Source organism: Helianthus annuus, chromosome 7 (genome assembly GCF_002127325.2).
Source record: "Helianthus annuus cultivar XRQ/B chromosome 7, HanXRQr2.0-SUNRISE, whole genome shotgun sequence".
NCBI lineage: Eukaryota > Viridiplantae > Streptophyta > Magnoliopsida > Asterales > Asteraceae > Helianthus > Helianthus annuus.
Genome location: NC_035439.2, coordinates 112,151,767 through 112,223,855, shown reverse-complemented (window position 1 = coordinate 112,223,855; position 72,089 = coordinate 112,151,767). Strand labels below are relative to the sequence as shown.

The 72,089-nt window shown below is 37.1% G+C and overlaps 3 protein-coding genes across 3 annotated transcripts; all 3 read right to left on the bottom strand.

Annotated features, from left to right (window-relative positions):
- Nucleotides 1-6,806: 6,806 nt before the first annotated feature.
- Nucleotides 6,807-7,644, bottom strand: LOC110942230 (kunitz trypsin inhibitor 5). The gene has a single exon (XM_022183980.2). It carries the CDS (start codon nt 7,627-7,629, stop codon nt 6,976-6,978), a length of 654 nt encoding a protein of 217 aa, XP_022039672.1. The 5' UTR covers nt 7,630-7,644; the 3' UTR covers nt 6,807-6,975.
- A 2,202-nt stretch (nt 7,645-9,846) lies between these two features.
- Nucleotides 9,847-10,603, bottom strand: LOC110942229 (kunitz trypsin inhibitor 5). The gene has a single exon (XM_022183979.2). It carries the CDS (start codon nt 10,549-10,551, stop codon nt 9,961-9,963), a length of 591 nt encoding a protein of 196 aa, XP_022039671.1. The 5' UTR covers nt 10,552-10,603; the 3' UTR covers nt 9,847-9,960.
- A 39,866-nt stretch (nt 10,604-50,469) lies between these two features.
- On the bottom strand, nt 50,470-51,315 carry LOC110944140 (agamous-like MADS-box protein AGL61). The gene has a single exon (XM_022185855.2). The coding sequence runs from the start codon at nt 51,231-51,233 to the stop codon at nt 50,571-50,573; it is 663 nt and encodes a 220-aa protein (XP_022041547.1). The 5' UTR covers nt 51,234-51,315; the 3' UTR covers nt 50,470-50,570.
- Between the last annotated feature and the right edge of the window lie 20,774 nt (nt 51,316-72,089).

Here is a 72,089-nt window from a genome sequence, read left to right as displayed (position 1 = left end):
CAACACACGGGCCCCTTAACATCCATATCTCTTTTTGGACCTTTCGTAACCAACTCTTTAATCATGTCATTACTAAGCCCACTCCAATTTCTAGGATCAATGATATCAATATCCGGAACCGGATTAACATCATCTTCATCTACGGTATCATTAAGGTTATCTTCACCTACGTTCACGTTGTCTTCACCTACGGTAACATTGTCTTCGCCCACATTAGCTTCTTCACCTACGGTCACATTGTCTTCGCTCACATTAGCTTCTTGACCCACATTATTGTCACCCAAGTTAGAACTAGAATTTTGAGTTTCTTTCGAAAAAAAAAACTTGTTTATTTGGTTTTGTTTTACGTCGTTCGCCTTTCTTTTCTCTTCCTCTAGCTTCCTCTTCTTACGTTTTTGATGGCCGGATGGGTATTTGTATTTAGGAACGGGAGGCATAATTTCTAAATATTAAAAAAAAACATTCATTCAATAAAAACATTCATATGAAATCAAAAACACAAAGACATTCATTGATTCAATCAAAAAACGAAATCAAAAAGACAAAAAAAAACATATGAAATTAGGCATCAACGACTGATATTAACATACCTCCGATGACCGATTCCAAAAGTCTGATGTCTGATGATAATTGCGACTGATATACCTCCGATTCTGAAATCCGAATCACTTGATATTAGGAACAAAAACTGAAATCCTGACTTATGAAATCAAAAAGAAAAATACATCATTGTTTCAATTAAAAAACGAAATCAAAAAGACAAAATCACAAAAAACATATGAATTTTCGACTGATATTAACATACCTCATACTGATGATAATTGCGATTTGCGACTGATATACTCCGATAATCCGATTCGATTCTGAAATCCTTGTCTCCTATGCGTGCAATACTGATCAGGAATTAGGAACTGATCAGTGATTCAGCGTCGACCTTTTGTCTCCTGTGCGTGATCAGCATCTTTTTGTTCCCAAATCCCACTTTCCCTCGTCCCTCCTGTGCGTGGATTTTTTTCAATCATCTGGGCCCTTATTGTTTGTATTTGGGCCTATTTCAATTCATTAAAACCGTGGGCCTATATAAGAACATACAGAATTTTCGTTTTTTTTTGGCCCCATGCTGGTTTGGGCCCTGTGCACAGGCCCACTCTGCACATGGGCTTAGCCGGCCTTGCACCCCATCCACATTGACCTTGGGTTTGCCCCTTGCCAATGGCAAAATCCTCATGCGTGTTGCCCCTCTTCTATAAGCACATCCACTTGACTTTTTGCCCCTTTGCCCTTGTATCCCTTGCATTTTACTAACCCCTTCCATTTTGTAAGACAAATCCCCCAATGTTTACATGGTGCCTACGTGGTAGGGTTGTGCTCCCTTACCCTGCCCAACACACTGTATAGTATTAATAAGAAAGCCAATGAGCTTGTGGTGGATGGTAAGGGAGAGACTTGGGTTTCCAAGAGACCCAAGTACAGTTCTTGCTTCTCCCCATTAGTTTTCAGCGGCACCTGGTGATTATGGGAGACTAGGCGATCAGTAGGCGGTGATTGCTAGTTTGATCCTTAAACTGAATAGGTTTTATCTTACCGCACTGTCGTGCTTTTGGGCGATTGTTCACGAGCTTCTGCCCTAGGTGAGGGTTTTCCCCAGTTCGGAGACGAGTGTATCAATTTCGACAGTAGCCCATTTGAAGGATTCGTTGGCCATTCAAAAATAATAATCTATACTATATTATAATGCATGAGGGAGGGTTCCCAAAAGTTAAGAACTTCTTCCCTCCTTATTTATAAATAAACCCCTAAAATGAGGGTAAAGTGGTCTTTTAAACCATAATTATTTTTTAGTCCCTCAATCTATTACATTTAGATCCTTGATATTTAACATAATTATAGGTAATTAGTTAGACTTTCTCCCTCTTTATAATTCAAAAGAATCTTTAATGTTGCAACACACACGTATTTATTACACTTATTATTTAATACTTTTGTATCATATTTCTTTTTTTTTCCTTCGATATTTTCTATTCTTACAATTTAACCTTTATCTTAAACAAATAAAAACATAGTGATAAGTGGGTGGGCTGAAAACACAGCCACATGTCTTCATTTTGGACTAAAATAAAAACATAGTGATAAGTGGATGATGTGTTGGTGATTAATACAAACAAATTTCATTTTACATAATAAAGTCAAAATTGATCAATTCAAACATAATTAATTAAATTAATCAATAAGAATTAAACATAATATGATAACAAACTAGAATAAGCTAAAACAATCACAATCGATCTAGCTTACTGTAAAAATACCAAGTCCACCATACATGTATACAAATACGTTAATATATAACATAAATAATCACGTGTATCCGACAATTATATAATTACAAAACAAACTTCTTAATTTTCAACTCGGTGCCAACACTTATATAATTCCCTTTACCCCTATCTTGAAAGCCAAGTAATAGCAACATCATTTCTTATATTTTAGTTTCCTTTATCTTTTTTTTTTCCTTCGATATTTTCTATTCAGCTCAACTCCAAGATGATAAATCGGCACCGCGGTACTTCATTAATCTGCAAGACGAAAACCGTTAATATGAATTTTTAACAAATCAAAGTATATATAATTATTTTGTTCAAAGTAACAATACATATAATTATTATTTCATAGTTAGTTGTAACTTGTACATATAGAGATGTATGTTGTATGTTTCCGGTTAACACAAAATGAAATCAAAATACCTTTCTGAGCTTGATACTTGAGTCGTCGTTTGGTTGTTTGATTGTTTGAATCCCCACTATTTAAGACTCATAACCATAAGCATTTGGGGCCATTTGTAGATATAGAAGAAAGGATTCACAACTTTATAGGTACCAGTTTCTTATTATTTTTTTTAACTATAGATAACAGAAAATCTAAGACATAAAATACACACTAAAGGAAATAACAATGGAATGATAACTTAATATTTAAATCTTAACTCAAAATATAAACATAAAGACTTCAAATGGGCTGTCCATAAATTCTAAATAAATAGCTAAACGCATAATACAATCCTGTTGTGATTTGTAAGTTACTAGATACAATTATTATTCTTATTTTATGCACGTTTGTTTTTTTTAAAGATTGGTAGATTCAAAATTAAATAGATGCAACTAACTTTCTAAACAAAAGGGTGCCAGATTATGCAACTAACTTTCTAAACAAAAGGGTGCCAGATTTCAAAATAACCCTAATTCACCTCTATATTCCTACTATAAATACTATTAGGGTCTGTTTGGTATGGTGTAATGGAATAGACGGATGAATGGAATGTATGAGGTAATGGAATGGACGATGTAATGGAATGGATCATTACCATTCCATGTCTTGTTTGGTTACCATGTGAGAATGAAATGAATGATTAATTTGTTTGTTTGGTAGGAAAGAATAGATGGAGGAATAAAATCGGTGATGAGTGACGGTAGTCGGTAGTGGTGGGTGGTGATAGGTGGCAATGGTAGCGATGGTCGGAGGTGGTGGCAGTGGGTGGCAGCGGTGGGCGGTGGCAGAGGTAGGTGGTGGCGACGACAATGGTGGTGGGTGACGGCGACAGTGGTGGTCGGTGGTGGAGGTGGGTGGTAGCTGATGGCGGAGGTGGGGTGGGTGGCAGCTGTGGCGCGGTGGTGTCGGGAGTGGTGGGTGGGTGGCGAGTGACGGCGGGGGCGGAGGTGTGGATGGTGGGTGACGGTTGGTAGCGACGGAGGTGGGTGACGACTGGGGTGGAGGTGGGTGGTGGCGGGAGACAGCAGGGGTGGAGGTGGGTGTTGGTGGTGGTGGTGGCGAAGGAAGTGGGTGACGACGGCGACGGTAGTCATGGCGGCAGCTATGGCAGTAGTGGTGTCGCTCGTGAGTGATTTATTAAAAGCAATAACAATAATAATAGTAATGGTAAAAAATAATAATAATGATAATGATAATGATAATAATAGTAGTAGTAGTAGTAGTAATAATAATAATAATAATAATAATAATAATAATAATAATAATAAATAATAATAATAATAATAATAATAATAATAATAATAATAATAATAATAATAATAATAATAATAATAATAATAATAATAATAAATCTTTCCATTCCTTGAAGGAATGAAAAAAAAAAAAAAACACCACCTTACCAAGGAATGAAAATTATTATATTTGGAAGGTTTATATTCCTTGTGGAATGCTTTATTCCATTACCACTTGACAACCAAACATGTTTTTTTTTCATTCCAATAGAATGATCCATTCCATTCCGCCTTCTATTCCTTCATACCAAACGCTACCTTATAGTAGGGCACCCATTTCTATTGCTTAACATTTGATTATGGATCCAATTTCGAATCCAGTGATTGCGAAAAAACAATCATATGATGTTGTACTTTCAAAGGTTAGATTGTTAATTCGTATCAATTTATAAATTATGTTTTAATTTTATAATATATGTTATTTTTTCGTTTCAGTTGGAAGGTGGACGCGCTGATTTAAACATTCCAGTTGCAGCTCCCGCTTCTAAGGTTTCGATTTTGATTGTTTTATTAATTTTTTATGTTCAAACATCGATTAAATAACGAGTTGTTATGTTATTTTTTCGTTTCAGTTGGAAGGTGAACGCGCCGATTTAAACAATCCAGTTGCAGCTCCCGCTTCTAAGGTTTTGATTTGATTGTTTTATTAATTTTTTCTGTTCAAACATCGATTAAATAACGAGTTGTTCATAACAAGTTGTTCGATTAAATAATGAGCCGTTCATATTAACGGGTTTTTTTGCAGGATGATGGTGATAAATCTGTTGAGATAATCAGTTACGGTCACATGTTCAGCCCGTACAAGTCTCATCTTCAACGTGAATTTACTGAAGAGGTAATTTTAGGGTTTATTTAATCTTTTTTTAACTTTTTTATTCAGTTTTTGTCTTTTTTTAAGGATCGAATTTATTCAGTTTTTGTCTTTTTTAAGGATCGAACATGTGAAGCTCAAAGGAAGAGATACAAGAGACTCTCGGAATGGAAATGGAGTTAAGTTATCAATTTAGATGATTCTGAAGAAGATGACAAAAAAGAAGAACTAGAAGACACAGCCGATTCAAGCGCAAAGAAGAAAACCGAATTAAAAATTCCTCAAGTGTCAATTCAGAAGAGGAATAGATTTCATTCAGCATAATATGAAATCTTTCAAGTGCTTTTATTTTTTATTTTTTTCATTTTTAGTTATGTTTGATCTAGACAATTTCATTTTCACTTGTTTTGTTTTCATTTTCAGTTGTCATTTTCAGTTTTTTTTAGAATTAATGCAGTCTAATAAAGTTTATTTTATATTTTAAATTTTCAGTGTTTGAATTCCCACATCCTCTTAAATTCAGTGAACAATTATTGCAGTTACAGTAATAAAAAAAAAAAAGAAAAACCAATCAGCAAAAAGGTATCCAGCTCCATTTGCATAGCTATATTTTCATAATAATAAATATATATTAAACTTTAATTTATTTATAAATTTTTACTGCATTAGAGACCATATATATTCTTTATAAAACTTTACCTTCTCGTAATGTGTATCTATGTGCCATTCGAAAAGGAAAACGGTGATAACAATTCATATAGGTTACAATACACATGTCTGTCGTTTGAAAAGAAAAGATATACAATTAAAGTAATAACTTTAAAGCTAAACTAAAAAAACTGAACCTACTATGATATAAAGTTAATAAAAAATAATTATTTTTATAAACATTTTTATAACAAGTAATATAAATAAAATACTCCAGAAATTTACAATCTTTACTAGATAAATTCTAAACTGGGTTGCAAATTTTTAAGAATTATAAGTTCAACTATATTGTTATAGATAATATTAGTCAGTTCTAAAAGAATTATTTATCAACTTGACTATATACATAGTAGTAGATTGTGTTGCATATTTTTAGGGATTATTAGTTAAAAGTGGACTCATATAGATAAGATTAGTTAGGAACTAAAAATTTGAACTTAGTATCTATAAAGTTAATAAAGATATAAACTCTTATCATCCTATTTTTTTATAAAAACAATTATTGAAATTTTATAAAAATATAATTTTTTTATATTTGTAAAAAACTGAAATTTAACAATTAAGGTTAAAGCTCTAAAACGTACTTACGAGTCAAATACTATTTTTATAAAAACGGAAATTTTAAACATAAAGTTTATTGGATGGGTACTATGTGGATATTTAGAAAAAGTTATAAACTTTAAAGAATAAAATTATACTTTATAATTTAACCAATAAAATAAACAAACTTTACAATTATAACCACTTATCTTTAATTTTTTGTCTTTTGATTTTTAATTTTTATAAAAAACATTATTTGTTGTCTTTTGATTATTAATTTTTATAAAAAAACAAAACTTTTGCATATGTGTAAACTTATGACATATATCCACCACAATAATGTTATCATAAATATTACACAAATAAGAAAACTACCAGAAACGAGTGTCATAATGCAAAGTGTCGCCCCCGCTGCATCGCGCGGGTACCCTGCTAGTAAGAAAATAAGAAAAAAGGCTCCTAATTGCATTTTGTACCCTTTCAGGCATTTTCAATTATTTTCAGTAATATTATATTTTTAATTGGAACTTTGGAAATTTGACTCACCAATCCCAAAAGACTTTATTTTGTAACTTTTAATTAATTAACGACGATGTTAAGATTAAAGAATCCCTTTATATCAACATCAACATACATTATACACATGCAAATTTAAAAACGAACAACCAGTTGAGTCGTTGACATCATCCCCGTATGACAATGAAAATTTTATATAGTAACAAGTCTTTATTTATTTATTTAATTAAAACTGCAACTTACAAGACTATAGTCCTATAGGGATTTATTCTTACATAAGATTAAAAAACAAGTTGATAAAATAATTAAAACCTTTCAATGTGACCGTATTATTTAACTTCATGATCATGCCTTCCTGAACATAACCTTAAAGGGCACATCACTTATAACCAAACGTCTTATTCCATTTTCAGTAATCGTAACCCCGATATCTCCACAAACCGGCCTGCAAAAATCGCACACGGTAGGACAGAAAACAAGCTTGTAATCATCTTCATACTTCTCTATCTTGAACCAGTTGCTTAGTGTTTCTTGACCAGGGTTTCCGGACACTCCATGAGCCGAAACAATCAGTTGTCCCTCGTACTCTTCGATCATCCAAACATTCGACTGAAGACAGATTGACGAAGCCGAGAATATAATGTTAAGATCTGTGGATTCACGAATGACTCCCTTTTTAGGGTCCACCGGAGTGAATGTCAATGGCAAGCCAGAGTCAACCTCTTGGTTTTCTTGGACTACGTCTAGTGGGCATGACTCGTTTCGTGTGGGGGCTAGTGTTAAGCCACCACCCATCCCTCGGAATACAGGTAAGATGTAGTATTCGGTTCCGGTACGAAGAAGGTTTCCGTCGATGTCGCGAACTGGATCGGGTGATCCTTGACCGAAAGAAAGTGAGATTGTGGAGAAAAGAAGAAGTAACACTAATGTTTTCATCATGTGTTGTAGTATAAGGTTTTCTTGAACTTGTTTGGGGTGAGGGTGCACTTTTAGTTGCATGGCGTAACACGTATATATAGGGGTGTGAATTCAATTAAAGGGTTGTGATTTTTGGGTATACTTTTTTTAAGGTGGCACGTAATTGGGTGTACAAGTAGGATGATCCTATCTTATTGTCAACTTGGAATAGTGTATTTAGGGGTGTGCCAAACTAAATACATTAAAAAAATGAAAGTGGGGGCATTGGAAGTGGTACACGCAAGCTACGAAAGTTTAATTTAACCGTAGATGAAAAAGATCAATGGACTAAACTTATGAATGTAATAACAGTAGACGAGTTAGGATAAACGTAAGGGCATAATTGGTATGACCTCGTCCATCTTTTGACAAAAATATGGCTCACTCTCTTGACTATCTAGAAACACTCATATTTCAAGAAACCATAACTCTTCAAAATCCTAAACATCTAAAAAACAAAAAGAAAAGTTGTTATTATCATCACTTGACAAACGCCATAAAAAACAGTGGCGAAGCTTGACCCGAATAGGGGGGGGGGGGGGACGTATATACCAAAAGAATCGGGGGGTCGAAAATGTATATACCAAAAAAATTCTATACGAAAACTACATATATAACACTACTGAGCGAAAAGTTCGGGGGGACCGAACGCCCCTCCCCGCCCCTTCTACACTTCGGCACTGAGAACTCGATCGATACGTATGAATCAACTCATAAAATTTGTCTATTAGAAGAGAAATCGAAATCTAAAGGCATAGATATGCACATTTTGTTGCCTTTTAATATGCTTACAATATTTTTTTTCGAAGGGTGAATATTTATTTTAGTAAAAAACTGTAGTTTGGTGTGAATGAAAGTCTCAATTGGTAATTCATCTTGTCCCAGATTGGTGTGGGAACAAAATGAAAGGCTTCTTATAAGGAAAAACCTTGACTAAGCCTTTGAAGCTCTATGATATGTTTTACCACAAGTCCTACCCGCGCGTGCGCAGGGGGGTTCAAAAAATGGGTTTCGGAACTGGAATTTGGTTGAACTCCGTACCCGCGTGAGGCAGTTTTTGCACTCGAGACTCATAACTGTTTTCTTTCTAATGAGTTTTTAAAAACTGGACTGAGTTAAAACTGAAATGGTATTGATCATTATTCTCTGCACGACATTCTCCAGTTTCTTTTCAGGCAAGTGCTCAAGTCCGGCAGTACGCTGTTACTGCTTCGAACTGGCGTACCATGGGAACAGATGGAGAATTTGTTTAAAGGAATTGTGTCAAACACAAGCCCGGTTCATTATTATCGTTAACCGATTCTTTATTTTTGTTTCAGATTATTTTTGCAGTTCTTATCACTAGCAGTTTTTCTAACAAAAACAAGGCTAGTAAGGAGTTGGAACAGGTAAATAAAGTTGGAACAATTAGAAATTTGATTTTATCTGCTATATGACTTTATCTAAGGGAACTTGGATGCTGAAAATTCTCTACTTTCTTGTTGGCCCGTATATATTTTATATAGAAGTTCGCCGTTCAAAAAAAAGTTAATTACAAAAATTGAAATTATTCCATTGCGCCCAGTCTAATGCGCGCAACAACTTTGGATCGGTTATGACCCATAGAAACCCCGCTGTTCTGATTTCCTCTAGCATGTGTTTAAATGAAGTCTCCAACAAAAAAAATCACTTTCAACGGAATACTACTGTTAATCCAATAATGATTCTAAGTTTCTATTTTAAAGATTTCCTTTTCAATCCGTAATTGTTGGAATCAAAGACAAATTTAATGAGCAAGATGATACATTAACACAAACTTGAATTTACAATTACACTAAATTTCATATGTTAAATTATATATTATCATAATCCCCACTTGTGACCTAGTAGTGGAATGAGGCTTGGATTCTTTAACAGAGACCCAAGTTAAATCCTCACTTGTGTCACTTTTGGTGGACAAAGGCAACGAAGGATTTGAGTTAGGCTTTGTGTGAGGTTGTCAGTTCGAATCCCAAGCCCACCCGGGTTTTTCTCCCACCGTGTGTTACGCCAGAGAGTTCTACTCTTGTGGTGACATAACGACTGTTAAGTGGCAGCCGACCGTATGGTTTCCGGGGGAACACCCAAGCCAAACTCTGAAGCCAGCGTGGGCCCGGTTAATACGACATAGTCTGGCCGGAATGAGGCACCGTTTTTAAGAAGTTTTAGTCTATAATGCCATAGATAGGCCGAGAATCATCCACTTATATAAAACATATGTAAGAAAGAAAGAAAGAAAGGATAGAGATCGGTTCAAGTACGCGCCCGTTTTATTGACAATAAGATAAAGATCTAAAATCCACTATCAAGATTACATTATAAGATTTATGACTTTGATAATCAACCCATTAATTTCTATGCCTTTATGAACTTGACCTTAAGAGGATCATTACTCAAAAGCAAACTTCTACGTCCATTTTTAGCAATAGTAGTACCAATAGTTCCACAAGCTGGCCTACAAGTGTTACACACACCAGGGCAGAAAACAATCTTGTAATCATTATCATACTTCTCAAACTTAAACCAATTGCTTAAGGTTTCTTTGCCCGGGTTCCCTAAGGTCCCACGGCTCGACACAACCCGTTGCCCGTTGACCTCTTCAATCCGCCAAACCGCAGGCTTACCACATGTTCTCGCACCCGTGAATCTAATGTTAAAATCTGCGGTATCACGAATGACACCACCTCGGTTGGGGATGGCTAGTTGGAAATTTAATGGTAGCCCGTTTAATCGTTCGTTGTTTTCTTGCGCCACGTCTAGCGGGCATGTCTGGTTTAGCGTTGTGGGGGATAGTTTTACGCCACCGCCCCTGCCGCTAACGGCTGGCACGATGTAGTAGGAGACGCCGGTTACGAGTGGCATTTGGTTAGTGTCTAGGACAGGAGATTGGCTAGAGGAAAGTGAGAAGGTGGAGATGAGGATGAAAGTGAAGAATGATATCTTCATGTTGTGTATATTTGGTTGTTGTTGTGGGATGGATGTTTATCAAGTAATAATATGTCTATTGTAATGGTGCATAATGCGTTATATTTATATATAAGTCGTATGGCATGGAAAAAAAAATTGTGGATGATGAAATGGTCTCACGCGGTGGCTTTTGTTGACTTTAGATATACATACCACTAAAGATAAATGGAGTAATTAAAGTCAAATCTAATGACCCAAAAAGCAATCACTAAAAACTATAAATAAATTATATAAGTTGTTCACGTATTTTTAAGGGACGATAACAGAAACATCGTAGTTCATAAGTTATAATGTATTGAATAAGTCATTACATAACGTCTAGGAAAGTCTGTATCGGTATCAGTATTGATGTATACATTGTTTGATGGCAACCGATACTAAGGAATGGTTAGCGTTGAGATAGACTATGTTAGTTGGAGCTAGTGTAGTGGGAGATGATTTAAAAGGGTAAGGAGAGAATGTTTTGACAAGTTTTGTTTTGATCGTAATCAAATCTTTTAAGTTGCTTATATAAATGTATTTAGAAGTATGTTAGTTTGCTATGTATAAAAAAGTCAATAAAGAAATCAATCTTCTTTATTTTTATTTCGTGTTTAAAGTAAATTAAATTGTGATTATTATTTTTTAACTCTTATAAGTATGTAAAACAAATATGGTGATAAGAATATGTTGGAAATTTTGTGAAAATAGCATTTTTCATAAATATAGGAAATGCATTTTTTCTATTTTTGGACTAGAAATAAATATAACAAACTGAGGTGTTTTGATATATTTATTTGTGAGTTTGTGTTCTATGTTGGAAGAGTTTGTATCAAACTAAGCCACGTCCAAAACGGAGCTAAGATGAATGAGATATCGATACTCAAATTTGGTGTTTGAAACATTGAATGCTGAAATAATAAGAAAGTGACACATTATCCCACATAGGAGGAGAGATTAAACTTAAAAGAGTATTTAAGTGGGAACTCTCCATTCTTATTGTTTCATGGAAGCACACACTAAGTGCACTCGCGAACGCACCCTAACTCGCACACCCGAGCGCGTGGCGTGGGCGATGGTCGCAATGTGGCGCTTTGATGGCGCACTTTGCACTTCGCAAGCTCGCATCGCCGCGAGACCTTGGAGTGTGACGTGGCAGGTTGGCGCATTGAAACAGACGAGTCAACGGTTTTGAATGAGAATTAAATGACGAATTAAAGTTCATTGAAGACGTTTAATGCAATTTAATTCTCTGCTTTAATTCGTTTTGGCTGTTTCGATTCTGATGCCTCACTGTAGAAGGACACCAGCAACAACAGCTACATGCAAACAATTCTCTCCACACTTCTGATCTTCTTCCTGCTCTTTTAAAGGTAGACTTTGGGTTCTTGTGCCAGCTCCGACAGTACACACTGCTTCGGCTGTTGTACCCTGGGAAACAAAACGAGTTCTCTTAGGAGACTCGGAATTTGTTTTAAGAGCCCTGTGTTAAACACAGTGGCGGATCTAGGGGTTTTTTGGGGGTTCCCAGGAACCCCCTTGGTTTGGAAAGAAATGAAAAAAATTAGTGGAAACCTTATACGATTTAGAAAAAAAATAGTCAGAGTTAATGAAAATCTACCAAAAGGAACCCGGTAGAAAAATTTTTGAATCCGCCACTGGTTAAACATAACTCTCAGCCACTCGGGATTTCTGTTTCTTCTTTATTTCTTGTATTTCGATTATTTCAGTTGTAAAAGTACAGTTATTTATTTCTTTCTTTCATTTCTGTATTGTAATTATTTTAATAAAATTATTTATTTTATTTAATTACGCAAACGGTTCCTACAGAATATATTCACTTTTCTGAAATATGATCATTTAAAAAGCGATGTGCGTATTTACTCATGATACATTTTCTCACGTAAAATCAACACCTTTTAAGTGTTTGAAACCTGTAGTGTCAAGTGAAAATAGTCGTTCATCACGTTAGTTAATTGCTATTTGAAGAATAGATCAAAGTTTAGAGCTCCAGAATGGAATCATTAGTGTAATTTAAATTCGATAAGATCCTTAATAGGATAATGTCTTTTGGTGTATTCCATGAATCTAACTCCTTGTTAGCTAGAATGTCAATTTTTTCTAGTAACATTTCATCGTCGTTCCAGAATAATTTTTTTTTTATTATTTTAAATGGTCAGATTAAGTGTTTACTTTTCATCGGTATGGTAAGATTTAATCGACATATTGTTAGTTGGTTGTTGAATTATTGAATTGATGAGAATCCAGGTGTTGTTCTATAGGCCTCCCACCATTATTTAAGACTTGTTTGATTTCTTCAAGCTTTCACGTGGACGCCCACCTCCTCAACATATATTAACAAACTAGTCTAAGTTCCCGTGTAATACACGGGTGGCTAAACAACAAAAAAAGTATACTTTAATACGTAAATACTTTATTACATCCTGATGATATTGAGCTATAAGAGAGTAACTGAGTGCTTCTCTTTGACATCCTAAAGTTATGTATATTGATCGTAAACATAATTTTTCCATAGATATAAAATAAATAATGATCCAACCTCGAATTAGTGTTGAAGGCCTTCCACATTACATAAGCAATGATTCCCCTAAGAGTAGAAACAAAAGGGCCACAACATTGTATCTAGTTGAAATATCCGATGATCGGAGTTGTGTTTGCGTGTCAACCCAACCCGACTCATCCCATACCATAAAAAAAATCAAGGAAGCCTATTTACAAAGAAAACCTCAAATTAAATTATTTTGAAAGAAATAAAGGTTCAAGTACTATAAATTAAATTATTTAGAAGTGTTGACTTAATTTTTAAATGAAAAAAAAAGTTTGAGTATTCTATTTGCAAATGATGCAATGAAAGTGTCTTTTGATCGGTCAACTCTGTCTTTCCTTCCATCTTTCGCCCAACTGCTACTATCACATAGGTTGCTCCCCACAGTTTGCCTTTGAAGAACTCTTCAACATACCCACAAATTCTTCCAATCCCCAATTGAGTCACAAGTCCACTCCACCAATGACCGAACCAGATGACATTGTAAGTGCATATCGTTAAACCTTTAATTTTATTATTATAGCTTTAGCACTTTCATCTCACCATTTTTCTAAAAAAAATAATCTGTGTACAGTCTAAATTGAACATACATAGAAAGAGGGTGATATCTTTAGGAATACAAAGATAAGCATGTAGGGAGTTAGAAATATTGTAGCCATTTCCTATGTCTTTTTGAAGTAGAGGTTTCCTGATCACAATCATGAACGTGTAAATGAGAGAATGAGTTAGGATTCAATTTAAGACGCAAAAATTGACGGATGTGTGAATTTGTCTCGGTGACTATCCACATTCAGATGCGTGTGAATGTGCAGTTACATGTGAACAAACTATTTTTGGAGCTAGACCAGATTGTTGCATACGTCTTTCAAAAGTGGACATTTCGTAATAAGGCGAAGTGTCTATGCAAGTAAAAGGATGTGTGCAAGGCTAAACACTATTAGTACAGGTGCACTTCATAAAAGCAAAATGATTAAGGGGGCACTTGATATTATATTCATTTGAAAAAAAGAAATACATTTCACGACAATACATACATTTTGAGTTAAATAAAAAAACCCATCACGACAATACATACGTCTGATCAAAGCAGGCCAAGCCTGATAGGGTTCGTTGAAATTGGGTTAGTTAAAACTTCGAATCAATAGATTTAGGGTATACCAGTGGATGAAATCGTTGCCAAACCTGTTAGGGTTCTTTCAACAAAGGAACCTTCGATTGAAATTATATAATGGTCGACGGAATAACCTCAGTGAGAGTGATGAACAGATGACGAACTTTGAGAAGCCAGTTTTTTTGAAGAATGGCCTCGAGTTGTCTCCATGAACTGCTGCTACACATCTTTTTCTTGATTCGATCCTCCATTATCAAATCTTGTTTACCATAAGCAAACTTTGTCATACGACTTCCTACTATGTCAAATAGTAGACATATGTGTATATGCTTTATAAGTTTTATAAGACGACACCAGCATGGTTATAGTTGCTCAAAGAGAAATCAAGATTTGACTTTTCAAGTGCATAACTTTGACTTGTTATTAACTTTTTACCAAACAATCAAAGAATATAAATGAAACAACAAAAAAAGATAACTAATTACCTCAATCTCATTACCTGAATTGATAGAATCAATTCTTCATATTAAGTTAATAGGTTGTTAGATAATAGTCATATGTGTCTATGCTTTTAAGTTTTATAAGACGACACCATCATGGTTATAGTTGCTCAAAAAGAAATCTAGATTTGACTTTTCAAGTGCATAACTTTGACTTGTTATTCACTTTTTACCAAACAATCAAAAGAATATAAGTGAAACAACAAAAAAAGATAACTAATTACCTCAATCTCATTACCTGAATTGATAGAATCAATTCTTCATATTAAGTTAATAGGTTGTTAGATTTAAAAAACTGCATATATAAATCTCATCTGTTCATAATCATTTACCAATATGTAGATAAAATCTTTTAAAACATGGACATAATCTTTGAAATGAAAGAAACGATTAAGGCAAAAACATGAATACTGAAAAAAATCACAAGTCATTAAAGAGTTCTTTATCCCCCACTGTTCTTGAATTCAAGCAAGACACGTCCCCAAGTTACATTTTAATACCCAAGTGCCTTCTTGCTAGAGTAACTTGTGACGAAAGAGAACTTACATGCAGTGGCTGCATACTAACAGGTTAACACGTCATAGCAAACTCAATGACATAAAAGCTCAGTTGCCCCGCTAGTAGACTAAAAAATATCACCTATGTTTGAATTACAGTTGATCATCATATCTTTTACTCTTGGTTTTTTCTTTGTACAGTAATTAAGAACCCAGTTCTTGTTTTGATCATTTAGCTATCTAGTTTTTTTTTTTTTTTAAAAAACATATATATCCACATGTCTATGTACAAAAACTGACAAATATGCCTAAACACATAAGCAAAATGTTGGGTGACGGGTCAAACATGTTAGGCTGATCTAAAACATATAAACGAAAGAACAAATGTAGCTAGTAAAATCCCACTCATCGCAAAGCTAGTAGCAGAGTCTGGGAAGGGTGGGATGAGGGGGAACTTACCTCTATACCAGGGGATAGAGAGGCTGCTCCCACGGACCCCAGCTTCAAAAACCTTTTTTACGTGAACAATATCTAATGTAAAACAACATTCTATAAACAATTAGTGTGATTTGATAATCTAACTTTTGGAATGAAAAAAGGATTTAGCAAGTTTTATGTTTTAAAAAAAAATCTTTGGAAGACTTTTGACTGATTGACATATTCATTTTCTTATCTATATATTTTACCCAAATCAACCCAGGTAGTAGTAAATGGAGTGTTAAATGAACTACCTGAAGACCAAGATAAGCAATAGTACTTCCCTTAATAGATATGTTTCACATCAAGATCGATGAACCATGACCCAATACTCAAACCATCATCAGCATACGCACGAAGTATTGACCTAGAAAGCAGAGGATTAGACAACTAAAGTCAGCTAATTGTAATCACTTATCATAGAAAGATCACAATAAATGACACAAAAACAGGCATATTAAAAAAAAATATAACTTGTTTATTGAGATAAACTGATCCAAGGCTCGAGATATAGCAAATATTTCCCCGGAAGCATGTCGAAATTATATGTGGGTAGAAACAGATGCAACTTAATCAGTAAAGTATACACACACACAAGTGAACATTGCAGTCTAATATGCAAAGCATCACCGCCAGTCCACCACACTACTGCAGTGATAATACATTGTTGAGAACTTACGACTTTTTATCCCAAATTTCCACCACTCGATTAATACCATTTATCATTCCTGCAAAATATCAGAGGAGAACAACTAATGAAATTAAACTTTTGGATAAAAGTATCAATACAAACAATAATAGAAAAAAAATTCTTTAACTAACACACGGTTTGGAGAAAACACCACCAGATTTCGTACACCCAATATAGGCCGGAGGTGTGTTCACATGAAGCATATGTACAGAGCTGGCGAGCGAAGATAAAACAAAGCAACAACGACAACAAAGCGCTCAAAACGCTAAGAAGCCAGCTTCAAAGAAATGGGTCAATTAAAGTAATGCTCAACGAAGCAAGGTAATTTAGAACTAAAGAAGTAAAGATCATACTTGATACCAAAGACCATCAAGTGCTTTTTCCCTTATAATCCTTTAAGTTGGCCATGAACTCGAGTATACACTCCTTACCTAAATACAAACAACGTTAAGATTCTAACCAAACAACATCGACCCACTTAAACATCGATTCACAAATTAATAAAAAAAACTGTAACATACATAATAAGCCATACATAATCGGTTCCATCTCCATTATGTCAGCAGGCTCATTAACCCTAAAACATCAAACCAAAACAAAATCACGTCATAAAACCACATAAATAAGCCTCTGCTACAATCGTATCTTGCATGTGACTCTCAACTGAATCAGAAGGGCACAAAACAACACTAACACCAAGTCTTATTTTAATTAATGTAAATCGAACGTGGACCCTTTTTTTGCAGATAAACTATAACTTCAAAGAATCAAAATCTTTGACATACTGGATCAAAAGAATGAATTTTAAATAACTTCTGTGAAAAAAATGGACTAATTCACTACACATGTCGGTAAAATCAAACCTGCCATCAAAGGTCAGATAAGCAAACTATAATGGAAAACTGAAAGTTCAATGATCATGATTCAGCACGTGACCATAAGAAACCGAAACCCGAATTATCACGAAGTGGTGGTGGCGGCTCAATATCTGCTATATTGATCTGATCCATTGATTTGGAGAGGTCAACAAAAGAGAATGGTATGCTACACACCAAATGTTTCATTAAATAAAAAAATATTAGCTAAGAGAAACACATATAAGATTTTAACCTTGAATCATCATCCAGCAAGGATGAGCTTCTGACAGCATTGTTTGAATCTTCCGTCATCAGCACCCTAATTTTGGAAATTACCTGTCAACAGAATACAAACCGCACCGTTTACATCTATTAAGTATCCTTACAGGCTCAGCTCCATGTCTTTAATTCACAGGTGGCAAGTGCTTTAGTTCTAACAGGAACAATGGGTCAGACAGATTCAAAGTTGCCCAAAGTTTAATGTTAATGCGAAAAAAGAGTAAAATCTTATTGCGCCATGTTAGAAAGTCAACAAAAGGTGTTTCATGGTCAACCAACCTGATCCGGTTTGACTCATTAACCAACCCGCCCGTTTTGACGCCTTTAATATCTTGATACAGAAATGAGATTTAAAAATGGGTGTGCTTTTTTTTAACAAAAATATTTAAATGATAAATACATCTGGATGAAGACTATGTGTGCCATATTTGTCATCCCAATACATACTACTGATTCTGTAGATCTGTTGTATGCTAAGAACCTGCAGGCGAAACGGTATTACCATCAGTTTAATATTGAATTAATGATTCTCTAATAATATATGGGAACTGAAACTTACTGGGCACACATCATAAATTATTTAATTCAGTGTCTTCTTTAACAGAGAATAAAATAAATTAGGTTAATGTCATTCATAGACCAAGAATCAACAATAAGAAAGTATTTATACGTTTTTCATCACTATAAGAAAGTTACCTGAAGGAACATCTTTATAACTAATCCAGAACCGTAATCCTGCATCAAGCCGTCTGCAACACCACAGCCTTTTAAGGCGGAACCCTAAAACCGCAACCGAAGTTACACACTACAATCTAACAACAAATTAGAGTAACCTGCATTTCTTAGTTACTCGAACAACGCTACTTCACTCCAGCAAACCGAATAAATCTGAACACTCATGAACTTGTATATCCATCTTCAACTTAATCCGCTTGGGAGATGACTCGACTCTACTCATAAGCAGCAAAAATACAGACCAATGAGATTCTAATTCTACTTCCTAACAAATATTAATGATAAGTATATCATCTTAACAAATCTAACCTTGATAAATAGATTGATGCATATGATCGATAGATAGATGGATCCAAAACCCTATCGATTCGTACCTGAGAAAATTGAAACAAAAAAATGTCAGAAAGGTAACATTCAAGATTAATGAAATAGGAAGTAACGGACGATTATAACATAAATCAAACAATACAGATGAATGAACCCTAACTAACATTAGACTATTAAAGAAATCAAACGAATGAAATAACGAAAAAGAATGAAACAACATCAAATAATTGAAGAAAACCCTAACGAATCAAAGCATAGAATAATCGATTATAATATCATTGATTAAAACCCTAACTATAATCATCATCAATCAATAATCCAAAAAAAAAACATAAACAATCTTGAAAGAATACTAATAAATATTACTATTGACCATCAAATAACATTCAAGATTTAACAATCATAAGTCATCAAACGATTATAACAGAAATCAATTTTCCTTTCATTGATTGAGAGAATTGAATAGGTTACCAAAATTGAAGAAGCGTATGTAGGAAGAAGGAGAATGGCGCCCAAATTCCCAATTATCTGGCCAAAGAGAGCTGCCACATCATGGTCAAATAGTCAACCTTTATTTTGCTTTAGTATAATAGATAGATTAAAAAGACCGAACAGAATCTCTTTAAATATACAGATCAACTTTATTCTGGTAGTAACCACAAGTAACTCTCACATATTTTGGTGTAAGAGATATGGATGCTCTTAGACCATGCGTAATGGTTAAACATTATAATGCCCCCACCATGGGGCGTTTTGCGCCATGTAGCAGCCCAGTCAGCAAGGGGCATTATACCATAAAATGGTGTAGTGGGGCATTATTCAAATAATGCCCATGCAATCATTTCCCAATTATTTTTTTTAAACTTTAAATACTTTATTAAATAAAAAAAATACAATACTAGAAATAAAAAACATAAAAAAACACTAGTTTTCATCTTCGCTTTCTTCACCCTCGTCCTCCGTTTCTTCCTCTCCCTCCGGTGGTACATACCGAACCGACCATGCGTGGTGTAGTAAATCAACCATTAACTGGGAATGGTACGGTTCGTAACGCAACTCTCGCGCATTATTCACTCTTTCTTCCATTGACGCCTGTGGATGCTCCTCTTGAACGGCTTCTGGCACATAATTCTGGCATATTGCCTTTCCTTCGTCTTCCAAAATCATGTTGTGCATGATTATACACGCGTACATAGCATCTCTCATTTTTTGCTTGCTCCATGCACGACAAGGATTTCTCAAATAATGCCAGCGTTGTTTAAGAACCCCAAAGCATCTCTCAATGTCTTTTCGTGAAGACTCTTGAACCTTTTTAAAATATGCTCTTTTTTCATCAATAGGATCACTATACGTCTTCACGAAAATCGAATACCTAGGATATATTCCGTCGCTCAAATAATACCCATGAGGGTAGTAGTTTCCATTTGTGTAAAACGACGCTTTAGGAGCTTTGCCAGAAATCCACTCCTCTAACAGCGGAGATTGTTCAAAAACATTAATATCATTGCATGACCCGACCACGCCAAAGTAAGCAGACCAAACCCAAAGGTCCTGTGAAGCAACCGCCTGAAGAATAATAGTGGGTCCTTTTTGGTCACCCCGTGTGTGTTGGCCTCGCCATGCAGTCGGGCAGTTATTCCAACGCCAATGCATACAATCTATGCTCCCGATCATACCAGGCAAACCATGCTGAGCATTATGTACCTCGTAGATCTTTTGAAGGTCGTCCCATGTGGGCGTTCTAAGATAACGCGCACCGTACACATCAGTTATACCTTTATAAAAAAAATAGACACAAAAAAAAAATAAATTATAGGAATTGTAAACATAGACAAAAAAAATGAAAAGTATACTCGATGTTAAAAAAATAAATTGTAAAGTATAGGAATTTTACCGCGACAAAAATGCTCCAAGCTATCTCTCGTTGTTTTCTCCCCCATTTTTAGATACTCGTCATTGATGTCGGTAGTGTTTCCATAAGCAAGGATTCGTAACGCCGAGGTACACTTTTGGATACCGGTAAATCCAAGTTCCCCTCTCGCATCCGCTTTTTGTTTAAAAAAATCGTAGTTGGCTTCCAAGTCGTGGACTATACGTAGAAATAACCGCTTACTCATTCGGAAACGACGTCTAAACATTTCGTTCGAATATGTCGGCTCCTCATCAAAATAATCTTTCATCAAACGATCGTGTGCCCCGCGTCGGTCTCGTTCAATATAACCTCTTTTACCTTTTTTTGCTTGGGGGCGACGACAATGCTCGGCATATCTCATCGCTAGTTTACAAGCACCCGTAACCGCCTCTTGCTCAACCTCCTCATCGGTTGAACCATCGCCATCCGCAAAAAACTCGTGGTAGCAATAGTTTAGCATGGAGGAAGAACTAGGAGAATCCATCAAGTTTTTATAAAATGCTTGTATTTTTTAGAGGGTTTTTGTGATTTTTTTGGTTGAAAATGATTGAGTGTATATATATATAGGGGGAAATGAAATTAAAAAAAAAAATAATAAAAACTAGCCGTTTAAAACTAGCCGTTGAGAGTTGGGATTGGGCATTGAACATTCTTCCAGCGTTTTAATAAACACGCCGGCATCATTTTTTTTCAAAAAAAACGCCCGGAAACGCCCCATGTAATGGGGATTCCGGCGTTATACGGCGTTTTTTTTCAAATTTTTTTAAAAAAAACGCCCCGTTACGGGGGACTTACTCAATCCACTTTTCAAAGCCCGGCCCAAGTGAAAAAAGCAATACCTATTTTTACTTTGTAGACCTACCTTTAAATCAATGTGTTTTGTAGAGACTCGAATCCTCATTACTTACTATGTTCCCGAGTCATTTAACAGGGGGAGGTGAGGGTAGGGGAGGGGAAGGAAAATTTTCTCTCTTAATCTCTCCAATTTGGGAGGATGAATATATGGTCATATTTGGTCATATTTTCTTCCCTTTTCCCTCCCCTCCCCCTGTTAAATGAAACTTGGGAACATGGTTTTTCATATTTTCATCTCTTTTCCCTCCCCTCCCCCTGTTAAATGAGACTCGGGCACATAGTAACACATTGATACAACTTAGGGAGAGAGACATTTTCTAAAAATATTTACCAAAAAATGTGTGATTGGGAAAATATTTATTGAAATAGGTTAAACCTAATTTACTTAATTTACCAACCAAGTAACGGCTTTGTCAGTCGCCCTTGCCTTCAATTTTGCCGTTTGATTTTTTCATCAGTCGTTTAATTTTGTGTTCTATGTGTTCGATTCTAAATTTTAGTTGGTTCTTGAGTTCGATCTTTAGTCGATAAAAGTAAAGAGATAAGTGAAAACAACCATTTTGATAAATACTTTCTCAAATACGTATATTTGGTAAATAATTTTCTCGATTACACTCTTTAGTTAAAAAAAAATTAAAAAAAAATAGAAAAAAACCCTCAAATTTGTTTACTGCGAAGCCACCAACAATGCTGTTTTTTTGGCTAAATATTATTATTATTATTATTATTATTATTATTATTATTATTATTATTATTATTATTATTATTATTATTATTATTTTATTAACCTATTTTTGGCTCAATATTATAATTATTTTATTTTATTCACCTACCAGCCTCCTTTGTTGAATTGCCTTGTCGCCACAGCTTATGATCGCCGATTTAGTGCCAACATCAGCAAAATTACACACGTTCTTATTTGATTTTTCTCGGCCTCAACATTATCTATACATACAATCGTTTTACTTTTAGTTTTTCCGGCCATATCTTCTTTTCATTCTATTAACTTCTATACTAATGTAATCTTCTAACTAAAATATGAGAACTCTAATTTAGAGACATGTTATAAATAAAATTTATAAATTACAAGTTACTATTTAAGCATCTAGTTCACAACGAATTCTCCAAATTCATCTTTTATAATTCTAGCACTCTATCTAATTCAAGTGCAAGAATAATACAATCACTAAGTTAAAATGGTATAGTCTTAAAGTCGGTATAGAAGACATGATAATTATAGAGATATGTCACACATATAAAAGATTTAAAATAAGGATTCTTGTCAAGATAAAAAGTAAAAAGAAAAAAAAAATCAAGGAAATCAAAATTCAACGATTCATAGTGTTTGGATTAACTATGGTCTACGACTTCAAAAAGTTGTCTAAATACATACACAACAATTCTTTTTCACACTATGATCTCATTGATATTTTGTTTCGAGTAAAATGCCAAAATGGTCTTTAAGTTTAGGCTATTTTTGTCACTTCAGTCCGAAAATAAAACTTTTTGTATATGGGTCCATGAGGTTTCACTTTTGTTGCCATTTTCATCCAATTAGCAAACCGGGTTAGAATTTTCTGTTAACTTCTCATCTTTTTGTCGTTTTCCTTATCTAAATGAAGGGTATACTCGTCATTTTATGCGATAATATATTTAAAGTAAATGAGAAAAACGACAAAAAGCGAAGCAGTTAACAAAAAATTCTAACCCGGTTTGCTAATTGGATTAAAATGACAACAAAATGAAACCTTAAGGACCCAAATACAAAAGGTTTCATTTTTGGACTAAAGTAACAAAAGTGACCTAACCATTTTGGCATTTTACTCTTTTGTTTTTTTTTTTATTACTATATGATACTTTTTTAACTTTCTAGCATGCTATTTGATACAACTCCACTTAAAGTTTATAAATGGAAGAAGAAACGGGTCGTCGCGGGTTCGGGTGTGGCTGAACGGGAGCAATTTAATACCCTTTTTAGTGATTGGCTGAATCCCCTTGGTCAATCAAGCAACATGGCAGTAGGAATGTAGGGAGTCCCTAACCATCCAAATTCCAAGAGTGGTTATTAATTTATGCATTATAAATAGCATGTTCTGTTTAGTTTTCATCATCTAGAAAATTTTGATCATCTTTGTTTGTAATTGGAGAGATTGCCCCTCTCGAATTGGGACTATTAGTTCCAGTAATCGTACCTACATTAATCCCTAGACTCTATCATTGGTTCCATTGCCAGGAAACGAAGAAACAACAATGGTGGCCACCCGGAGCGGTTCTGATGGTCCTGGTTCTCAATCAGATGCTGTCGCAACGCAACTGAGTGTGATTGCTGCTAAGCTCGAAGCCATGGAATCCTTAAAGGAGGACATGGCTAAGTTAAAGCGACAAGCGGCAGCGAGAGAGAAATCGAGTGGAAGCGGAACTAAGTACGATGAAGGGGAGCACAGTTATTCTAATTTCAATCGCCGCCCCTATCACAAAATCGAATTCCCTGTTTTCAGTGGTGGAGATCCAAGGGGTTGGATATTAAAAGCAGAAAAATACTTTCGATTCTACCATACGTTGGATGAAAAGAAAGTGGATGTTGCAGCTATGCATTTCAGGGCGATGCCCTGGATCTCTACTCATGGTTATCGGCTGAACAAGAGTTGGCATATTGGGAAGATTTAACTGCTGCTTTGAAAAAAACATTTTGGACCACCTGATGTGTGTAAAATTCAACATATAAAACACATCAATTAAGGCATAAAACTAACCCTTTTTAAGTACTAATGTTGGAAAAAGAGTGTTTTTGTCTTCCTTTTGTATTTTCAGGATGAAATGAGCTCAAAATCACAAAAGAAGCAAAAAGACCACTAATTCTACCATAAATACAAGAAAAGGAACAAAAGTAAACTGCCCGGACCCTCAACGGCACCTCCCAAGACAAAGAGAAGAGAACAGAGTCTGAACACGCCCCGTGTCCAGTGAACACGGGGGCGTGCCCAGGAAGCAGCAGAAAAGACAAACCAGTAGAAGCTTCCATTGCTCACCACGGGGCCGTACCCAGCGGGCACGGGGGCGTGTTGAAAGTACAGCAGGCGCATTAATTGTAATTCGCAATTACAATTAATGAAGAGAGAGAATGTCAGACGGGCACGGGGCCGTGTCCAGCGGACACGGGGCCGTGTCCAGCGTTCTGTTCAGCCTATAAATAGAGGAGCTTGGTTTCATTCTCTCTCATCCCTTGGCACACCACCTCTCTCACACTTCATCCACCACCCATCACCACCATAACACCATCATCCACCACCATCATCCATTGTCCATCGTAGAGTGTGTGAGTCGTCTCGGGATCCAAGATTGATCGTAAGAGTTCTTGACAATCAAGGCCATGTTTGCCTAAGTCTCTTACATCACTTGGTGAAGACAAGTGTTTAGTATAATACTTTTTATTTTTAATCTTTTGCACTTTTTATTTGGTTTTGTATTAATGACTTTAATAACTAGTTACTTATGTTGAAGGTGATCTTTCCTTATCGTTTGTCCGTGGTGTCTTGGCGTTATTTTACTGTCTATATAAAATAAAAGATTTTCACCATTCATATCTCCACGGTCTATATGGAGGTATGTTGGCTACCTGGTCGGGGGTTAAGGGAACGGTTTGGTAAGGGTCTTGCCCTTGTTCAGCGTTTAGAGGTCCTGCTTGGGACCTGGGTCAAATTTAGTAGGATCTCCTTCAATGCCCATAGGTATTGGATGGCGGGGATCCAAACTCTTTGACCCCCTCATAAGCTAACTACTATTAATACTATAACCCGGCTATTTAGGACTGTATCCCTGCTGACTCAGACTACTTAGCCGAGGGTAACGTCACCGCCAAAAGCGGGGCCTACCATAATTTGCATTAATAACTTAATTCATTGTCTTTCAATAATCCGACCCTTTAGGATTGTATCCTTGCTGACTCAAACTACTGGGTTGAGGGTAACGTCGCCTTCAAAAGAGGGGCCTACTACAATAACTAAGATAATCTCTTAAACAAGTGCAAAAGTGCGAAAATAATCAAAGGTTATACTAATACACGAGTCGGATCCAAGTGATTCATCTTGTCTATCTGTTTTTATTTTATTTTCTTTTTCAGCATTTAGTTAGTTTTTATTTTTCTTAGTTTAAAATATTTTTCTAACTTTTTGATTTGATTAGACGTTGAGGATAAACCGGTATTAAAAGCTCTTGTGTCCTTGGACGACCTCGGTATCTTACCAACACTATACTACGTCCACGATGGGTGCACTTGCCCATATGTGTGTTTAGTGTTAGTGAATATCGTGTTTTATAAATTTAAAACTTGGCTAAAAGTGTAAAAAGGGCTTAAATAAACATCTAAAAATATATACACACCGACACACATCAAGTTTTTGGCGCCGTTGCCGGGGACACAAGGATTTTAAGAAAGTTAAGAATCAACGGCCAAATCATCTTTTTATTTTTCTTTAATTTTTAGGATTTTTTTTTAGATTTTTCAGCTTCTGCAGAGCTCAGCACGGGGCCGTGCCCGCTGAACACGCCCCGTGCCCAATCATTGGAACTGGCAATCCTGTTTTATATCAGACAGTAGGCTGAACACGGGGCCGTGTCCACTCAACACGCCCCCGTGCCTAAGATTCAGTTGCTGAAAACAGAACCGTTTGATCCCGGCGGTTGGTAACTTCTGATACAAACATGAGTAATAGTGATTCTTTTTACTTTCGGCACTCTTATGGTTTGTGGTGTCAAATATGTGGAGGCGAACACGAGGAATTAAAATGTTTCTTCCTCACTTATAGGCCACACTATATAGACCCACCAATTCCTTGTAACCTTAAGAGGGGCGAAAGTAAAAATAAACACTATTTCTCCCTCGAATGCGCCCAACCGGATATTCTAGGAGATATGCTCCTTGACGAGCTATTTCAACTAGAAGAACTACTTCTAAATTGGTCAAAAGAACTTAGGAAGGATTTCTTAGATCCATCCCAAGATGATGACCATGAAGAAATGTTGGAACCGCATTCTGACAACCTCGTTGCTCCCAAAAATACCTTTCTTCCTAGACAAGACGTGGACGATAGTCGTCCCTGTGCCGATTGTGCCGTGAAGGACTCCCCATCGACCTCGTTCGGTGCATACATAGACCTGAGCGATTCGGCATACACCTTCTTTAACGAGAGCCCGGGAAAGGGTTGGACTTGTCCACCTAGAATAAAAATAGGAATTACCCTCACCGACAACCTCTTGCGTTCTCGCCTTAGTATAGGGCAATTAAGGTATCTTAGGCATTTTGGGGTTGTTCCAACAAGTCAGGAGCCACCCGATAAGAATTAGCTCCTTAATAAAGACAAAACTCCATAAAACAGCCCTCTGACACGGGGCCGTGTCCGGTCACCACGACCCCGTGTTCGCTCAGAAGATTTTCTGCTGATTCTGTCAGAATACGGACAAAATGTGTCAGGATTTTTTCTGCACACGGGGCCGTGTCCGGCGGACACGGGGCCGTGTTCAGTGTGCTGTCGTTTTCTTTAAATGCAGCCTGAATCCTGCTCATTTTTTACCACTCCACCAAGCAGAGATCCCTGGAATCTTCACATATACCATCCTAGGTAAGTACCAAAAGAAGGTTCCTAAGGACCATCTTGTCTTTTCCACTTTTGTTCATTTCCTCTTCTTCCAAAAATTTTTCAAACCCTACCTCCATGGAAGCTTGGAAACCCATGATTCCAACCTTCTATGCAAGGTTTGTAGGAATTGTCGCTATGGATTCTTGTCTAAAGTTAGTTCTATAACTTTGTTTTTAAATTATCTAAGCTCATAACACGACGAAAGTATATAGAAATAATTTAAAAACCTAGAACCATTAGACAAAAATTCCTGCAGACAGTTGAACACGGGGCCGTGCTCACTGAGCACGGGGCCGTGTTCGAGGTACTGTTTTGCAAAAATTTAGTTATCCTCGGCTTACTTCGCAGAAAATGGCCAGCCGAAACAGCGGAGCATCTTCAAGGAATAACCGAAATGGAAGGAGATCGTCCACCGCAGAGGATTCCCTAGTAAACTACGTTTACGCTTTAAGGGAAGCCGTGGACGAATTGACAAGTGTAGAAGAAGCTTTAGTGGACAGCGTTAATCATCTGACGATAAGTTTGGGGGGCTGCCTGCAAGAAGTGAACCTTCTGCACCAAAGGTTAAACCTTCTTGCTTCCCCGCCTTTGGTTCCGGTGATAACACACAGGGCGTGGAATGTGGTACCCGAGGTTATCATCCCAGCAGAATGGCACGCCTTGCACCAAGTACCGCAACCAAGGGTAGTGCAAGGAGTCCCGGTAAGCGCTCCTCCTCAAGATACCGACGAGAATGAGGCTACCTTCTACCTCCCAAGGGAGATAGAAGAATGGCTTTGAGTGAGAACCTAGGAGCCATGGGCTGAAGAATGTTTCTACATCAGGAAGCTATTCCCGAAATTTTCCTAAATAAGTAGAACCTTTATGATAACCTTATGTACCCCTTAGTTAATTAACTATATTTATGTAATCTCTCTATTAGCAATGTTATGATGGTTTTTATGATTTATGGACTCGTGGTGGTAATGGATGAAAAAGGGAACGAGAAAAAATGGAACCATGCAGAAGAACAGAACAAACCGACAAAAATCTCCACAACAGAAGGCTCCACACGGGCCGTGCCCAACCAACACGGCCCCGTGCTAAGCCCCCTGCAGAAAATCACCCAGTTCAGGTAACTGGACACGGGCCATGTTCAGCAGACACGCCCCCGTGTCCAGGCTTCTGTTTCAATTCTATAATTTTTGTTACTGGCACTTGACCACGGGGCCGTGCCCGGTCAACACGGGGCCGTGTCCAGAGTGCCAGTAACACAAATCTTTGTTTTTAAACACACTTTTACATATTCTAATCAACCAAAAACTTTATTTTTGGACACATTGAGGACAATGTGTAATTTAAGTGTGGGGGGGATGCTAAAACCTTGGAATTTTGCAAAATCCTAAAACAAGCCTTACACAAAACTCTATTGGAACCGCTAAACACCCCAAATTTTTTTCAAAAACTTTTTCATTTTTTATTTTATTTACTTGTCTTAGTTTAAGTTGGGAATAACAAGTTATAAAAGGGTTATATTTTTACAAACTTACAACCGATAGCGTCGTGATAAAAAGAACTAACATAAGAAAATTATGAAACGGTATAACAAGTCTAGCTAAAATTCGATTATATATGCTTGGTCACATTAAAAAACCCATTCCCACAAAAAGTGAGTTTTGAGCCTTTATTGAGCATAAAAATACACATATTTAGATTAAATGCTCATTTTTCGTTTCTTGTGTGAATAGCCGCTCGGTCTTTACAAATCTAGAACTTGCCACGACGATACATTCCCGGTCCTTACCAACTTAAACCCAAGTAAGTAAATGATGGAGGCATTAGGACTAACTATTTTTCTTTCAAAACCATTATTTTTCATTTTTTTACCTACCCAAAATCCCCCTAGAAAACCCCCTTTGAGCCTAAACCTTTCATTTCATTCCCCCCAAAACAAAATTTTTTTTACCCACCAAAAACCTTTTTCATTTTTTTTCACCTTTATTTTAGTAACAAACTCGGTTTTTCATAAACATACCCTTTACGTGACAAAAAAAAAAATGATGAAGTCAAAAACAAACATAAGCTACAAAGAGCTTGTTTGGAGAAATACTTCAAAAATAAATGTCACCAAAAATAAGGTATTTCACGAAAACCGACACTTGTTACGATTTTCGCCCTTTTTTACTAACCACTAACCAACCACCCACCTTTAAACCCAAGCCTTCACCCCAAAAGACCTCTTGATATTTACAAAGGTAAAAAGTTAAAAAGGAGGAGGATTGATCGCTTGGCAAGCATATGGAGAATGTAAATCCGTGCCGCTCTCGAGCGATTCACTTAAATATACACCTTCGGCCGAGTGATTGAGTGATCTCCCGTGAGGTATGTGAACTTGTATATAAATGGAATTTTAATAAGGCATGCTATGCCCAAATAAGTAGTTTATCTTATGAAAAGTTCAAAATAAACCATGACGAATAAGATTGTAAATAAAATAAAAATAGAACCTATACAAACCTTGGATTCCCGACACTCTAGGACAAGTTAAAAAACTTCTCTTCTACCTATTCCATTTGGGAGTGTAAGCCACATTAAAAGAGTTTTGCTTGAGGACAAGCAAAAGTTCAAGTGTGGGGGTATTTGATGTGTGTAAAATGCAACATATAAAACACATCAATTAAGGCATAAAACTAACCCTTTTTAAGTACTAATGTTGGAAAAAGAGTGTTTTTGTCTTCCTTTTGTATTTTCAGGATGAAATGAGCTCAAAATCACAAAAGAAGCAAAAAGACCACTAATTCTACCATAAATACAAGAAAAGGAACAAAAGTAAACTGCCCGGACCCTCAACGGCACCTCCCAAGACAAAGAGAAGAGAACAGAGTCTGAACACGCCCCGTGTCCAGTGAACACGGGGGCGTGCCCAGGAAGCAGCAGAAAAGACAAACCAGTAGAAGCTTCCATTGCTCACCACGGGGCCGTGCCCAGCGGGCACGGGGGCGTGTTGAAAGTACAGCAGGCGCATTAATTGTAATTCGCAATTACAATTAATGAAGAGAGAGAATGTCAGACGGGCACGGGGCCGTGTCCAGCGGACACGGGGCCGTGTCCAGCGTTCTGTTCAGCCTATAAATAGAGGAGCTTGGTTTCATTCTCTCTCATCCCTTGGCACACCACCTCTCTCACACTTCATCCACCACCCATCACCACCATAACACCATCATCCACCACCATCATCCATTGTCCATCGTAGAGTGTGTGAGTCGTCTCGGGATCCAAGATTGATCGTAAGAGTTCTTGACAATCAAGGCCATGTTTGCCTAAGTCTCTTACATCACTTGGTGAAGACAAGTGTTTAGTATAATACTTTTTATTTTTAATCTTTTGCACTTTTTATTTGGTTTTGTATTAATGACTTTAATAACTAGTTACTTATGTTGAAGGTGATCTTTCCTTATCGTTTATCCGTGGTGTCTTGGCGTTATTTTACTGTCTATATAAAATAAAAGATTTTCACCATTCATATCTCCACGGTCTATATGGAGGTATGTTGGCTACCTGGTCGGGGGTTAAGGGAACGGTTTGGTAAGGGTCTTGCCCTTGTTCAGCGTTTAGAGGTCCTGCTTGGGACCTGGGTCAAATTTAGTAGGATCTCCTTCAATGCCCATAGGTATTGGATGGCGGGGATCCAAACTCTTTGACCCCCTCATAAGCTAACTACTATTAATACTATAACCCGGCTATTTAGGACTGTATCCCTGCTGACTCAGACTACTTAGCCGAGGGTAACGTCACCGCCAAAAGCGGGGCCTACCATAATTTGCATTAATAACTTAATTCATTATCTTTCAATAATCCGATCCTTTAGGATTGTATCCTTGCTGACTCAAACTACTGGGTTGAGGGTAACGTCGCCTTCAAAAGAGGGGCCTACTACAATAACTAAGATAATCTCTTAAACAAGTGCAAAAGTGCGAAAATAATCAAAGGTTATACTAATACACGAGTCGGATCCAAGTGATTCATCTTGTCTATCTGTTTTTATTTTATTTTCTTTTTCAGCATTTAGTTAGTTTTTATTTTTCTTAGTTTAAAATATTTTTCTAACTTTTTGATTTGATTAGACGTTGAGGATAAACCGGTATTAAAAGCTCTTGTGTCCTTGGACGACCTCGGTATCTTACCAACACTATACTACGTCCACGATGGGTGCACTTGCCCATATGTGTGTTTAGTGTTAGTGAATATCGTGTTTTATAAATTTAAAACTTGGCTAAAAGTGTAAAAAGGGCTTAAATAAACATCTAAAAATATATACACACCGACACACATCACCACCAGAGTTCCAGAACCCGGATGAGTATTTGTGTAGTATCAAGCAAACCGGGACGGTCCAGGAATACCGACAGTAATTTGCACGTAGATCATCTCGGGTCTCCAACTGACCCGACCACTGCTTATTAGAAGTCTTTCTAAATGGACTCAAGGAGAAGTTGAAGGCGGACGTTCCACAAACCCCGTTCGGTATACAAAGTTGTGAGCCTAGCGATAGAATTTGAATCCAAACTTAGCCATTCACGCCCCGAAAAGAAAAACACCTGGAACTCTAAATTAAAACCCGATTCAAAACCCTACACTCCAACAACCGATGCCTCATCATCCACCAACCAACCTAAAACTGAATCTAAACCTAACTCTCAACTCACTGATTCAGAAAAACAGGCTCGCTTCCTTAAGGGTGAGTGCTTTCGATGTGGGGACAAGTATGGTCCGGGGCATAGGTGTAAAACAGGAACGTTCAAAACTTTAGAAGCCGAAGTGGGTGACGATGAGAAGCCGACACATAAAACCATAGACTTAAATGATGTGCAGGAAGACATAGGCGAAATCAGCCTACACGCAATCTTGGGGAAATCATACCCTACCACCATGAAAATCCACGGTACACTCAACTCTACTGAGGTATTAATTCTGGTTGATGGGGATTCTACCCACAATTTTATTTCTGATATTTTGGTAAATGAGTTGAAGCTTGTTACTCAACTAGTAGCTCCATTTGGTGTTCAAATCGGTAACGGGGATGTGATTCGTTGTGGTAGAGTTTGCAAAAATCTCTCTTTGCAGGTAAATGACCTCCAAATTACCCAAGATTTTCATCCCTTTTCTTTAGGTGGGGCTGATTTGGTGCTAGGTGTACAATGGCTTGCTACCCTGAATACGGTACAAGCGAATTGGAGGGACATGTTTATGATTTTTACCATAGATGGGAAGAGATACAAATTGCAAGGTGTTTCTTCCGGGCCTCAAAAATCGTCTGGTTTTCAACATTTAGCTATCGAACCCGAAGCTAACCCCCAAATACCAACCCCGTTACAGCCTATTATTACTAAATACCACACTGTTTTTGACGAACCAAAAGATTTACCACCAATCCATACCCAAACCTACTCAATTCCTTTAGTCTTGAACTCCACTCCGCCTAACATTCGCCCTTACCGATATCCCTACTCCCAAAAAACTGAAATAGAGAAGCAAGTGGAGCAACACTTGACAGTCGGATTTATCCAATCGAGTACCAACTTTCTGAAGCCCCGTTTTGTTGGTTAAAAAAAGATAATTCTTGGCGAATGTGTGTGGATTATCAGGCACTTAACAAGATTACTGTTGTTGACAAATACCCTATCCCTAATATTGACGAGCTTTTGGACGAGTTACATGGGGCTAAAGTATTCTCGAAATTGGATTTGCGATCGGGTTACAATCAGATTAGAGTTATTGTCCCGGATGTGCCGAAAACGGCTTTTCGGACTTATTCAGGGCATTATGAGTTTAAGGTCATGCCCTTTGGGCTGACTAATGCTCCATCAGCCTTCCAGGTTGTTATGAATGACCTGTTTCGACCCTTTTTACGTTGTTTTATACTGGTTTTCTTTGATGATATTTTGATATACAGCCCAGACATGGAACAACATGTAAGCCATCTTGAACAAACTATGAAGCTCTTGCATGATAACTGTTTTTTGCCAAATTAACAAAATGTTGTTTTGGCCAATCTAAAGTGGTTTTTCTTGGGCACATGATAACACCCGAAGGGGTTCAGGTGGAACAAGAGAAGGTTTCGACAGTTCAGTCATGGCCAGCTTCGACTAATGTTAAACAGGTTTGAGGGTTTTTAGGCTTAACGGGGTATTATCGACGGTTTGTGCGAAATTACGGATTAATTGCGAGACCTCTCACAGCCCTTACGAAGAAAGATGGGTTTATTTGGTCCGATGAGGTTTTGAAGGCGTTTAAGGCCCTGCAACAAGCCCTAGTATCCGCTCCTGTTCTACGTTTACCAGACTTTTACAAAACTTTTGTGGTTGAACGCGACGCTTCGTCCGATGGAGTGGGAGCTATCCTGTCACAAGATGAACACCCGGTAGCTTATTTTAGCAGGGCTTATCACCTTCTAACCGAATGAAATCAGCTTATGACCGAGAGTTATTAGCGTTGGTCCTCGCGGTACAAAAATGGAACCACATTTACTGGGTCGCCATTTTATCATCCGCACAGATCGCTATACTCTGAAGTTCTTACTTGAGCAGCGTATAACAACTACCGAACAACAGCGATTGCTACTCAAGCTTATGCCTTATGACTTTTCTATTTGTCATAGAGCTGGAAAAGAGAATCACGGGGCAGATGTTTTGTCTCGTATGCCTCGTTCTGGTGACTTATTAATTTTAACAGTTCCTTTTTGTGTAGAAATTGCAGGAATTAAAGAGGGGCTTCAAACCGATCCCTACACAAGTAATATCATCCAGGAATTGCTTTCTGATCCAGCCTCAATTCCTGATTTCTATCTAGTGGATCAGCTCCTCTTTTATAAGAAGCGTTTGGTGGTTCCTGACGTGCCCAATATCAAGCTCACACTGCTGCAGGCAGCGCACAACACTCCTATGGGTGGCCATGGGGGGTTTTTAAAAACAATCAAACGTTTATCATCCCACTATTTTTGGCCCAAGATGAAACAGGAAGTTCGTATTTATGTGCAGCAGTGTGCAATCTGTCAGCAGCAAAAATACCAAACATTGTCCCCCGCGGGTTTACTTCAGCCTTTTCCTATTCCGGACAAATCTGGGAAGATTTATCGATGGATTTCATCGTGGGTTTACCTCCATCCAATCGCTATGACACCATCATGGTAGTGGTGGATCGCCTTAGCAAATACGCCCATTTCCTGTGTTTATCTCACCAATTTACTGCTAAAGGTGTGGCTGCTGTGTTTTGTATTGAGATTGTACGGTTACATGGTTTCCCGCGCTCCATCGTCTCCGACCGTGATGTGATATTCATTAGCAATTTCTGGCAAGAACTGTTCTGTTTGAGTCAAACTAAGCTGAAGTTGTACACTAGTTATCACCCACAAATGAACGGGCAAACAGATGTTGTCAATCATTGTCTTGAGGCTTACCTCTGATGTTTTGCCCATGAATAGACTAAATGGAGCTCCTATTTATCTTGGGCTGAATTCTCTTACCATACCGGCTTTCACACCTCTACATGCACTACACCCTTTTCTGTGGTTTATGGATGAGCACCTCCACGCTCTTTCCTTATGTTAAGGGGGAGACAAAAAATGAGGAACTGGAACAACAACTGATCGATAGGGACGAGATGCTTAAGTTGCTTCGTTTCAACCTTATTAAAGCTCAAAAACGTATGTGTGCCCAAGCTAACTCTAAACGCAGGGAACTATCATTCGAGGTCGATGATCATGTCTTCTTAAAGATTCAACCGTACCGTCAGCGTAGCTTAGCAAAACGACGCTTTGAAAAGTTATCTCCTAGGCTCTTTGGTCCATACCTTGTTAAACGAGTGGTTGCTCCGGTTGCTTACGAGCTTGAGTTACCCGCTGATGCCAAAATTCATCTGATATTCCATATTTCAATGCTCAAACCAGATCATGGATCGTTTTCTGCGAGTCCTACCCCACCTTTGCATATTACCAAAGATTGGGAAATTGATTTACAACCCAATTTTGTGGTGTCGCATCGTTGGGTGGTGGAGGCGGATAAACCGGTGTTGGAACTGTTAATTTCTTGGTGTCAACGTGCTATCGAAGAAGCTACTTGGGAGTCTTATGACCTGTTGGTTGAACAATTCCCTAATTTTCGCCTTAAGGACAAGGCAATTGATGGTGAGGGATGTAATGATACAACTCCACTTAAAGTTTATAAACGGAAGAAGAAACGGGTCGTCGCGGGTCCGGGTGTGGCTGAACGGGAGCAATTTAATACCCTTTCTAGTGATTGGCAGGATCCCCTTGGTCAATCAAGCAACATGGCAGTAGGAATGTGGGGAGTCCCTAACCATCCAAATTCCAAGAGTGGTTATTAATTTATGCATTTTAAATAGCAGGTTCTGTTTAGTTTTCATCATCCAGAAAATTTTGATCATCTTTGTTTGTAATCGGAGAGATTGTCCCTCTCGAATTGGGCCTATTAATTCCAGTAATTGTATCTGCTTTAATCCCTAGACTCTATCACTATTTCATTACTGAATGATATACATCCAATATGGTTATTCTAAACTTTTTATATTTCATAAACACTTATTGTTAATTACTAGTTTGATTTGACTGACGTTTAACTATATGTTTTGAGACGTATAGATCGTATACATGAAAGTTTTATACCCGGAAAATAAAGGAAAAAAATTGAGAATTGTTTACAAGTTGAGTAGAAAAGTGGTTTATGTTGCCACTTATACAAGCAATTGTTTACAAGTTGAGTAGAAAAGTGGTTTATGTGACCACTTATACATGCAGGCCGGCCATAATAATCAGGTCCCAAAATATTTAGGGGCCAAAATAAAATTTCTCTTAGTTCTTCCATCATAAGGCTACACTGATTCCACATTACATCTAAGATGCTAATCATACAACACTACACAACCAAATTTCCTTCTGAATTCTTGAATCTAAATTCTTTCCATTTTGTCAAGTTTCATTATGTATTCATGAATCCATATACTATAGTAAGTGTATACATTATATAAACATATAAGAATACTCTATTAGAGAAGGAAAAAATTATTTAGATAAAATTATTGATTCCTCATGATCATCTCCATATTTATCAAAGTCTTTCCTTTTTATTCATTCTTGTTGTAACACCCCGAAAACGGGTTTGGTAATCAAACCACGTTAATACTAAAAGACGGGTAAAGTACCGTTAGTGGTAAAATTAACCCGGAGAATATTAGGATTTTTAAATTAATCGCGAATTAGGCATGGATTAGAGAAGCTATGGCTAGATTAGTGATGTATATTTGCTTAGGAACAAAACCCTAAGTGAAAATCATACATAACATGCTATGAATTGAAGGATTGGATGATTTACCACACTAGGTTAAGTGGGTTTTAACCGTAGGAAGAACTTGATGATATAATTGTGTTTAGGATCATCATATACGATTTTAATCAAGAAATACTTGAACAAAATAGTGTGTTCAAGTACATGGTCATACTTACTAAGAAACGGGTGGTATGATAAAATGAAAATGATGATATATTCTTGATTAGAATGATGTCTAATATCATCACGCGTTAAAATGATTAAACCGGTAACATAAGAATGATGCTTATCGGATAAGTGATCAATGATATGATCGAATGAAAAATTCGACATAAGAATCGTAGGATGGAATAGTCGTAAATGATTATGACAAATCTAACCATCTTACAAATTTCAATGATAGTTTGACGCTTGACAAGCTAGGTGGAAGCTTGGGAATGAAGCGGGTCAAACGAGTCAAGAATGAAGGAAAAGCATAATTTGGATGCTAGGTAAGTAAAGCTTACACTCTATTTATTTAATACCTATTGATTTTATAGGTTCTGAATAATATAAAGTCTTGTTTGAATTCTGATGTTCCGACACGACATGTGCGGTTCGGAATAAAAGACAATAAAGATAAACCATGTTTAATGGTTAAAAAGAGATAATACGGTTATTTAGTCATGAAAGGACTAATAAATAACGAGTTTTGAATAATTACCTTATAAGGTAAATAAAACAAATAATAAAGGTAAAAAGGTAATTCGATCACTCGTTGAAGATTACTGTTAGTTTGTGAAAGACACTTTATAGCGTAAGTTATAATGGATCAAAAGAGTCAATAAAAGATTTATAAGGAAAATGATCGTACGGTGTAAACCGGAGCGAGTCATGTAGACGAGATAGTAATAAATATCATCTCGTCAATGAATTCGGTCACTTAGACTAAACGGGTCAAAAGGTGAAGATATTACCTTTTGACAATATCGACTAATGACTATTGTCGAGATATATTATTTCAGGATTAAATATCAAATGGATATTAGCATCGCTATGAACTAGCGGTTATAAAAGAAGGGTAGGAAAAACGGGTCAATATATTGATCCGAGCCAGGTATGTGTAATAGGATAATACTCATTTAGAACGTAAGGTTCAGTGAGTGTTAAATAAAGTAAAAATAGACATTTGGTTACTTTAATATGTAAACCGAATGTTTCAAATAGTAGACATTGCATTTGAAAAAGCATAATGACTTTTCAAACAAATTCATAGTTAAAAAGAAGAATTTTGGTCAAACATGCTTTCAAAAGTCCTTCATCGTAAATGAAAGGCTAAAATGGACCAAAACGCCATTGTAAGCGTAATTGAACAAATGACCTTTAAAGGTTATTTGGAGATGAGGCTTATGATTAAGTAAATACTTAGAATAAGTATAAAAAGCGAAAGATGTAAATTTTTGGTCAAATGACTCTATATGAGTCTTTGCCGTAATTTAACAATCCGAGGAGTAAGACTCGGATTATATAGATCACCACATTGAATCCACCACAAATATAGTTGTGGTGGAAGATCATTTGATAAAAAAATGTGGACATATGAAATTAGAAGCGAATGAAAGTGATTCATGCTTAAAATATGCTTAAATACCCTTAACGGGTCAAAATAAGCATATGAGCGAAAATGGGTTTAAGAATGGATATGAACTCGTGATTGGAACCTAATATGATAAACATTATTGAATTTAATAGGTTCATGAGAAATAGCGGTCAAACAAACTTGTTTGTTTGATAAATGCATGAACGGGTCGAATAATTTGGAAAACCCCTACTGTTCAGTGAACACTCCTACTATATAGTGAACACTCCTACTGTACAGTGAAAACTCCTACTATTCAGTAAAAACCCCTATTATTCAGTGAACACTACTACTATTTAATGAACATTCCTATTGATGGGTGAACATTCTTTAGAAAGGGGTTAAAATAGAGCCCTCGCGACCCGCGACCAACCTAAATGACTGCAAAAGTGTGTTGGTTGTAAAAATGCAGCTGCGAACTCGTTTAGACATGTTTTAAGCGCTATATGACTAACTCATTTCATGTTTTATGAAATGTAGGTACTAATTGAGTTACCAGAGGACGATCAAGCTCAACGAAGAACCGAACACATAAAGAACAAAGCTTCCGCGAAATGATTCGTCGTCACGTTTTAAATGGCGAATGTTTTATAAAATGTGGGAAATGTTTTAATTCTTAAAATGTTTTGACGAACCTGTATTTTTAGTGTATGGTTAACCGTAAATACACTATTATAGTCGAAATTTATATAATAATCGTATAATTGGACTAAGGGTCTTACAAGTTGGTATCAGAGCCCTGGTTTAAGAGATTCAAGTATGGTGGGGAAAAACTATGCTTGAACTTAAACCTTATGCTCTTGATAAAGATTGGTGTTTGGTTCGAGACTTGATCGCAAAATCCGGTAAGTTATTCTGTATATTAACGGTCTAGCATATAAAGTGTTGAAAACAACACATAGGGTTATCGTGTAAAACACGTTGCCCCAAATATAGCGATAAAAGACCAATATAGTTAAACGAATTACGTGTGTTAACACGTGTCGTAGAAAGCATTGTAGTATAATACGCGTGCTTGTTAATGTTAACGCTAACAATTGGTTAAAGTATAAGTAATGTTTAAAAGATTACTCGGGTCAAATGCATTGAGTTTAAAATCAATAAATTATGTAAGAAAAGGTTTCGAGGACGAAACCTCTTTAAGGGCGGTAGACTTGTAATGTGACACCCCAGGAAAACCAGGAAACCAACGCAACTTAACTAGCTTCCTCAGTAACCACGTACTAAATTTCGAAGCTTCCTCAGTAACCAGGTACTAAATTTCGGGACGAAATTTTCTTAACAGGGAGAGAATGTGACAACCCTCATAATTTCATGTATCCGTACGATTCATTTATGTTAATTAAAGTGCTTGGTGACTGTGTTGAATGACTTAACTGTTTCCTGATTACTGTGTCATACTTACATGTGTTTGTTAACGTACTAGGCTTGTGCAGAAAACTTGACTAAATGGTCCTGAATATTTTCCTAATTGTTAGGAATTAATTATGTTACAAAAATATACCTATAAGACACCTTACGGAACAATTAAACAAATTAACGAAACAATATCCGACCGAACAACCGGACATTACCCGGGACACCAAAATTTTGTCAGAAATATTATTTTATTATTCTTAAATAATTATGGTCTCAAAAATTTCCCACACACTATAGAAACATGGCATACACTCACTATTCTAGAAAATACCCTTAACCTCCTAATTATTTACCCACTAATCATCAAATTTTACAATTTACCCCCCCCCCAAACCGAATTTTTAGCCCTTGGGACCCACCACATCTTCACAGTCATTATACTTGGATTGATGAATAGTTTAATAAGATTAGTTACTTGTAAATCTAAACAAAATATTGAAACCATCATTACAATCCTATAAGAAGCATTTCCAAGACTTCTAATCATTTCATCTCTTACACTCTCACTCCTCACTCACACACTCTCTCTCTCATTTTCGACTCCCCCATAACCGAAACCACCACCACCACTTCACATCACCATCTTCTTCATTATCAAGCCCCATTCAAAGCTTTGAAGGAAATCAATGAAGGTTGCAAGTTGAAGGGCATTCAAAGGAGCTTTGTTCTAGTCTTTTTCATCATCTTTTCCCATCATCTTCACACTAGGATTTCTACCCTAACCTCGTGCTAGTAGTAAGTGTTACTACACCTTGTTTCATTTTGTTCTTAGTTAGGATATGTAAAAAGTTTAAACTAGAAATATGAACAAGAAACATGCTGATTTACATTTTCAACCAATTTCAACAGGCTGTAACTGGACCATTATTAATCGAAAAACTGATTTTCTGAAGCCTAAATTATGCATTTTTGAACAACCAAACAAATGGCACTGGAATCGTAATTTTTCGAGGCCGTTTACTATTTTTAAAGGACTGTTTTTGGACAGCAGCTCAAGCTGTGTTTTTACTGCAGAAAAAGTGTGTTGTATTCGGAGTCTTAACTTGAAATCTGAGTAGAATCAGCTCATGGGATTTTTACTGTAGGTGGTCACTATTGTCGCCGTGATCCTCCAACCGGAATCTCATCAATCGGACTTACGATTAATTTTTAGTGAATTATTCCGTGGACTGCAATCAGAAAGTAACAAATCTGATTGCAGTCGGGTAAATGAATTTCTATAAAATATTGGTGATAAACTGGACCCCGATATTTTTACATAATAAAATTTGGATCGTGTGAGACATTCTGTAAAAATTTGGGAATTTTTAGAGAAGGTTAACTATTTTATTAAAATCCCCGAAAACAGCCCAATTTTGAATATAAAAGCTGAAACGACATAAGTGGTGATTTGCGTGTCTAAATGTCAGGTAGGTCACCTGAGAATAATCTAACATGTTATATGTTAATAAAAGTGTTATGTGCAATGTCGTATGTTTGCTTATGAACGGGAATAGATGGGAAGTTTATATGGGCATAAACCGTTAAAGTGATGCATGTTATGTGGTAGCTGCGTGTAGGAATTTTGTGCTTATTTGAAGTCACTAATAAACTAAGTGGTAATCATACTAGGACGTGATTGACCGACCTTGACTGTTAGCTATCTTTGAGAATCTAACTGAGCAAACCGAGGTGAGTTCACACACTCTCTAAGGCATGGGGTTCCCGGTGGTTGGGAATGGGTTAGAGAAATTAAAACGGAATCTACATATCCTCCTTGGGTAGGATATGTATGGCCATCCTCCATAGGTAGGATGCCAATATTAATCCTGCGTATTCTCCTTGGGTAGAACTACGTACGTTCGTCCTCCTTGGGTAGGACAACAACCTTAAAACTTACTAGACAAAACTCTATCATGAAGTCCCTCATTTTATATCGACTTAATTGCCGAGGCCAATGGCGAGCGGTTCATTAGTTAATAGCGCTATTAGGTTTAACAAACCTCACACCGTAACAGTCGGACGGGCGTGTACTAATGGACTATGGCAAACTGTCAGTGATGATAGACACTGATGTAGGGCACAACTTATTTGCGTTAGTAGTCGATATGGTACGGTCTAGTGGTTCACATGGGGAAGCCTCCACTGATCATGGATTTGGTTTGGGTAATAAAGAATGAACTGGTTAATCATACTTTCAACTACGGGGTAACCGCCACGGCAATTACGCCAACGAAAGACAAACCACGTTTTCGGAAACAACTTAAAACTAAACAACCAAACGTGAACTCACTCAACTTTGTTGTTGACTCGTTGTTACATGCCTTACAGGTCGTTAAATGCTTGGAGCTTGCACGAGGAAGGAGTCGTTGTGGGATACGGACTGTTATGTTCCGTGCTTAATATTTAAATCCTTATGAACTTATTAAACTTATGCTTTGGACATTAACTTATGAACTACGAACTTATGTTTTGAACTTACGAATATGCTTCCGCTGTTTTAAGTTGAACTTGGTTAACTAGCTTATGGTCACCAATTGTATTGTGGTTGGTTTTAATTACTTAATTACGTCGTTCCATATGATTGGTGGCTCGATCCTGGTCACGTCACGCCTCCAAGCGGTGGTACTCCGCATGGTGAATTTTTGGGGGTGTGATATGTAATACCCCGAAAACGGGTTTGGTAATCAAACCACGTTAATACTAAAAGACGGGTAAAGTACCGTTAGTGGTAAAATTAACCCGGAGAATATTAGGATTTTTAAATTAATAAACCTAATATTAAATAAAAATAGTATAAAGGCTGTTGATGAAATAAAGTTTATAGAAGGCCCGAGTTAACGGGACTCAAAATAAACTTAGTCATAATTTCCCCAGACTCACTGAGTTAACTAGGAATGTTTAACCTAGTTAGTAAATGAGAACATTGCTATTAAAATAAATAGGTTCTGGCCTACTTAATAATGAACCAAACTCGAGGGGTTAAAGTAGGATAACCTGAAAGGTTATTTAAACAAATCCAAACACAAACACACACATACGTGTGTGTTATAGATAGAGCAGGGGAAGCTCCCCATGGAGCCAAACCCTAACCTTCAACAAATCCATCCGATTGAAGGGCCAAACGAAGCTCAAATTCACAACCGAACGTGAATTAATGATCACCCGAACAAGAGGATCATAAGGTATGTAAAATCTTGATGATTCATGAAGTTTTAAAAATTGGATAATCATCCTAATCGCGAATTAGGCATGGATTAGAGAAGCTATGGCTAGATTAGTGATGTATATTTGCTTACGAACAAAACCCTAAGTGAAAATCATACATAACATGCTATGAATTGAAGGATTGGATGATTTACCACACTAGGTTAAGTGGGTTTTAACCGTAGGAAGAACTTGATGATATAATTGTGTTTAGGATCATCATATACGATTTTAATCAAGAAATACTTGAACAAAATAGTGTGTTCAAGTACATGGTCATACTTACTAGGAAACGGGTGGTATGATAAAATGAAAATAATGATATATTCTTGATTAGAATGATGTCTAATATCATCACGTGTTAAAATGATTAAACCGGTAACATAAGAATGATGTTTATCGGATAATTGATCAATGATATGATCGAATGAAAAATTCGACATAAGAATCGTAGGATGGAATAGTCGTAAATGATTATGACAAATCTAACCATCTTACAAATTTCAATGATAGTTTGACGCTTGACAAACTAGGTGGAAGCTTGGGAATGAAGCGGGTCAAACGAGTCAAGAATGAAGGAAAAGCATAATTTAGATGCTAGGTAAGTAAACTTACACTCTATTTATTTAATACCTATTGATTTTATAGGTTCTGAATAATATAAAGTGTTGTTTGAATTCTGATGTTCCGACACAACATGTGCGGTTCGGAATAAAAGACAATAAAGATAAACCATGTTTAATGGTTAAAAAGAGCTAATACGGTTATTTAGTCATGAAAGGACTAATAAATAACGAGTTTTGAATAATTACCTCATATGGTAAACTAAAACAAATAATAAAGGTATAACGGTAATTCGATCACTCGTTGACGATTACCGTTAGTTTGTGAAAGACAGTTTATAGCGTAAGTTATAATGGATTAAAAGAGTCAATAAATGATTTATAAGGAAAATGACCGTACGGTGTAAACCGGAGCGAGTCATGTAGACGAGATAGTAATAAATATCATCTCGTCAATAAATTCGGTCACTTAGACTAAACGGGTCAAAAGGTGAAGATATTACCTTCTGAAAATATCGACTAATGACTATTGTCGAGATATATTATTTGGAGTAAATATCAAATGGATATTAGCATCGCTATGAACTAGCGGTTATAAAAGAAGGGTAGGAAAAACGGGTCAATATATTGATTCGAGCCAGGTATGTGTAATAGGATGATACTCATTTAGAACGTAAGGTTCAATGAGTGTTAAATAAAGTAAAAATAGACATTTGGTTACTTTAATATGTAAACCGAATGTTTCAAATAGTAGACATTGCATTTGAAAAAGCATAATGACTTTTCAAACAAATTCATAGTTAAAAAGAAGAATTTTGGTCAAACATGCTTTCAAAAGTCCTTCATCGTAAATGAAAGGCTAAAATGGACCAAAACGCCCTTGTAAGCGTAATTGAACAAATGACCTTTAAAGGTTATTTGGAGACAAGGCTTATGATTAAGTAAATACTTAGAATAAGTATAAAAAGCGAAAGATGTAAATTTTTGGTCAAATGACTCTATATGAGTCTTTGCCGTAATTTAACAATCCGAGGAGTAAAACTCGGATTATATAGATCATCACAATGAATCCACCACAAATATAGTTGTGGTGGAAGATCATTTGATAAAAAAATGTGGACATATGAAATTAGAAGCGAATGAAAGTGATTCATGCTTAAAATATGCTTAAATACCCTTAACGGGTCAAAATAAGCATATGAGCGAAAATGGGTTTAAGAATGGATATGAACTCGTGATTGGAACCTAATATGATAAACATTATTGAATTTAATAGGTTCATGAGAAATAGCGGTCAAACAAACTTGTTTGTTTGATAAATGCATGAACGGGTCGAATAATTTGGAAAACCCCTACTGTTCAGTGAACACTCCTACTATATAGTGAACACTCCTACTGTACAGTGAAAACTCCTACTATTCAGTAAAAACCCCTACTATTCAGTGAACACTACTACTATTTAATGAACATTCCTATTGATGGGTGAACATTCTTTAGAAAGGGGTTAAAATAGAGCCCTCGCGACCCGCGACCAACCTAAATGACTGCAAAAGTGTTCTGGTTGTAAAAATGCAGCTGCGAACTCGTTTAGACATGTTTTAAGTGCTATATGACTAACTCATTTCATGTTTTATGAAATGTAGGTACTAATTGAGTTACCGGAGGACGATCAAGCTCAACGAAGAACCGAACACATAAAAAACAAAGCTTCCGCGAAATGATTCGTCGTCAAGTTTTAAATGGCGAATGTTTTTTAAAATGTGGAAATGTTTTAATTCTTAAAATGTTTTGACGAACCTTTATTTTTAGTGTATGGTTAACCGTAAATACACTATTATAGTCGAAATTTATATAATAATCGTATAATTGGACTAAGGGTCTTACACTTGTAATGCATATAAATAAAGGTTTGTTTTTATGTTTTGAAAACAAGAAATAAATCAATAAAATAAGTTCCCTTTGGTTATCTTTTTATCTCTGATTATCATTTACAACATAGTATCAGAGCAGAGTTTCTGATCCGTGAAACACCTTGTTCATTTTCTACAATCTGTCACAACAACACCAAAATCAAGCCAGAAAAAACCCAAACTCAAAACCAAAATCAAATTCCAAGAATCTAATCTCCTGTTATTATTCTTTGAACCCTAACTATCCTATTCGGCCGCCACTAAAAGTCTTGTTTCAGATCTGATCTGACACTGTTCATCCGGCGATTTCTAGTCCGATTCACGTTTGCCACATAAAACTCCCAGCTAGTCACCACTATTTCCGGCGAATCAGCCCAATCAACACCGCTATGCAACTCTGATCCGGCACGGTTCCAGCGAATCCATTCAGCAAAACCAACCTTCCACCACCATCCTCCGATCACTGCTCGCCGCTCATTCCTCCGATCGACGCCGAGATGAACGTAGAAAAGCTAAAGAAGATAGCCGATGCTGTTCGCACCGGTGGGAAGGGTAGCGTTAGAAGAAAGAAGAAAGAAGAAAGCAGTTCATAAAACAAACACAACAGACGACAAAAGGCTGCAAACCAATTTAAAAAGAATAGGAGTAAATTCAATACCATCGATTGATGAAGTTAACATCTTTAAAGATGATATTGTTATTCATTTCTTGAACCCTAAAGTTCAAGCTGCTGTTGCTGCCAATACTTGGGTCTTTAGCGGCTCTCCTCAAACAAAAAATCGGAAGATTTTTTCTCCGGTAGTTTGGATCAGTTGGGCCCCGATGCTTTGAAAATGTTAGCAGAGCAGTTCCAGAAGCATGAGGAAGAAGAATAGGCGAGAAGAGAGAAAGAGGAAATAATTCTATACAATCTTAAAAGAGAAAGTCGGTGCAACAGTGCACCGACATAATTACGAAATTACCCCCACTTAATATTATTTTTGTTTAATATCCATTGCAGTCTTCTCAAAAGAGGGTTGTTTTATCTTTCTTCGGCGGAGTACGGTTAAACCTCCGATCATGCAACCAAGACAACACCTCACAGTTGAAGCAAAGTAACTTTTACTTCTTACACCACTTCTAATCTCCTTCATTTCCCGTCGATTGATCAGCTCAACGGTGGCTTCATCGCGAAACCAGTCGCCATCGCCGCTTATTCAACTCGCCGGAAACCGTTTTCACTTATGTGGGTCGAGCCAACTTCAGATTTCTGAAACCACAATGAAAACCCATTCCGATATAACCAAAATCAAATTAAAAGATCAACTTTATCAAGAATCTTAACAACCCAGAACAAATCCAACTCATAATAACTGAAATCAGAGCAAAAGATCCTCCTGTAATATATAATTCCCCTTTCACACATATGCTACCCATTAGTTGACTTTTATTAATATTAGAATTTGACTTATTTGTTTGTATGTATACAGTTCTCCAGCTAGTCCTATTATGGATGTGGGTTTCTTGAACTCTTCAGTAGATGTAGATCCTCCTGTAGTAACTTGTGTGAAGAACATAACTGAGAATAATCAAGAAAGTAAACAGGTATCGATAGAATCGTGCCAATCAGACAACTGAATCCAGAGACACTCGCAATGGTCCCGCTAAACCACAAAGTGAGCAAAAAAAATCAAAGTTCTCAAAAATCTTAACAACAGAGAAAAAACCCAACTCATATTAACTTAAATCAGACCGGTGGTTGTGGTGGTGAATGGCGGTGGCAGTGGTGGTGCCCGGTGGCAGTGGTGGTGCCCGGTGGCAGTGGTGTCTGGTCGCCGCCATCGCCGCCGTGGTGGCGGCGTTGTTAGATGATGATGATGTTTATAGCGAAGGGGCTCAATGAGCTTGTTTGTTCTTCACTATCGATCTTCGTTTCAAGTGGTGGTACCCTATGTTTGTTCTTCGCCATCGCCCGCTTATCGATCTGGTAATTTGAAGAAGATGATGATGTTTATAAATAATAATAATAATAATAATAATAATAATAATAATAATAATAATAATAATAATAATAATAATAATAATAATAATAATAATAATAATAATAATAATAATAATAATAATAATAATAATAATAATAATAATAAATATAGGGTAAGATTACCAAAATACCTCTACCTATAACAGTCAAATAACTGTTGACTGACGGCAGGGGGTAAACTTGCGACATAACAGCGAACATTGGGGGGTAAAATTGCAATTATTTCGTTAGGGGGAGGGGGTAAGAGTGCCAATTGGCCTAAACCTCAGGGGTAAAATTGCAGTTTACTCTTAAAATCGAGATTTCTTTTATCGCATACCATAACGAGTGATATTACTATTGTTTTACCAAGACGAAGTTAAACGCTTATGAGCGAGAAACAAGCGTAAACTATTTAGGGAAACGAAATGTCACACGTTTTTGTGCTTATTGTATGTCCGTGTAGTAAATTTTGTTCCGAACTGAGTGGAGTCCAATTGTGTTTTTTTTCCATTAAAAAAACTCAAATTAATCCCTTTGACTTCATGCGTTAGTTTCGGGTCACATTAATATGTTATGAGTGTACGACATAAATTCGATTTATTTTACGTTTAGATCCAATCACAATGCTTATATATGTTACATTGAGGTCAATCAGATACACCGAAACACGCGTTTTCATATGTTAAACGTATCACACAACGCTTGAACTAATCCATTCGATGTTTGCGATGTACCCGCACCGTAACGTGCGCAGGTGTTATTACTAGCTATATCTTAAAATCAAAATTCGGTGGCTGACATGTCAAAGCCATTGACCAAAACTAAGATATATACTTTACATGATCCACGTTTGGTAAAACTACTCCAAGTGATGTGGTGGTCTCTGATTTGTAGTAAAGGCTTTGCTTTTTATTCTTCCAGATGTTCGAGTCCTTTTCTCAACTCTCTATTGTAATTTTTAATTTATTTCTTCAATTGCTTCTTATGTGTTTTTTTTATCTTTTCACCTTTCTATATCTTTCTTTATTTGATTATTTTGGTTATTGTCTATTCAATTAATTATTTAACTAAATTACATTCTTTTATAGTTAAATAACAAAAAATCAATGATTAAAACACATCCTGATATCCTTTTAGGTATATTACGACTTTATTTCCATTTATTTTGTTGGTTATCTTTCAATCCTTTTAATGTTTATTCATTTTTAAAGTTTTTTTTCTCGAACATGTGTCTTTAAACTTTTGATCATATTATGACTTTTATTAACTGGGTTTATTCTTTGGTTCCTACAACGAATGGTCGTATCATATCAGTACCTTACAGTTTCGTAAGAAACCGAACCGATACCGACCGAGTCCCCTCGCATCGCGCGGACGATGAATCTTAAAACATAAAGTCGGTGGCAAAGGCCACGGACCACCACTAAGTTTACATTTCTGTTACAAACTCAAATGAATTTCTATAATAGTTGGTTGAGGATCTATGTTATGTTCGATCCATGTTGTTTGTAAATAATTTTCTCTTTTTTCTTTTTGAATTTCATTATAAATTTTTAGGTTAAATTACTTTGTTTAAACTATATTACGTATCGTTCCTTTACGTTAAAGAAACTATTTTAACGTACATCTTGGTATAAATTTGAGTTGCCTACGTTTCGATGTAAATATTTTTAATAAAAATCGAGTGAGGTTAAATATATTACCTTTCCGTTAAAAAAAAATCATTTTACGTGCCCATTTTTATGTTCCTGTCGGTAAAAATTCGAGTTATTCAATGTTTCGGCGTAAATTTTTTGGAAAATAAGTCACGTAAAATTAATATGTTTTTTATACTTATTTTATGATTGTTTAATTGCTTCCTAAATTTTGTTCTGAATCGAGTGAAATTTAATTGTGGTTTTTTCCGTTTTTTAAAAGCTCTAACTAATATCTTTTTGTTACACGTATATGTTTTTCCTCTATACCCGCTATGTTTTCTATGTATGAGTCGAGCCACCTATAATACGTTATAATTGTACGGTATAAATTCGATTTACTTTACTTTACGTTTTGATCCAATCGCAATGCTTATGTAGGTTACATTAATTTTAATCGGATACGTCGAAACACACGTTTTTGTGTGGTTAACAGAACACATAACATTTGGACTAATTAATTCGATGTTTACGATATTCGAAATGTGCGATGTACCCGCGCCGCAACGCGCGCGGACAACTTTACTAGTTAAAGCTTAAAAAGCAAAAAAAAAACAAAATCTTTTTAAAACATAAAAAAAAATCTTTTTTCAAAGCCAAAAACTCAAAAACCCAAAACCAAAACCCAAAAACTAAAAAACCAAAAACCAAAAAACCCAACACCAAAACCCAAAAACCCAAAAACCCAAAAACCCAAAAAACCCAAAAACCCAAATCAACGAATGCCAAGACCCAGATGGTCAAGTTGAATTTTTTCAACTTGAGGGGAAACCAAAACCCAAAATAGGCTGCCATGTCAAAAGGCGGTAGCCTCAATCAAACCAAAAGTTACCATGTCTAAAGGCGGTAACTCAATAGCTCAAACTACCATGTCAAGGAGACGGTAGCCAAACCAAAAACCAAACATAATCAAAACCCAAAATCAATCCAAGTTGAATCGTGACAATCCCACAATTCAACTTGAGGGGGAGTGTTAGAAAAGGAAAAAATTATTTAGATAAAATTATTGATTCCTCATGATCATCTCCATATTTATCAAAGTCTTTCCTTTTTATTCATTCTTGTAATGCCTATAAATAAAGGCTTATTTTTATGTTTTGAATACAAGAAATAAATCAATCAAATAAGTTCCCTTTGATTATCTTTTTATCTCTGATTATCATTTACAACATACTCCCAACCTCACTAATCCAAACAAATTAAACTTATGATTCGGAACCCAAGTTTTTGTGCTTAGTTTTTATACATAGCAATCCTACTAAAACTACTTGCACAATGACACACTTGCAGTGACGGATCTTGATGACTGTTTTCAGAAATTTTCGGCTGGGTGGGGGGGGGGACCCTTGGCCCGAAGTAAGATTCGCCATTGCATGCTTGGATCGTACAATCATAACCTTTCCAAATCATATATTGAGAATCATGTTCTCAAATGAAACATAGTGAAAATATTAGTTCTTAATGCCAAATTCTTAAAACCATTGTTTTGGAATAAAACTTGAGAGGATGATCATAGTTCTTAGATGAAACCTCCATGATCAGAAATGATCAATTTAAGTTGTGATACACTCTAACCCATTTTCCCTGCTACAATTATTTAATATAATAGTGTACTAATAACTAATCAACTCCAACAAATCAACAAATATGTAACTTATAAACATTAATTGTTGTATTAAAACACTTAAAGCTCAAAAAAAATAAAATAAAAATTCATTATTATATTTTATTTTATATTATACTTTAAGTAACTTTCTCTTTATTATTAATCCAGCATTTTTACATGAAAAGCAAAAAAAAAAAGTAGCTAGTAAGGTACTAACTACCAAAATCCCATGATATCAAGAAAGAAACTGAGTGAACTTCACATCATACCATGGACATATCCATAACTTTGAACATGAGAAGCACCGGAAGATGATGAAATAATAGAACCAGGCTTGATCATCTCATAGTGATCAACACCACCATTAATATTATTATTAGTACCGAAAATCGAAATAGAATCAGAACTTTCTGCAAAAAGCTTATTAGCTTGTATACCAATTGTCTTCTTGAGTTCCTCCATTGAATCCTTAAGTTGTTCAAGCTCATGCACATTCAAGTCCTCTATTGGTGCTTCCCACCAAAACTGGCTCCGCCCATCCTTTCGCATTTCGTCTAGCGCCTCGCTTCTTTTCTTCTCGGTTTCTAACTCATTTAGCATGTACATAAGCTGCATGTTTAATTCAGGAATGCTAGCTAACCTATGTGACTCCACAAGATGTAGACTTGTTGAGTTAAGATTAGGGTTTCGCGCTAAAAATCGATCAGCAATCAACTCGACTTTAGGATGACCAAAGGAAAAAACTTTCCCTGCTGGAGAGAATACCACAATCGCGATTTCAACACCGCACAACGTGCAAAGCTCGCTAGCTTTCTTAAACAGCCCGGATCGCCTCTTAGAGAAAGTTACTTGTAGATGGTTTTTTATCTGAATTTTCGCGATTTTGATCTTTTGGCGACCCAAGCTTGGTTTTTTAGCCATAGTTTGAGATCTTCAAGAAGAAAGTTGTGACTAAAAATGGAGGTTTTTGGATGATGATTCAGGTAGGAGTAAAACATTGCAATTATAGGTGATGAATTTACTTTGTTACTAGTTTTAATTGAAAGCAATGATATTTGGGAGTTAGAAAATCTCCATGTTTTAATTGTGTGGATGTCAATGCATTCAATTTATTGTTGTAAACATTATAGAAAGCTATTTGACTTTTTGTCCGTTATAAACAAAGATATTAGCTTGTGGCATGCAAAGGTATGTTTCATTGAATTAATATATTAAAGTCAACCTTTAAATTTATAACTTATAAGCACTAAATGACTGATTGATTAGTAAGAAATGATGACAATTAATCATTACAGGTAAGATATCAAGCAGAAGATTGGCATTTATTTCCAATAACTATGGGAAATATATCTGGAATATTAGTGTTAGTCAAATAATTGAATTCTGTAAGTTTCTTGTGGTATTCTAGGTCCAAAAATTTTTCTGTATCATGAGGAGATTGGTGTAAATATATAAATTTGTAGTTTGCTGTGGCCGCCTCGATTTGAGGCGGTTGGCGTTTCTTAATGAAGTTCACGTTTCAAAAAAAAAGTGTTAGTCAAATAATTATTAGTTTTTTATCAACGACTAACAAAACCCAATCACCTAAGGGTATAGGGAGTGGTTAAACACTTGGAATAGGTAAACTCCCAAATCACCCAATCACATAGTGTCATATCAATTGTTTACCTAATGCTAAAAAACGTTGGTGGTGGTTAAACACTTGGGAATAGGTAAACTATTTAAAAAAAATGTGTGATTGGTTGAGAATAAATGGACCCCACCACACACCCTCTCTCTTCCCTTTTCCCTCCCTTCACCGAATCGGTGATGCTTCAACGAAAATCTCCCCCAATTCGTTAATGTTGAACGGTAAACAAACTTGGCGGTGGTCACCGATCGGTGCCGACCACCTTTACCGCTCCCACACCGTATGCCCTAAGTAAATCCAATGGCAAAAGGCCACCCACGCCCATAAACGCAAATGGCGTTGGTGACCCAGCCCGCCACCAATCTAGAGATAATTCACCGTCCGAAAGCCCATTGTGATAAAACCTCGGGCTTAACCAGAGCATTTTTGCTCCAAATGAGACCCTAGATAACCTCCACTTTGAAAGGTCATGAGGCTGTCAACTAGATGGTTATTGGGAAATAATTATTGATTTATGATGGCATTTCTGCCTGTGAGATTGTTACAATTTTACGAAAGTGATGCATTACTAAGATTTATCCATGAGTCTATCTTATGAATTCTTTAGATTTTTTTTAAACTAGCTAACCCACACACAAACTAATTCTACTCTTACATATATACTTTTTATGTTCACCATGGTGGCATGGTGTTTGTGTTAACCGATAATTGTGGAATCACAATTATCGCCTTCCTTTGATTATGGATCTCAATCATTTTGTATTTAATTGTATTATTGTGTATTCATTTGTTTTCATATATATCTCCTGTATTGTATCTATTTAGATCATCTGGTATACTCTAACACCCATAGGTGTTAATCCTAGTTGGCATTCGTTAACACCTGTTAAACCTCTCCTAAAGGGTGTTAAGAAGCATTAAAAGCTTCACATGTTAAGAAGTTAACTAGGAGAGAGAGGGAGGGAATCAAGTATTACAAAATTTGCACACACACAACAACATGCTATATATATGTATTTTAATTAATTTTAAGGGGCGTTAATGGGGTTAAAGTATTTCCTTGGTGTGCGGTGAAGTGAAAGAGGGTCAAATGTGGTGCCTATGTGTAGTTAAAAGGCGTGAAACTATACCCTATAGCCTTATAGGGAATTATGATTGAATGAGAATCCTCAAGGAATTACCTTGATTTACATGGTATCACCCTCTAGGCTTGTTATCGAACAACCCTCTCCATCCTTCTGCTGATCTCGATCAGTCACCTTCACATTCTCCTTGTTTTTTTTTTGTCCCTTATTTCGTTTACCATCTTCTCAAACAGACGCCACCCATGGGCGACCAACAACCACCCGCAGCCACAACAGAGGCCACTACCACCCACAAACCCCTTCACCCGGTTTATACTGTCTCCAATATTCAACACAAAGTCCGCGTGCTAGACGGCACTAAGGTTTCTTATGCTTCGTGGGTACGTCTTTTTATGCTTCATGCTAAAGGATATCTTGTGCGCTGTCACATTAACGGTACGTCGCCACCCGCAAAAGACTCGCCTGATTCGCCTCTTGGGAGAACATAGATTCCATTGTTTTGCAATGGATCTATGGAACCCTCGCGGATGATCTTGTCGTCCGAGTTTTAACCGATAAGTCCACCGCTCTTGAGGCTTGGCAATGGGTCAAACGCCTTTTTGAAAACAACAAAGGCCCTCGTTCCCAGGCACTCCAACATGAAATTGCAAATCTTACCCTTACTTTTATGCCCAGCCTCGATGCGTATTGTCAAAAGATACGGGACTTAACGGACCAACTCTCTGCTTTAGATTTTCCCATGAATGACCAGCAACGGGTTCTTCATCTCGTTAAAGGTCTTCCTAAAGAATACGATACCATCGCGTCGATCTTGAATAACTCTCTACCAACTTGGGAAGATGCCATTGACCAACTCATCTCCGAGTCCGGTCGCCTCAAAACCCGAGAGGCGATCACTAAATCCCCTGCTATTGCGGCTGCCATACCTTCGTCCCACCCACCAAGCCCCTTCGAACCCGATTACCAGAACCATAACCCACCAAACCCCCACCCGACTCATACTAACTACCGTAGCCAAAACAACCGCAACAATAATCGACCCAACTCTCGCAACAACCGTGGCCCACCCTACATAAATAATCGTAACCATCATGGCCCACCCCAAAACCATTACAATAGGTCCTACTCCCAACCTCCATCCTATCCAAACCCCCTAAACCTGTCACACCCTGGCTTTGCGGAAGCGTGGTTAATTTGGTGTGACTTCTTAATACCATAGCTTAACCATAACAAAGCTATATGAAAATAAAACCATGCAAGATCATCCATTGAATTAAGTTTTAAAACTTAAGTAACACAACATTGTCTTAAGGCATTGACTCATGCAACAGAAGTTTACAACCTAACAACTTAAAAACATTGTTCGAAAGACACAAACACCAACATGAAATAAACGCAGTTTAAGGACTGTGACTCGTCCAGGTAAAAGTCACATCCCCTAAACTCGGATGACCTCGAAACTCTTATGCGGCGGGAAAACGTAGCATACCGCGCCAGATCTTTTAGTTCCCTGAAATACATGTAAGTTGGAAAAATCAACAAAAATTGTTGAGCGAGTTCATGTGTAAGTGAGTAATAAAACCTTTGTATGTATAAAATCCTGGTATGTAGCAAATAAGGAAAAAGAGATCACCAATGGTTTGCAAGGCCATTGATATGTGTGAAGTGCAAGTAGGAAGACTCAAACCTAGCGGATTTTGCGTTGGGCACAAAGTCACCCGAGGTCCGTTATGCTGGGCCTGGGGCTGGGCTCGCTACACCCAGATAGATCTACCGCTACTGTCCCTCGGTCCTACAATGAGGATTAATGGCCTCAAGTTGCGCCTACCCACTCACATGATCTAAGTAGTAACCCTCCTTACGCTAACCATACCATGTATAAAGTACTCGTAAATATAGTAACATGTATTTCATCCCCGCAGTTTAGAAAACTGAAAACAATTAAAAGAAAAGGGGGACATGAACTCACAGTGGTGCGTCTCTATCAAGAAAACTCCTGATCAATCTGCTGAATGACGACCTACACGTACTAACTTCTATTAGACGGACGGTTGTGCCTTAGCTTAAGGTTTAATGTCTTTGGGAAATAGTTAGACAACTATTTCATAATTACACTTTGTAATTATTTGGTAATTATATTCCTTCCCAAGGATGGGGGTTTTAATACATGTGCGTTCGTATAATCTTCGAAATATATTATTAAGTCTCACTTAAAATATATTTTAATCCTTTCTCCAAAATATAAATATTTTTCCCAAAAATATTATATTTTATTACATATAATTTTCCAAAATAATATCCTTGTCAAAATACACATTTATGAGTATTTTCTGAAAATACGTAAGTTACGGATAAAGATCGGGTGGTAACAATTATACCGTTGTAACTTAATTATTTATTGTGGATGCGTTCGTATTATTTTGGAATCGTTAATATTTGGTAATATTATTTTTACCCTAAAAATAATATTTGTATAGTTCACAAAATAATCATAAAAATCTCACAAGTGTTGTTATGAAAAACATATATTTATCAAATATATATTTATCAGGTTTTATTTTGTGAAAGTCCCACCTCCGACACTTAGAAATTTTGTAATAAAAATCGTGGCGAAATTTATATTTTTGGAAACAAGTTAAAAATACATTTATAACACTTGTGGTGAAAATATTTTCAAGTGTTAGGTTTTTGGAAAAATTTCGCCAGAGTTTCCCCTGTAACTGGAGGTGGCCACACTTTTAAGTGTATCATTTTCTTTTAAAATTCAAATCAACAATGTTCCCAACATTAATCAACAATAAACAATATTCAAACCATCAAACTAGTCAAAATAGATATAAATCGCAAAAATACATGAACTTGTGGTTTGTCTAAAATATGTAGTAACTTTTATTACTTTTGGTGGATCTTTGTATAAATCAGCTCGGTTTCTTAAAAGTCTCGTTTTTAAAGAAGTTACATCTTTACAACTTCTTGTCAACATTTACAAAAATAGTTCTTTTGTCAAAACTTTGTGTTACACAAGTGTCTACACACTTGTGTGCTCACAAAAATCACTTTTGTTTTTGTAGAACCCGATTTTAGAAAACATGATTTCTTTTGACGCTTGGTTCTTTGAAAATACCACTTGTAGATCCGTAGATCTACTAGTTTACAAGTCTATTTCATAAGAAATATTGATTTTACACAAGTTCATGCTTAGTAAGTAGTAGTGTTCATCATTTAACCCTTTACATACTTAAACATACTCTAGGTCATGTTTCATGGACACGACTTAACCGGGTTAGATGACGATCTGAGCTACTACTAGTATAGATCAACACTAAATAATCACAACAAAACAAGTCTTGCAAGTTTTACACAACTTCATAGCTTTTATCCAACATATTTAACATTTTTGTAAACTTTTAACATGTCATCTTGTGTGTTCATGATTTTTAACCGACAAAGTTCATTTTAACCACTTTAGAATAGATCAAGAAGTCGTTTAGAGTCACTTACTACTAGCTCAAGGCTAGGGAAGAAACTAGTCGAAGATCGGGTGGATAAAAGCAATGTAGCGAGGTCCTTCACAATCCAAATGCACCGAGCTTCCTTATACGCAATCCTTAACACTTGTAGATGTATGGAATGGGTTGAATGAAATCGAAAAGATGATGGATGGATGTGGGTGTTCTCGGCCGAAAGTTCAAAGAGAGGGAGAGAGTGGAGTGTTGTTTAGTTGGTGATGAGAATATGATGGTTTAAGGTGGTTACTTATAGACAAAACTCATGCAAATTACCCAATGGTTCTCATGTCTCCAAGATATTAGACAATCAAGATTTAAATAATCAAGCAAAGGACAAAGGTGTCCCCCTAGGGGACGAACTCGGTTAGGGGGGGGGGGTCTTTGGTTGGTTTTCAACTATATAGTTAGGCTATAGTTAGATGATTAGGAAATTAATCCGGTTACTAGCGTGTAGTAAGTTGTGGCGGGTGTTAGGGTATTCGGGGACCCTAACTGGCTCAAAAAAGAAAAACAGTGTGAATGGCAATATTTTTTATGTTCCGGGTATAGTCCGGTTGTTCGGTTGGATAGGGATCCGTTAAAGCGCTTAACCAAGCTTTAAAGTGTCGTTATTACTATTTTTAGTGACACAACTTATTCCCGACACTTTGGAAAGTGTCTAGTAATATTTTTCTCATGTTTTGGCACTTTATTAGTTGGCTAAATGCTGAATTTTTATTTAAAGTGCTGATTTTTGTACTTAAAGTACGTTTTAGGCCCATCCGGTGACTGTAACTATCACCTAGTGACACAGTTCTACAACCCTCTTATCCCTACACTCTCTACTAGTGTAGTAAACTATCTTTAGCTCATACAGGCCTTAGAGGCAGTGTCTGCCTAGTGCTGACTATATCAACATGTTAAATAGGTTATCCGTTCATTGTGCTACTGTGCTTTTGTGCATCAAGGTTGTCACTAAAGTTCTGTATGTAAATAATGGAGTGACAGCAAATAAAGTATGATGCAAGTATGTACATGTATCAGTATTCAGGTAGCAGTTTATCCATAATTTCAAGCAAGCACAGTAATTAAGCAGTAATTAAATATTAATTAAGTCGTACGGATACCTGGTTTGGTGAGGGTTGTCACAAAACCAACAGCCCTATTACCCGCCATTTTGGGCCCCTCCTTACTGGACTCCACCCCCTTTTCCCAATCCTACCAACTCTTGGGCTCTACCTTGGCAACCGCATGGGTCTTCTCAGTACCATGACAATAACCGTGGTCACAACCGTAGGTCGGCACAAGCAAATCTGGCAGAAGTCGACCCACTTGAGCCTGCACAACTTGCTGCAGCAGTTCATGCCCTCTCAGTGGATTCGGGTGACACTGATGCTCAGTGGAACTTCGACACATGTGCTTCCTCTCATATTTCTCTTGATAAAAATAATATTGACACTTTTTCTACGTTTGCACCCATAGCGTCAATAATTGTTGGTAATGGCAATGAAGTTCCTGTTTTGGGCTCGGGACACTCAACCCTCAATTTTGCGTCCAAACCATTATACCTTAAAAATATCCTTTTTAATCCCAATATTGTCAAAAACCTAATTTATGTCCAACAATTCAATATTGACAATAACACTTCTATTGAATTTGACCCATATGGTTTTTCTGTGAAGGATTTCAAGGATGGCACGATCCTGAGTCGTCACAACAGTACAAGTGACCTGTACCCGCTCACCCCAAATGTTTCCGCCACTACTTGCTTTGCATCTACCCAAGAATCTCCTTTTTGGCGTAATCGACTTGGCCACCCGGGTCATCCTGCTATGGATTTTCTTCGTTTAAATAAATTTATCTCTTGTATAAAGTCAAGAGCTCGTCTCTTTGCCATGCTTGTCAATTGTCGAAACACAAACGTTTTCACGAGGATGGCTTACACACCAGCTTGATGTCAAGAATGCTTTTTTACCCGGCCATCTAAAAGAAACTTTATACATGTTTCAACCTCCTGGCTTCACCTCCACCACCCATCCCAAATATGTTTGCAGACTAAACACATCTTTACATGGTCTAAAACAGGCTCCCCGAGCTTGGTATCAACGCTTTGCAGGTTATTTACACAGGCGTTGCTTCAGAAGCAGTGTTTGCGATACATCCTTGTTCATTTACCAACATGGAGACCAGATGGCCTACCTCTTGCTTTATGTGGATGATATCATTTTAACCGCTTCAAGTGATGGTCTGCTACAGAATATCATCAAGTCCCTCATTGCTGAATTTTAGATGACTGACTTGGGCATATTGCACCATTTTTTGGAATTGCTGTCACAAAACATGCTAACGGGTTGTTTCTATCCCAAACTACTTATGCAGTCGACATTCTGTCTCGTGCAAACATGTCCAATTGCAAACCTGCCAGCACCCCTGCCGAAATTGGATCTAAATTAAGTGCCGACAGTGGTTCACCATTTTCAGATGGTTCTTTATACAGGAGCTTAGCCGAGGCCCTACAGTATCTCACCATCACCAGACCCGATATTGCCTATGTCGTTCAGCAGGTCTGTCTCTTCATGCATGCTCCTAGAGAACCACACTTTCAGTTTCTTAAGAGGATCCTTCGTTATGTTAAGGGCACCTTAGATCATGGCTTATTGATTTCCCCATCCTCTTCTACTGCCTTAATTGCCTACTCTGACGCTGATTGGGGCGGATGCCCCGACTCCTGACGCTCCACGTCCGGCTACTGCATCTATCTGGGATCCAACTTGATCTCCTGGTCTTCCAGACGATAATCAACAATCTCCAGGTCAAGTGCAGAAGCTGAATACAAAGGCGTGGCGAATACGGTTGCTGAACTTAGCTGAGTTCGCAATCTCTTGCTCGAATTACATGTTCCTGCTCGCCACGCATCCATCGTTTATTGTGACAACATCTCGGCGGTCTACCTATCCGACAATCCAGTTCAACACCAACGCACCAAACACATCGAACTGGACATTTACTTTGTCCGAGAAAATGTTCGCCTTGGCACTGTCAAAGTTCTCCACGTCCCTGCCGACTATCAATATGCAGACATCTTCACGAAAGGTTTACCGAAGCACCTGTTCCAAAAGTTCCGTTCCAGTCTATGCCTTCGGTCTCCTCCGGCTCAGACTGCGGGGGCGTGTTAACCGATAATTGTGGGATCACAATTATCGCCTTCCTTTGATTATGGATCTCAATCATTTTGTATTTAATTGTATTATTGTGTATTCATTTGTTTCCGTACACATCTCCTGTATTGTATTTATTTATAGGGAATTATGATTGAATGAGAATCCTTAAGGAATTACCTTGATTTACAGTTTGAAGTCAACATCGGAAGGAAATGAGTAAGCCATGGCTGGAAGGACTATAGTCGTGGCTGTTACAGGCCAGCAAAACCGCGGGTGGAGACCAAGTGCGGCTAGAAAATGGCATTAGTTGTGATTGGGCTCAAGTCAAAAATAAAGCTATAATGCCTTTTCTTAACGACAAATTTGGATCACTGGAGTATCATCGTGTCACCAGTAAAACCACCCGATCATATCCACCCCAGTAAACATAATGCTTATACACCAATTCAGAAGGAAACCCATTAAATATGGGAAACCCCGCACCCCTTGTGAGAATCGAACTCATGACCTATTGGTCCCAAAGCCTTATCCCAACCCAAGATACTACTACGCTATAAAACAATGGGCAAACCAAGGCTAACTTAAAGGGTAAATCTAAAATTCGATAGTTTCTAAGTTATAGGAATAAATAGACAAGTTTTTTCAATAATAACTACTTATGAATTACATGAGTAATCAACCTAACAAATTAAACTTAGTTAAACAAATTTTAACACCAAGAAATAATTAACTAACTAGATAAAAAAGATTAGTCTCTCTCTCTTATGTAGATTGGTTCGGTAAAGGAAGGCACCACACCCTTGATGGGATAGAGAGGAATGTGGTGTAAGGTCGAGGTAACGTGGAGGATAGAGGTGATCGGTGGGCAAGCAACTACACCCCACAACCTTACTTCTCGGATTTTGACATAGCTTAACAAATCCAACACCACCACCCTCAAAGAGGCACTCTTTCAATTCTTAGTATTAGTTATTATGATTAGGGATGTGACGTGGTGAATAAGCAAATAAAAGAAACCACAGAGAATGATTCTAAAATGAAGTTGATTAAGGTATCCATATTTGCGATTTTACAAATTAACTTATAAATACTAAAATAATATTAAAAATAAAGAAGTCAATTAGGCTAATCAGTGAATAATGCGTTGAGGCTGAATAATGAGTCGAAGCCCTAATCAACGAATTTGGTTTGATAACTTGGCCAACTGCCGAATGCTGTTTTTCAAATGATTCTGCTCATTGAGACTTTTCTATCCACTAGTAATGGGTCTTGTAATTTCACTCGTATCCCAAGTTATGCTCTATTAAGTTCGGGTCATGCTCTAACTTGTTATTTCCCAATCAAGGTGTTCCCAATAGAAATCTGCTAGCTAACTTACTGATCAACTCCACATCATGTAGTTTATTTTCTAGTTTTGCCATTTGTAAGTCAAGTTGTGGCCAAGTCACTACTCACTATCAAGAGTTTCTAATCTTTGTAAACAAAAACCAAATGGTTTCAAATAACAAAAACGTTAAACATGGTAACATATTAATTGATATGCATTTTTTTTTTTTTTTTTTTTTTTTTGAGTAAAGAACAAAATATTTTTACACTAGTAAAAAGATTAGGACCATACAAACAATCTAACATATATTTTTTGTTACAATACTAGGATCAAGGTTTTTTTTTAACATCAAAATGGAACTACATAAATCAAGATTTCTAACAAGGCACTAGAAACCGATAGTACAAACAAGAGAACCTCCTATCCTTGATTTTGTTACATGGAGACCTAACATAACATGTGTTATAACCACCAGCAGAAACTCGTCTAGAACAATTACGTGATACATGAATAAATGATAAGAAACTCGCCTAGAACAATATTGTAGGGGTGCAAATGAGCCTTGCCGAGCTCGTTTAACTTATGAGAGCTCGACTCGTTTATCATCTATTAATTATATATTAAATATAAATAATTTAAATAATAGACTCGTTTAGGCTCACGAGCTCGATAAGTGAAGCTCGGGATCGTTTACTAAACAAGCTTATTTTTTAGGTTCGGGCCCGGATAGTAAGCAAGTTTAAATAAGCTCGGTTCAGTTAGTTTACTAGACAACTTTAAATAAGGGGTAAATGTAATTAAATATTAATAAAAACTCATATTACACTTAAGACTCGACTACCCTGACGGGCTTCACATGTCAGGCTCGTGCTCGGGCTCGATAAATAAACAAGTTGCGTGTTTAAGGCTCAAGCTCGGCTCGTATCGAGCTTTTTCTCGAGCCGATCGGCTCATGTGCACCCCTACAATATTGTGATACGTTTATACATGTATCAGAAAAAATTTCGTATTTAAATGGACCGGGCTTTAGAGGTTAGGTTAGGAACTCTAGAAGGATGGGCCCTTAAGGGTTCATATCAGGCAGGCCTAGGTTGTCATTTTGAAGCCCAAGATTTATAGTATCCTAAACCGATCTGAAGAGGTATGGTCCCAATTCCTTGCCTACATGGCAAGGACCACACCACTTTTTCATCCAACATGGCGCTCACATCAGCAAGAACGTCCAGAAGCTTCCAGAAGTTTCTGGAAGACGTCAAGGTGGCACCAAAAGATGCTCCTCCCGACTAGAAGGACAACACGTGCCACCAGCCACGAAGCGCCATGTGGACCCGCAACGAATCTAAGGAGCAACCGACAGCGGCGGTACGATGTCTCCAACATGGACGAATAGGGGCGCGCCACGTGTACCACTACCCTGACCGTAGCAGAGGAGACCAAGAGGATATTCCCCTTGGTCGGACAGCTGGCGCCCTATAGCAGCTGGCAAGGTTGCTCCTCCCTCCTTCACCCTCCGGCTATAAATAGGACCCTTCATCATTCAGGTTAATTCTACTCTCGACTCCACACTCTCACACTCAACACACACTGTTTTATTACTCAGAACAGTACTTATTCTCACGCCGGAGCCTGGTTATGAGGGAAACCCCCATATTCCCCTCTTAACGAGCTAACGGTGTTGCTGTTTTGCAGGATTGTAGCCATTCGACGAGTAGAAGAGGAGATTGAACCCACAGAAGAGACAATCCCGCAGATTAACCTTAGCGTTATACTGTGTTTCATCATTGGCGCCATCCGCACTTTTTGCAAACCACCCTCATCTCCTTTTCCTTTGAAAAACTCTTCGAAATGGCTGAACCAAACCCTTCCACTCAAATGGACGGAGAAATCTCTTCCTTTGGACTCATTTCGGACACCGCGCACGTCCAAAGAGTCCAAGGGAACGAGACCATCCAGGAAGGGCGAACAAACGAGTTCCCGGACATCTTCGGAAGCGCATCCAGAGTGGTTAGCCAAACCACAAACGGAGCCACTTTCCAACCCCTAATCAGAGTTGTTAACCAAACAACAAATGGGGCCGTTTTCCAACCTCCAGGTGCAGTCAATCAAACACCTCCGGAAATACCCACACAGAACCGTGGGGCTGGTCCATCAACCCCACAGGTCCAAACACAGCTGAACTTTTCAGCACTTTTAGGGCTACCTGAATAAAAACTCTGGCTTCCTGGTATACTGAACAAATGGCGTCCTTAAATCTCGTCTACACACAGCTGAGCGCGCAACAAGCCTTGCTCCAAGCACAAGCCAACCAATCTGTCTTTACTACTCCACAGCAAATTTCTCTGAGCACCCACACGACTCAGCAGGCCAACGCATGGAACTTGCGTCCAGAAAAAGGACCTATGCCAAACATCAGAAAGCCAAGTGCGCATGACACGCGCGATACTTATGGTGAAACAGAAAGCAATTACGTACAGCACTCCCATCCACAGAGAAAGCCGATACAAAGTTGCTTAGGCGCGCGCAACATGAACGCTGAATGGGATAATGAGGAGGACGATCCGACATACAAAGGAGAAAGCACGGTATTCAGCGGATTACCACCGGAGCATGAGTCATACAAACCCCACAAGCGCGCGGGGTACAATCTAAAGGCAGAACATGACTATTCTCTGAGCTATCGCCCAGACGGCATGGCTGAAAACTCCAAGTTCATCAAAGAGATTGCAACAACCGATATTGACAAGACAAAACTGCCACACAACGTGGACAAATACAATGGCTTAACAAATCCTGATGACCACCTCCAAGTTTTCAATGGCTCAGGAGTAACAGGAGGCTGGAACTTACCAACGTGGTGTCATCTTTTCGCACAAACCTTCGTCGGCGCAGCGCGCGTCTGGTTTGATAGTCTACCAGCAGGAAGGATCAGGTCATGGATCAATTTTCGAGACAAGTTCCTCGCACACTTCTCCCAGCAGCGCAGACATACACGAGATCCAGCTGATTGTTTGAACATATGGAGGAAAGACCACGAAAGCGTGGAAGATTTCATCACCAAGTATAACAAAGAATGTTTGGAAATAGGAGACGTAGGTGAAAAGATGATGCGCGCACATTTTATGAGGGCAGTAAAGTGCGGCGACTTGATCAAGCGATTGAAAGGCAGAGACGGAGGACCCAAAGATAACCTTCATTGAAGCGGCAAAAACGATCGCGCGCACTGACAAGCAATTGACCGGCGATGACAACCGTCAATACAGTTACAACCACAATGATCGGCGCAACAAGAAAGGCAAAGGCCAATCATGGAAAACGTCTGGTTACAGAGAAAGAAGCCCAGTAAGGGAGGACGCACGCAACATGATCAACCAAATCGCCCATCGCGAAGAGGTGAAAAGAGAAAATAGAGAAAAACAGTGGACACCCCTAACAAAGACACCTTCTGAGGTCCTGTCAACTAAGAACCACCAATTCAAACCACCTTTACAAATGCGCAACAAAAGAGGCTGATGTGCACAAAATGCAACATATAAATTACATCAATTATGGCTTAAAACTAACCCTTTTTTAGTACTAATGTTGGAAAAAGTGTGCTTTTGTCTTCCTTTTGTATTTTCAGGATTAAATGAGCTCAAAATAACAAAAGAAGCAAAAAGACAGCAAAATCTAACATAAATACAAGAAAAGGAACAAAAGTGATATGCCCGACCCCCCTGTCACACCCCGATTTTTCACACGTTTCACCGGTGGGCCCGGTGGGGGAGTATCGTGACGTAGTTGGTAACATTACAGTCAAACAACACAATATTTAAATGCACAGCGGAAGCAAAAGATAGATATATTTCAACTTTAGTGAATTGTAACATCAAGTATCACAATAGTTGAAAGTAATCCACAGGGGATCAAAAATAAAATAGAAAACATGTTCAACAGTTTGACATCCAAGCTTGTGGGACTTATTGAGGATGCTAGGAGAAAGCCAGCCTAGTTCGCTTAGTACCTGCACTTAACCTTTTTGGGAAAATACGTCAGTTTACACTGGTAAATACATTCAACCGACACTTTTGAAAAAGGTTTAATAAAATTGATTTGAATGCACGTGGCACAAACATTAATAACTTGGGATAATTATTTGAATATAATACTTGTAAACGAATTACATGTTTCTCATGCGTTCAGTAGCCCGATCCGTAGACCGGGTTAAAGATCAATAGACACACCACATTATTTATTCATTTATGCACTGACGGGTGTACGCCTACACCCCGTGCTCATGGTCGTGGCCATCTCGTAAGATGATGCCAAGGATATCCGGGACATGGTCATTAACCCCCCAAAGGCTTTAAGCAAACGAAACATTTCAAAACAAAGCATATCAATGATTTAATCTCTATTCGATTAAAGATTCAATGATGGACGGTATTTTATAAACCGTACCCCAAGCCCGTATAAGGGAAATTAAGTTAAAAGTATTTACCTTTGCAAAGTATATTTCACAGACAGCAATTGCAAGTAGCTTTTACCGGGTCTCCTATTCTGGAACGAAGGTTTATAATAACCTATTAGAATCCTAACGGGTCTTTAATTAAGCCTAAACTTAGACCGGTTAGTTTTTAACGAAAGATACGGTTCGAACGCACGAATAAGCGAAGACCGGAATAGAATGTGATTTAGATCTGACAAGTTTGAAGACTTGTATAATATGGGTAATCCAACCACACTCTAGATTTTGAGATAAAAACGATAAGGTTTGACCCGTTTCGGCTAATTTATGTAAACTAGTTACATAAATCGAACCGAACGCGTAATTGGCGTAACGGGTAACTGTAAGATTCTTATACAGGTTTCCTAAGTCAATATGCTTTAATATGTTGTGATATCAGTAGGATACCTTCCATTATGCCCATAACGAGTTTAATCCCATAATACGCCCCGAAGGGGTATTTTGGTCATTTTAAAGATTATAAAAGAGATTATTTATACTTCTGATGTTCGGGTCTGAAGTAATCAGTAAAACCAATTATTTTAACAAGTTACACCAGTAGGTAATAAGTCTTTATGACAAAATGGTTTTAAACCCAAACTATGCGTTTAATACGCGTATAAAGTCGTTTTAAGCGATTTCCGGGTTATACAGGAAATCTGAGTTTTCTTACCAGGTTATATAGTTCAAAATACTTTATTTTTTATTTAAAATCAGTAGCAATTGGATTGGCGTCAAAATACTATGTAGAACTCATTTTATGTCCGAAAAGGGTATATTCGGTATTTACCGAATTAAGGTCATAACCTTAGGTTATGAGCAGGTTAAAAATAATTAAAAATCTTTAAAAATCCCAAAATATTATATTACATCAGTGTGTAAAAGGTTTGGTGTCGAAATTTGGGTTTAGATAGGCTTTATGCTAAGTGCGTCGTTTAATTAACAAAAGTTTTCTTAATTGCGCTATTTAGCATAACTCCTATTCTAGACCTCGGATTGACATGAAATTTTAGGGACATGTTTAGAAATCAGTAACTAAGGTTATTGTTCTTTCACATATCCAAAATTCTTGTTTTAAGGTCAAAAGGGCATTATGGTCAACAATTAAGCATTTAACGGAAAGGTGCAAAAGACTCCGACAAACAACGAACCAGTCACAGAGGGTCATACCATTATGTAACCTGGTCCTAAGGGAGTCCTAATGCATATCTAAGTCATACTAAATCGGGTCAGAACTGAAGTCAAAGCAAAAGTCAAAGTTTTGCGACTTTCGGTTCCGAACCGGGTCAAAACAGTAAATTGTCGGATCAAACAAGCTTAGACCAGTTCTTAAACTTGTTATCAAGTTATATGAGTGATAAAACAGGTTACATGCCATCTACATTGTTAATTATGCGTTAAATCGAAAATTAGCATTCTGTTGACTTTTTTTAAACAACTTTGACCCGACATTTGAACTAGTTAGAATGGGAATCAGAGGGTGCCCTTTTAAGGGTTTAATGCCCACATAATTACCAACATATAACTACCTTTGATTCGACTAATCACTGGACCAAGATTGATTAATCGTTAAGTCAACCGTTAATTACGACGGTTTGACTTTTAAGCTAAAACTAAGCAAAAACTTAACTAAGAAAGGTTAAGCACACTTACTGAAGTCTAATGAACGACCAAAGATGCTTAGAGAAGACACTTGAGCTCGAGAGATGATTAGAAATGCACATTGAAGGTGTTAACAATTGTTACAACATGAATGGCCTTTTATAGTGATCTTGGTGGCTCAAGATCATGACAACTAAGTCTAGCCATTGTCCCTGATCATCAACACATGTCCCTAGTGCCTAGGAGTCGTTTAGGGGTCGCCCATGCTGAGAAATAATGGCTTAAGTCGGTTAAAACACCAAACAGTGCTGCTGCCAACGTTTTCTGCATCTGGGCGTCTGACGCGGCCCGCGTAAGATCTTAACAAGGCTTACGCGGCCCGCCTTAATCTCACTGACAGAAATCAAATCTTCGCACTATTGACGCGGCCCGCGTACGTCCTTGCTATATCTTACGCCGCCCGCCTGAGACCTGCTGTAAGATTTTTCAAATCTTTTTCAATTATTGCAGTTGGCTCTTGGTTTTACGGAGGGGTAACTTTGCATTTTGGGCCTTTCTTATTTACGTACAAGGGCCTCGAGACTTTTACCCATCTTGTTAAGTCCTCGGTTACTTTGTTACTACCCGAAAAGTCATAACTTTCAATGTTGACGCTTTTAACCCCTCATGTACGAATTCGATCATAACTTTCTCATTTGATAACGAAACTTTATGAAATTTATATCGTGCATTGTAGTGAGCATAATTTACCGATACAAAGCCTCGGGATTGCTAAAGGGTCACTCAGATGTGTAACTTAAACATGTTGACACATTTAACCCCTGTAGTTTGTAATTCCTCACTTTCTTCCACATTTAGTTCCGTATGATCCATGATTCATTCGTTTGAAGGTACGAGCATCATGTAGGGTTACTGTAAAGTATATTTATCCCTTGTTGACATTTTGAACCCTTGAATTCACATACTTTCTATGTTTGTCAACTTTAGTCCCTCTATAGTATTCATTAACACGTTCCAGCTTATGACACGTGTCAATACATTATAGGACGTAAATTTTCGAGGTGTTACACCCCCCGACAACATCCTCCCAAGCAAAACAAAGAAAACAGAAGACTGAACACGCCCCATGCTCAGCGAGCACGGGGCCGTGCCCAAGAAGCAGCAGAAAAGACAAACCTATAGAAGCTTCTACTGCCCACCACGGGGCCGTGCCCAGCGGACACGGGGGCGTGGTCAACTTGCTGCAAGCACATTTATTGTAATTGCGAATTACAATTAATGAAGAGAGAGAGTGTCAGATGGACACGGGGCCGTGCCCAAGCTTCTGTTCAGCCTATAAATAGGAGTGTTTGGAGCTCTTGCAAGTGATCCCTTGGCACATCACCTCTCTCACACTTCACCCACCACCCACCACCATCACAACACCATCATCCACCACCATCATCCATTGTCCATTATAGAGTGTGTGAGTCATCTCGGGATCCAAGATTGATCGTAAGAGTTCTTGACAATCAAAGGCCATGTTTGCCTAAGTCTCTTACATCACTTGGTGAAGACAAGTGTTTAGTGTAATACTTTTTATTTTTAATCTTTTGCACTTTTTAATTGGTTTTGTATTAATGACTTTAATTACTAGTTTCTTATGTTGAAGGTGATTCTTCCTTATCGTTTGTCCGTGGTGTCTTGGCATTATTTTACTGTCTATATAAAATAAAAGATTTTCACCATTCATATCTCCACGGTCTATATGGAGGTATGTTGGCTACCTGGTCGGGGGTTAAGGGAACGGTTTGGTAAGAGTCTTGCCATTGTTCAGTGATGTGCGTTGGTGTGTATATATTTTAGATATATATTTTAAGCCCTTTTTACACTTTTTAGTCAAGTTTTAAATTTATAAAACACGATATTTACTAACACTAAACACACATATGGGCAAGTGCACCCATCGTGGACGTAGTATAGTGTTGGTAAGATACCGAGGTCGTCTAAGGACACAAGAGCTTTTAGTACCGGTTTATCCTCAACGTCTAATCAAATCAAAATGTTAGAAAAGGATTTTTAAACTAAGAAAATAAAACTAACTAAAATGCTGAAAAATAAAATAAAAGTAAAAACAGATAGACAAGATGAATCACTTGGATCCGACTCGTGTGTTAGTATAACCTTTGATTATTTTCGCACTTTTGTACTTGTTTAAGATATTATCTTAGTTATTGTAGTAGGCCCCTCTTTTGAAGGCGACGTTACCCTCAACCCAGTAGTTTGAGTCAGCAAGGATACAATCCTAAAGGGTTGGATTATTGAAAGATAATTAATTAAGTTATTAATGCAAATTATGGTAGGCCCCTCTTTTGGAGGTGACGTTACCCTCGACTAAGTAGTCTGAGTCAGCAGGGATACAGTCCTAAATAGCCGGGTTATAGTATTAATAGTAGTTAACTTATGAGGGGATTAAAGAGTTTGGACCCCCGCCATCCAATACCTTTGGGTATTGAAGGAGGTCCTACTAAATTTGACCCAGGTCCCTTGCAGGACCTCTAAACGCTGAACAAGGGCAAGACCCTTACCAAACCGTTCCCTTAACCCCCGACCAGGTAGCCAACATACCTCCATATAGACCGTGGAGATATGAATGGTGAAAATCTTTTATTTTATATAGACAGTATAATAATGCTAAGACACCACGGACAAACGATAAGGAAGAATCACCTTCAATATAAGCAACTAGTTATTAAAGTCATTAATACAAAACCAATTAAGAAGTGCAAAAGATTAAAAATAAAAAGTATTATACTAAACACTTGTCTTCACCAAGTGATGTAAGAGACTTAGGCAAACATGGCCTTGATTGTTAAGAACTCTTACGATCAATCTTGGATCCCGAGACGACTCACACACTCTATGATGGACAATGGATGATGGTGGTGGATGATGGTGTTGTGATGGTGGTGGGTGGTGGATGAAGTGTGAGAGAGGTGGTGTGCCAAGGGATGAGTTGCAATGAATCCAAGCACTCCTATTTATAGGCTGAACAGAGGCCTGGGCACAGCCCCGTGTCCGCTGGGCATGGCCCCGTGCCTGTCTGACACTATCTCTCTTCATTAATTGTAATTCGTGATTACAATTAATGCGCCTACAGTACTTTGGGCACGCCCCCGTGTCCACTGGGCACGGCCCCGTGGTGAGCAATAGAAGCTTCTACAGGTTTGTCTTTTCTGCTGCTTCTTGGACACGGCCCCGTGCTCCCTGAGTACGGGGCGTGTTCAGCCTTCTGTCTTCCTTGTTTTGCTTGGGAGGATGCTGTCGCGGGGTCGGGCAGTCCACTTATGTTCCTTTTCTTGTATTTATGTTAGATTTAGCTGTCTTTTTGTTTCTTTTGTTAATTTGAGCTCATTTAATCCTGAAAATACAAAAGGAAGACAAAAATATACTTTTTCCAACATTAGTACTTAAAAAGGGTTAGTTTTATGCCCCATTTGATGTAATTTATATGTTGCATTTTACATACATCAAATATCCCCACACTTGAATTTTTGCTCGTCCTCAAGCAAAACTCTTTAATATGTGGCTTACACTCCCAAATAGAATGGGTAGAAGAGAAGGTTTTGGGCTTGTCATAGAGTGTCGGGACTTTCCAAGATTGTTTAGGTTTTATTTTTTCCTTTTCTTACAATCTTATTCGTCATGATTTATTAAAAACTTTTCATAAAGTAAATTATTTATTAAGGCATAACATACCTTTCTAAAATTCCATTTATATACAAGTTCACATACCTTACGGGAGAAATCACTCACACTCGGCCGAAGGTGTATTTTTAGTGAATCACTCGAGAGCGGCATGGAACTTATTCCTACTATAAGCTTGCCAAGCAATCAATCTTCCTCCTTTTTAACTTTATACATTTGTAAATATCAAGAGGACTTTTTGGGTGAAGGGTTAGGCTTGGGCTAAAGGTGGGTGGTTGGGTTAGTGGTTAGCAGAAAAGGCGAAAGTCGTAAAAAGCGTCGGTTTTCGTAAAACATTTTTTTTGTGACTTTTTATTTAATGAAGTATTTATTCAAACAAGCTTTTGTTTGAGGAGCTTTGTTTGTTTATTTCCTAACTTCGTTGTAATATATATATATATATATATATATATATATATAGGGGAAGGTTCATTTGAGAAGAAAATTTTATTGAGAAGAAAAAGAACAAAAGGGTACAATTGTAAAACATTAAATATTTTTTTTCTCATCTCATTTATTATTATGTTTGACTAATTAATTAGCAACTAAGACTATAATCCTTCACACTAAACATTTTTGCCAACACACATCAAAAGTTATCCTACACATTTCGAAATTTATCCTACACATATTGAAATTTATCCTACACAACTCGTAATTTATCCTACACGCCTCGTATTTATCCTACACTATAAATGAATTTTTATTTTTATTTTTTTGTGAAAAATATATATCTTAAAAATAAGTTACAAATTTAATATAATTAGTTATTAAAGATGAAACTACCAATTAATGATGTATGTAAGTTTACTAATATACCCTTATAGTTACATTAAGTACAAATATTAAATGAAGTCTAATGAAGCATTTCTATTGGTTGAAATTTCTTCTTTTTTCTTCTTACAAAGAATTTCTTCTCATTTGAACCCTCCACTATATATATATATATATATATATAGTGGAGGGTTCAAATGAAAACCACTAGTTATTGTGAAAACTCGAAAACTAATTAAAAAAAGCCAAAAAAACATACAAAAATTTTTTTTTTTAATTTTTTTTGCAATCAAAATTTCGCAGGTTTTTTAATATAAAAAAAATTCAAAAAAAAAAAATTTTTGTGTAGTGGACATGTGTAATACTGCACATATGTATGTGTACTACACATGTGTATTATTACACATGTGCACTACACAATTTTTTTTTTTTTTGAAAAAAAGTTTTTTTTTTATATATAAAAACTAGAGATTTTTATAAAAAAAATTGAAAAAAAAAATT

Excerpts from the sequence above, each read along its gene's own strand:
- LOC110942230 (XM_022183980.2), bottom strand. The coding sequence starts at position 7,629 with ATGCAACTAAAAGTGCACCCTCACCCCAAACAAGTTCAAGAAAACCTT.
- LOC110942229 (XM_022183979.2), bottom strand. The coding sequence starts at position 10,551 with ATGAAGATATCATTCTTCACTTTCATCCTCATCTCCACCTTCTCACTT.
- LOC110944140 (XM_022185855.2), bottom strand. The coding sequence starts at position 51,233 with ATGGCTAAAAAACCAAGCTTGGGTCGCCAAAAGATCAAAATCGCGAAA.